This window comes from Rattus rattus, chromosome 1 (genome assembly GCF_011064425.1).
Source record: "Rattus rattus isolate New Zealand chromosome 1, Rrattus_CSIRO_v1, whole genome shotgun sequence".
NCBI lineage: Eukaryota > Metazoa > Chordata > Mammalia > Rodentia > Muridae > Rattus > Rattus rattus.
In genome coordinates, this window is record NC_046154.1 from 247447659 (window position 1) to 247514751 (window position 67093).

Below are 67093 nucleotides of genomic sequence, written 5' to 3' on the forward strand. Positions count from 1 at the left end.
GGAGGCTGAAGCAGGACTGCCAGTTCTAGGCCAGCCTAGGTTACACAGGTATGTGAGAGGCAGGATAGAGCAGACAGGATATAGGGGGAGCCAGAGAACACTCTGCCCTGGAGAGCTTGGGGCTTTCTGAGGGCCTCAGTGGCCACTGGACAAAGGGACATCTCCCCTGGGACCCAGGGATGAACACAATGGGGGCTGTTGTAGAAGGTGCTCTGGGGACATCACGTATCTAGTAGTGGCAATACCAGGAACAGGTCACAGTCAGCCAGCACTGGTCCTAGAATGTGGTCTGATGGACACAAACCTTCTTATGGACCCAGCTCCTCCAGGCCCGATCCATCCTCTTATAGTAGGGACTCTGCACTCCGCATGCCCACTGATGCTCAGGCAAGTGTGACTTCTGACCTCTGACCTGCAGCAGCTTAAGTAGCCACAACAATTACACAACGGTCCCCCATATAAATCAGAAACCTTACAGCACATGAGCATGCAAATGTCACCCAGACACACAGAAAAAGTGGTGTGACAGAAGCATGACCCTGGTCAACAGGGACCAAAGAATCACAACAAAGACTTCTAAAAACGACCTAGTTATAATATTCACACATGCAGGAAAAGCAAGACAACACTCGCCCACAACTACAGCTGTCTGCAATGACCATCCTCAGTGTTTAGACAGATACAGAAACACAAACCAACATTCCCCAAACCCCTCTGGCTCTCAGAGGTTCGGACAAAAGTCTCTTGGTGTAGCAGCCGTCGACCACTGGAATGAAAACTGGTAATACAGCCACAGGAATCGCAGAGGGAGTGAAGGTCAAAGACAAAGCCACGGTGAAAGAACAGAGCTAACGGCTGCAGACAAGGGCAATGGGAGTCACAGGCACAGCAGCCACAGTGCTACTCCTCAGCTACAAAGCTACAATGTCAGGAAAACAGTCACGTCCTCCGACAGCTGGTCTCCATAGAACTAACCAGTGCAGACACATATTCCACTGGAGTAGTGCTAACCCACCTACCGCCTCCCTCACCCCCACCCCGTGAGCTCCAAGCCACTGAGTGTTCTTCTGTGACTTTGCAAACCATTCACATAAAGGCTGTTACTTTGAAATTTTGAGGAGCACAGACTTCTGGGTACATGTTGGCCTCTGAGCAATGCTTTAACTAGAACGCAGTGTCTCTGTGAGACCTGGACCCTGGGGGTAGGACCTGCTGCTGACAAGGACACTACAGAGCTTGCTTGAATTTGTCCATGGCTGAGGTGGGTGCAAACCAAGAGGACAGCATGGTACCTTTGCAACTAGAGTGAGGGATGTGAACAGAGGTCAGACGCTGAAGACAATGCCCTCAGGACTGGACTTGGGGTCCACCCATTGAGGAGAGCGAGCCTCCTGAAGGCTGGAGGTGCACCCCTCAAGGCACTTCAACCTGATAACGTGGCTCAGTCTTCCAACACCAGACACAGAACTGCCCCAATGGGCCCAGCTGCAGCTAGGGGAGGCTTCAGAGTGCTGAGAAAGAGGGCACCAGGTCTCCTGCCATTCAAATGATATATTATCTGTGCTAGGAGGTACAGTAGACCACTAGCCAGGACATATGCAGCCCTCTGTAAACAGTGACCCTGACAAGAGCTATGCTCCTGGGGCTTGTGTCTGTGCTTGCTCTCCCGCTCATCTCCTCTCAGTATGCTCTCCTCCCTAGCAGGCAGTGTCAGCCCCCGAGCTGCAGATGCCACAGAGCAGAGCTGCAGAGGGTCAGCAGGTATAAGCAAGGTACTCTAGTTGTCACTTGCTGTAGATGAGCAAGGCAAGGCAGAGTGGGCTGTGGCCATGCACACACCAGGGTGCTCCTGAAGGGCCTCAAGTTTGATCACAGCCCTGAGAGCCACACGAGGCTGCCTCAGCTGCTGCTGTCTCCTGAATACTGTGTGCAGCGCCTGCAGCTGCCCCACCTCTTGCACACTGAAACATGGCTGCCGCTCTGCAAAGCGCACGAGTGCCTCGAAGGATGTGGCTGCCTGCTCCCAGACTGTCTCCTCATCCTCACCAGCATCTTTCTCTGACTTTTCTGCACACCCAGTGGCCTGGGACGGCACCACAACAGCAGGGGCCTCATTCATGTCCCTCCCTGACACAAGCCGCTCTTCAACCCTGCTGTCCTGAAGCCTGCTGCCAGAACAAGAGGGCCCTTCTTTTACAAGCTCAAGGATGTGTGCGAAAGTCTTGTGAGGCTTGATGCTACAGCACTCTGCTTCCTCCCCAGAGGAGGAACCTTCAGTGAATGGGACAGTGGGCCACAGTTTCCTCCAGGCCCGCCTGAAGACCTGGCTAGGCACAGCATTCCAGGCACAGGCCACATTGACTATGGCATCATTCACGTTGTGGCGGGTGGGGAAGCCCTGTAAGGCCACAGGAGGGTTAATGAAGAGCCTCATGAAGGCTCTTCGAATGCCTTGCTCTGTGGGCTGCAGTAGGGAAGTCACACTGGAGGGCAGGAAGATAGTGAAGACATTCTCTGACACCAGCTCCGATTCCTGTGGGTGGGCCCGGGAATGGTCCAGCAAGAGAATGGCCTTGCTGTCTTCTGGTAAGCCTATGGTTCGAAAGTGCTCTCTCACTGAGGGGACAAAAATATGATGGAACCAGTCTGAGAAAATCTCCTTGTCTACCCAGGCATTACCCTGGGCCTTGTAAGCAACAGGCAGGTGCTGGATGCCTCTGAAGGCTCTGGGGCCGCCACCCTTCCCAATGGCCAAGGGCTTGATTCTGTGGGAGCCTGTGGCATTGGCGCACATCAAGACCGTCAGCCTGTCCTTGCCCTGTTTGAAGCGGGGCACAGTCCCATCATCCGGGGTAGAATTTGGCAAGCAGCGCCAGACCAGACCAGTCTCATCAGCGCTGTACACCTGCTCAGGAGACAGCCCATGCTCAGCTGCCAGGCTCCTGAAAAAGCCGCAGAACTGCTCAGCGGCTTGGGGGTCGGCCACCTGCTTCTCACTAGAGGCGTCGAGCTTTTTAATGCCGTGTCTGGCCTTGAAGCGCCAAAGCCACCCTCCAGAGAACACACAGGGCTCTGTCAGCCGCATCTGCTTATAGAAGTCCTTGGCCTTTTCGATGAGCATAGGGCCGGATACGGGGATGCCCTCGGCACGCTTCACCAGGAACCACTCATAGAGTACCCGGTCCAGGTGCTCCAGCTTTGGGGTGTGCAGGGTACGCCGCTGCTCCAGTGCCTGGCGAGAGTCTGAGCTGGCAAAGAACCTGAGTAGCTGGGCCTTGTGGGCTTTGATGTCGTACAGAGTGGACATGCCCACGTTATACTCCTGCATCAGTGCCTTCCTACTCTCCCCGCGCTCCAGCCGACTGCAGATGTCAATCTTTTCCTTCAGGGTCAGCACCACTCGCTTCCGCTTCTCCCCCTTGCCCTTGGCAGCAGCCTGCTTGGAGGCCATGAGGAGGGAGCCCAAGCTAGGCTGCGCCTGTCCTCACTTGGCTGTTTCTTTCTGGCTCTTGGAGCCACAGTCTCTCCCTGTCTTCTCTGCCTCCCGACGGAACTGATCCCAGGCTCAAGACAAGTTCATTCTTGGCTCTACCCTCTGTCTCTTGCCTCAGTTTCCCTTTAGTATCGGGCTCCAGCACACTTAGGCCTCAGATCCTAGTAGTGAGGTCAGCTGCTGTTCTCTTCAGGGGAGGTGGCAGGGCAAGCTACCCTGGACTGCTGGGGTGCACCGGGAGCTTTGGGTCTCCACACAGATAGCACAATGGGACACTTTTCCCCTTCAACTGTGTCCAGGTTTCAGGTTAACGAAGATTTGACGGTCTGAGCTGGGAATACTTCTCATGAGGATTCACGTTGTCTCACCCGTACACTTCAGGAACTGGAAAGCAGAGGAGAAAGAAAAATGTCACTAAGAGCACTCAAGATATGCTTAGATTCAATGGAAAGCATCATCTCAAAGATCAGTGCCATTTGGCCTAGGGTGTGCTAGCCAGTCTGATAACCATCCTTCCTTGCAGACCACAGAGTATTACCAGCAACCTTCATAACTAATCAGAAAAGCTAAGAGCCACAATGCATTCCTAACACCTTCTCTTTTCCTATAAACCTTATCTGGAACGCTCCTTCCAATCAAGCATTTGGTAAGCCAGAAGGCCGCAGAGCTACTTCCATAAGCAGCAAAAAAGTACACCCGAGACCACCATGTAGGTAGGAGACATGAGACATTTATTCAAATGTGCAATAGTTCCAAAGATAGACAGGGAATACAACTTGCCACCAGCCAGCGTTTAACCCTATTCCCTTAAGGCAGCCCCCTGGTCTGCAGAACTTGGTGCTGGTCCCCATGAGTCTCCCATTCTAGTCACATCGGGCGTAGTATACATGCCACTGGCACATGGCATTTGTTGTGGGCCCCTCACTGTGGAGTAGAGGGAAATCAAGGCCAGAGTCTACTCTCAGAGGGATCTTTAACAACAAACCCAGGCAGCTGCGGTTTTCTGCAGCAACTTGAGGGGCAGATGCTTCCAGGAGGCTCACCTCATGATGGCTTGGGGCCTGCCCTGCAGACGTGTTTAGAAATGAAATCTTGCCAAGCTGAATGTGGTGGTCCAAGCCTACCATCTTAGCATTTGGGAGACTGAGGCAGAACTGCTTTGAGTACAAGCCAGCCTGGGCTATCCAATAAGTGCTATGAAGGAAGAAAAGGGAAGGAGGAAATTTGAATTTGGTACCACTCTTAGAACCTCCCAAACCTGACTGCGGGAGGCTTCTAATCTTGGGACTTCCAAGGGAACAATGATAACCAAGGACCACTTGAACAGGAGCTTAAAGGACCCCTTTTCTGGAGCGGGGGTATAAGCTGGGAGAAGCTCCTATGGGGAGAGGCAAATCTCTTTCCGTAGGTTCTGCGACGTCTAGGGAATGCATGGAAGAAACAACCTGCAACCGGCTGCAGCCCAGACGACACGTAGGGGGAAAAACTCAAAACACGGGCAAGAAACAAATAAAGGGTCCTGGGAGGGCCAGAAACAACCGAGCTTGCCCGGTCTGCGTACTGGTGAAGCGCATGGGAATCGAGGGACCTGAGAAGGGATGTGCCAGTCCCGAATGCGACTCGATTCCAGTCTCTGGGGCAAGAGCGCAAGCTGGGCCTCCAGTCAGTTCGCGGAGGCGGCCCCAGCCCAGCACGGCCCGGCCCTACTCACCTGTGGACCCTGTACCGCCGGTACCGGCCGGAAATGCCAGCCACGCAGCTCTCCACCGGTCCGCTCCTCGCGGCCTTCCCCGACTCACTTCCGGGGGCGCTCTAGACCACCGGGAGGTTTCGGTCTCAGTGGTGTCTAGGTCGCTATTCCGCGACCAAGCAAGGAAGAGGTCCCGGCCGGTCAACTCACCCGCCCGTAGACCAACGAAGGCCGGAGGAAGCCTCGCGTTTCCTGAAGAACGGAAGCCTCGAGCCCAGCGTCCGGTTCTGGGAGCCATGGCCCGGCTAGCACGGACGGGAGGTTGGGTCAATCGCCACCTTGCGGTGGGAGGTACCCAAGGTCCGCCGGTTGCTAGGAACCTCCTTCCCATCCCTGGGGACCCTGCCTTTAGCTAGAGTTCAAAATGTGCCCAATTTAGACGATTTTGATGAAGATATTTGAAACATAGCATATAGCGTAGAGGCTTTGAGAGACCTTGAGATGGGAGACTGGAAAGTGTGCTGCGGTCAGTTGTGTGGTGGCCCGTGAGGGTGCCCAATCTCTAGTTCCCTTAACCTGCCAGGGTACAAATGGTGAGAGGAACTTGGCAGATATAACTAAAAGTCGTCGGAGTGTGAAGTTTATTCTGATTGTCTGGTGGACCTCAGGCAAGCACAATGGTTCGTTGTTAAAGGATCAAATGAGAGAAGACACTAATGAAAACTGTGAACTGACAACAGAGCCTGGGCCCTGTGCTTTGAAGATGGAGGAAGACTACCATTCAAGAAGTCCAAGTAGTTTACAGGAGCTCCAAAAGGCCCGGAAACATTGTCTCTCGGAATACAAACCTGGTGGCACCCTGATCTCAGCACCCTGGCCCGCAGAAGTGTGAGGAAAACGAAATTGAATTGATTGGGGGATCCATGATGGGGTGATTAGCTACAGCTCCATAGAAACACAAATTGCAGAAATTTGTTTCTCTTTAAATCACACCCTGGACCCTTCTGCCTGTTCTTCTCCACCCTCTCTTGTTAAATCCCTTGCCCTCTCCATTCCTACTCCCCAGGGATCTCCAATACAAGGTTTCTAATAATACCAAGGAAGGCTGGGTGGCTCCCAAATCCATGTCTCCTTCCAGAATCTCTTCCCTGATGTCTAAACTTCTTTCTTTTATCCCTACCTGGGCATAGCTATCCACATGCACCTTGAACAGTGTTTCTAAAATGGAGATGGGAACCTCTTGACCAGCCTGGATCCACCTTCACATTCACCCTGAACTCTTCCTCACGACCCACACCAATTCTACCACATCTGATTGGCTCTGCCCCCAGAATCTATTTTTTGGATTTCCTCCTTCCTTCCTTTTACCCGCCTGACCTCTGACTTGGCTTTCTGTTGCCCCCTCCTTGTTCCTGTTGTTCTGACCTTACATCATTGTCGACTACTGCTGCTGCACTGTGAGCGGAAACAGTGGCTTGGGACAGCCACTGTCTTGTTGTAGCACATGACTGTGGGTAGTGAATTAACTGCAGGGCAGGACAGGGCTAAAATGTACATGACACAGGAGGAAACTGAGTCACAGAGGACACCAGGCACATGATGAGACTGAAATCCAGGACCCTTAGAAGTATTTCTGTCAAGTTTTCTGGACTCCCCTGGGACGGCTGGCTCTGTCTCTGCATGTGGCTCTCTCCTGTCACCTTGTAAACATGGGATCACACACTTCTCTTGGGATAGGGCTTGGCATGGAACTGCGGCTTGGCACATGACTCCAGAACCATTGGTCTTATCTCAAGGACTGAGTGCACTCTAGCAGTGGGTAGGGGTCAGAAAGGGAGGAAGACTGGGGACCCCTCGGACCTGGCACTAAGAGCTCTCTTCTGCTACCTCCCACTAACCCATGGGGTTAAGCCCTTGAGATCACATTTGTTCTAGTGCAGCCTCACCAGCCAGACCTGCCCTCCCAACTTACTTAAAGTGGCCTTGGAGAGTGTCAGTCTGGACAGATCACAGTCTACCCATGATCTGGCTCACCTCGCCATCTTCCAAGTCCCTAAGTCATACCTGCGCGGTTGTTCCCTCTGTCTTCAGGCCTTTGCCTGTAGAAGGCCTGGACTACAGAGATGCCCATTGCTCAGATGGAGAAATTGCCAACCTCCCCTTCCTCCTTACAAAATTTCTCAGGCCTCCCTCTCTCACCAGCTTGTCTCCAAGGAGGAGTTGGCATGTGAAGAAAACCAGGGAAAGACAGGGACAGCCCCAAGAGATTTAAGGCAGAAGGCTAGCTGGTGACAGTTGGGAGCCTGTGGGAAGTGGGTGTGACAGACAGAGCCATGAATAGTGCTGAGGAAAAATCACTTCTGGGTAAGCAGGGACCATATAGATTAAAACTTGGACATGCCCCAGGATTCAGTGGGGCCTCTGGAACTTCAGCCTTTAGCCCACTGACCAAGGGGTTACCCCAGGGACCCAGCACCCAGGACTCATATGTACACATATGCTTACTCGCACAATACAAACATAATGTACATTTGACCTATACTCACACTCTGTCATGTAGCACAGGTTTCCACATCACAGGCAGAACTTCCAAGGAGTGGCTTTGACTTCCAGGACCCAACATGGGGACCTTAGTAGGTCCTGGAAGCCTGGCTCCAAATGTGTCATATCCCTGACCTGAGGGACCATGTTTCCAAAGGCCTGGAGTGACATAAACAGAAATCAGTTGTAGTTTTACATTCCACGTCCTGACTTTTTTTTTTTCTGTCAAAATATTTTCATTTATTTTGTACATATTTCTTTTCATTTAAGTTTTTTTTTCATCTTTATTAACTTGGGTATTTCTTATTTACATTTTGATTGTTATTCCCTTTCCCGGTTTCCGGGCCAACATCCCCCTAATCCCTCTCCCTCCCCTTCAATGTGGGTGTTCCCCTCCCATCCTCCCCCCATTACCACCCTCCCCACAACAATCACGTTCACTGGGGGTTCAGTCTTGGCAGGACCAAGGGCTTCCCCTTCCACTGGTGCTCTTACTAGGCTATTCATTGCTACCTATGAGGTTGAAGCCCAGGGCTGGCTTGGCTTTTAAAGGCTACCTTTGTGCAAAGTTTCAATTACACCCAACTGTGATTTGCGTCCAAGTAGGGGATTCCTTTGATAACCCCCTAAGAAGAGGTAGCCGTCTGATGGAAAGGCATAGTTTTGAGACTCCATACCCAAGGAACAGTGGCTTCTTTGCTATGTGAACGGGCAGGTTCTCCAGGGAGTATGGTGGGCTGTGGAAGGGAGTGGGGGAAAGAGAGAACAAGAAAAACTAGAGACTCAGGCAGTGGAGCCAGGCTAAGGGTGAGTCATGTCACAGTCCCACCCAGATCACATTCACTCCTGGAGGGAGTGTGCCCTTTTTGTGATAGGCCTTTTCAGGAGGTGTACTACTGGAGGATCCATACTACCGGGTTCAAGCTACAGGGTCAAGACTCAGAGTGTGGCCAGGGTCAGGGCTCAGCATCTAGTCATGATCAGACTAATATATGGGCATGGCCGGGACTCAGGGTGTGACCACAATATTGCCCTATTTGGGGACCAGGATCACCAGAATGAGTGTTCAGTTTTCGGCTGAGGTCACCACAGAGTTAGGCCTGTGGTGAGGGGTGGGGCTACACAAAAGTCATAGCCACAGTCTTCAGTATCTGAGGTGAGGCCACTAGGCCACCCTTTGGCCAGAGTTCCCACTCTGGGCACCACTGGTGTCTGGGGCTCAGTGGTTGTGCAAGGTGATGGCATTGCAGGTGTTAAGCAGATCTTAACCTGTGCCTACTCTATCCATCCAGTGCCCCTGGACTAAGACTAGCAGAACTGTCTCCAGGCATTCATATGAAGACAGAAGGCTTGCTCCATTCAAGAACCACCACCTTTAGAGCATTTGCTTCATATCAAACCCGATCGACAAACATTTACACACCTGTAAATATTTGGGGAATGACTGACTGTTCTATCTGGTGCTGGGTACCCATGCCTCCAAGTGCTGAGACAGATAAGCAAGGTCTCCAGGAGCAGCCACCCCAGTGGGTGGGAGCCGACAGCCATACAAGGACACAACCAAGCTGTGGGCACTCACAGCACTCCCTGGGTTGGCAGACCTGTGGCAGAAGGGGATGTTCCAAGAGGAAGTTCTAGGTGGACAGAAAGGAGGAAATCGTCTCGGAGAGGGTACCCTTACCTTGTGTGACCCTGGGCAGAATCTTGCCTCCCTCTTTCTCTCTGAGTCACAGGTTCTTTACAGCTAAAGGAGAGAATTTCCAGTGAAAAGTGGCCAGCCCAGAGCGCTAGAGAGTCTGGCAAGGGGGATGACAGGGATTGGAAGTAGAACCTGTGGGCTAGTCCGCGGTTACTGCATATGGTCCAGGCGTGCTGGGGCATGGAATGGTTCCCTGAGACTAGAGGGGAATACTTTTCACTCTCCTGTGTCTTAAGTGCCAGGAACCTTTAGGGTGAGGGAGTAACCAAGGCTCTATCAGCACGGATGAGAGAACATCAGAGAGCAGAACACTGTCCCCAGTTGTGAGCAAATAGATGGTGGCCATGACCAGCATTTCTAACTGCTGGCACCTTGCCAGAACCATCGTGTGCCCAGCAGTGTCACCCAGAAGGCAGAAGGCTGGGGAATGTAGGTGAGCCTCAGGCTGAGACAGCAAACAAGAGACCACACATCACCCCAATGCCAAGAGCAGCAGGAAGCACTGGACCCTGGGTTCTGTGGTCAGAGCTGCTTAGGGAAAACCAACCAACAAGATCTGTGGCCTCTGCTAACAGAGAGGCTGCTGCTGCCACTACAACCCATCCGTGAGGCTGCCTCAGGGAGAGATGGCCTGGCCGCTATCCCTCCCTGCTTTGTTCCGGTAAGCCGGATGCCTCCCAGATCAAAGAGCAGTGTGCAAAGTGGATCTGGGGAGATCGGAACACAGCCAGTGGTAGCCTGTCTCCCCACTTCTTTTTTCCCTTGGAAAAACTCATGGAAGCTGTGTTTCCTGGCTCTTTTGTAGCTAAAGTTCCAAGTTTTTGTCGTGAGGGGGTTGGGGGGAAGGATTAAACATGAGCTTATGGCTCTCCCAACTCCTCACAGGCTCTCAGGTCCATATCTAAGAAAAGTGATCTCAGAAGAGCTGCTATTTAGTGGCACCTTCTGCAGCCAGTCATTGTCATTTGCAGCAGTCAACTGCTACTATTGTCTGCTGTCTTTCAATCCAGGCCTGTCTCCTCAGGGGACACAGGCCCCAGACAGGCAATACTACTCTGAGGCCCTAAAGAAGCTCCTCTGTCCTTGGCCAAATGGTTAGGGGAACAGAGAAGCTCAAGAAAGTAATGTCTCAGAACTGGCCTCACTTCCCTGAGAAGGGCAGGAGCAGTGGTGGGTGCCTTAGGACTTCTAGCCCTTGTTCTGTGGGCGCCTAGGAAAGGGCTTCTAGCAAAGACAGCGGCCCCACCCTGGGAAGGCAGTGCCCTCCAGAGCCAAAAAGAAGGACGAAGGCAGTGGGAGGAGTGGTGTGAGAGATCAGATTGGAATGGGCTGGGCCCTGGGCTTTTACTGGCTCCAGGGGACCTGTCACTGTTGACTGTGGGCAGCAGAGCCTTCCCTACCAGCTGAGACCATATAAAGCCTCTGGAGACACACTCCAGGTGCTCACTGCAACCATGAGGACTGTCCTCCTCCTGCTGCTGGCTGTCTACCTAACCCTGTCTCCAGGTAAGCTTCAGACAGCCACGGGGCAGGGCTCGGAAAGGAGAGACGAGGAAATATCAAAGGGGTAGATGAGATAGAAGAAGGGAAGAAGAGAGAGAAGACTGAGGAAGCCAAAGCCGCTTTGTGGTGAGGACTCTTACTAGTGTCCTGTGAGAGGCAGGCTAGGAGGGACTGAAGGACTTCCAGAAGGAAACGCTACAGAGGGGCAGACACACAGGGATACTGGGCCTTCGTCAATGTCTTAAGCTGAGAAGTGTCACAGAGGGAGGGGGAGGAACGTAGCAGGCAAGGGTTCTTGGAATGTCTTGAAAGAGGCCTCACTGGTCCATCCCTGGCTACTTCTGCCTCCAGTGTGAGAGTCCACTGGGGTGGGCAGTCTGTGATGATCTATTGTGCTGGGCCCTCCCATCAAGTGACCCCAGAAAGGTCACTATACTCCTAGAGCCTCAGCCTCCTGTTCCAGACAAGGAGAAAAAAAATGTCCCCAAGGCCACTGGCGACCTAGGCAGGACAAAGCGTGTGGCCACTGAGGTCAGATGTTAAGCACCTATTCCTCTAGATGTGACTTTAACCCCAGCTTTGCTATCTTTTGAAAAGAGGTGACCCACATGCCCTGACTTCTGGAGCTACTAGCGCCAGGCATGGAGCAGGACTTCCCTAGGGCCCCTACCATTGCCACAGAGCATAGTGGGGGCGTAGGAGGAAGCAAGCTGGGCTCAGCGAACAGACAGGCTGACTTCAGTGCCTCGTAGCATGAGGAAGTCATATGTCCCTCCCTCCAGCCTGGTGCACAGAGGGGCTTTTTCCAGGTGTAACCAGTCACTAGGCCTCTTGCCCCTCTCAGGGATTACGAGTGCTTAATAAAGCTTTAAATTCCTGAATAGTGAATAACAGAGCAACATGTGGGTTTGGGTGACCAAAGCGGGGTAGGCTGGCACAGAGCCCTCTGTAAAGGGTACCAGAGGGTTTGGGGCTTTTGTCTCCTCTATGCTTCAGCGGTCTGGATGGCGCTGGGCTGTCTCTCTCCACTCTGTGTCAGGGGTGGGAAGGCCTGGTATGTCTCTTGAAGTGTAGCCGGCCAACCTCTGAGCCTCAAGCCTCCTGCTCCACCCACAGGTGCCGCTCTGCAGTGCTATTCATGCACCGCACAGGTGAGCAACAGAGACTGTCTGAATGTACAGAACTGCACCCTGGACCAGAACAGCTGTTTTACATCGCGTGTCCGTGAGTGCCCCAACCCCCCACCACTGTCCCCACTGCCTGCTGCCCTGCCACGCAGCCTCCCTCCCCACTGCAGCTAGACAGAGAAGAAACTGTCATTCACCAAATTTCTGGTCTTTGTGGGGTGGGTCTAGAGATTTCATCATGCTCAAGAATGGGACCTGAGGGGCAGAGAGGTGAATACCAAGACTTGGCTTTAATCCCAAGCGTCACTCTGTCTTCCCAGGGACCATTGGACTCCTGACATTTATCAGTAAGGGCTGCAGCTCAAAGTGTGAGGATGACACGGAGAACTACTATGTGGGCAAGAAGAATATCACATGCTGCTCCTCTGACCTGTGCAATGTCAACGGGGCCCACACCCTGAAGCCACCCACCACCCTGGGGCTGCTGACTGTGCTCTGCAGCCTGTTGCTGTGGGGCTCCAGGGATCTGTAGGCTCTAGGAGAGCCCTACTATAGCCCTACTGTGCAGGGATGTGCCCCACCCCCCCACCCCCACCCTCACCCCAGGCGCACAACCACCACCATGCTAACTCCCACACCCGACTGGCCTCCCACCAGGGGTCTCTCTCCTCTCTGCGGCTATTTCTACAGCTAGTGCATTGCCCACCCCATCAGCACTGCGCCCTACCAGTTCTGATCAGATGCTTCTGCTGCAGGGCTCCCTCAACGCCCTACTCTCCAGGGCCTGAGCCAGTCTGCACAGCAGCACTTGGGGAGGGCCTGGTAACGGCTGGGAGGAGATGGCCTGAGCAGAAATGAAGCTAGGAGGTGGGTGTGAGGTACCAGGAGTCCTAGGAGACAATGCCTGGTAGGGGACACGCTCTACATTTATAGAGCGCTCCGATACAATCGTCCTGTAATAAATGCCTGTTGGGTAAGTGAGAGAGCCTCTTCCTTAAGCAGCCCACGATGAGCCTGGTCCCCATAGACATGTCACTGACCTTCGGGGTTGGAGCTCGTCTTGGCAGGAGCACAGGTGTGGCACCTGGCAGGAGACTGCACATCTCAGGACACCCAGCCCTTGCTCTACAGACTCAGGCTCCTTGCCGAGCTTCTCAGAGTCCTGGGTGTTTCTTCTGCTGTCCTCCCTGTGTAAGGCTGAGCCCAGAGCTAAGAGGACCCCTGGGAAAGAGAGCACTGCATCCTTCGGCTCCCTTCAGCCTCAGCGAATCTACTTTAGAAAAGCTTGTTCTAGCTGGTCCTGATGGCGTTCACCTTTAACCCCAGCACTTGAGAGGCAGGCAGATCTCTGTGCGTTTGAGGCTAACTTGGTCTACTGAGGCACTCCAGGTCAGCCAGAGCTACATAGACCCTGTCTCAAAACAAAAACAAAGAAACCACCCCCTTTGATTTAATAGTTGCGTGTGGCAAGCACATAGGAAATATGAACTTAAAAAGGAGCAGGCAGTCAGCCACCCCCACCCCAGACCGCCCCAGCAGCCCACACTCCTGACCTCTTTCTGCTGAGTCTGCCTGTGCATTGTGGAGCTTGGGAAGGTCTGTCTACAGGAGGACATGCCACCCCTCCCATCCCTGGGGAAACCCTTTTGAAGGAAGCCTGTCTTACACCTGGAAATAGCCTAGACCCCGGGTGGGAACCCGCATGAGGACCCTATTTTTACAGCTGATCCCCACCCCCACCAGTGTTGCGATAGCATGAGGAAGTCAAGATGTCTCTCCCCACCTCCCTCCAGCCTGTGCACAGTGGGCTTTTCCCAAGTGAGACCAGTTACTAGGACCTCTGACCCCTCTCTCAGGGATCACTGGCACCTACAGCTCTACATTCCCGAACAGTGAGTAACAGCACAAACTGTGGACTTTGGATGCCCAAGAGGAAGAGGTGCAGGGCACTGAGGGTCAATGAAGGGCCCAGTTATGTACTGAGCCAGGGGTCAGAACCTGAGTTCCAAGTTCATAGTGTGATCCCAGTGGCCAGGAGTACAAGAGTCGTGCTGAGGGAGAGCCTGGCCAGAGGCTCCAGGGCTCTCAGATGCTGTCAGCCTTTGTGTATGACTTCAAGTAGGAGGCCTCCCTCTCAACCCCAGGGGAAAGTGAGCATGTAGAGGTGGTACAGCTTTTCCAGGCTGCTATCTGAATGACCCTGAGTGCCCCTTCCCCTCCAGCCCTCCCCAACAAGCTGCCTCCTTCCTCACCCACAAAACAAGACTAGCTTGCCGGTGACTGGGAGCCCTGTGTCTGCAGGAGGACATTGCAGATCTAGGGGTCTTCCAGCAGAATGTTACATCTACTAGAAACATGATGCAGGACTGGGTCCAACAGCAGCCATGGTGGGGAAGGATGTGCTTGTGGGAGGTACTGCTGGTGGTACATCTAGGGAACCTTCTGGTTCAGGCTTGCTGCCTTCTCTGGAGACAGTGGATGACAGGACAGTCTGCAGGACCCTGACACACTCCGTCTGCTCAGCAGCGAGGAGGCATCCGCTTGGTTTCAAGCACTGCTCCTGGCATACCGCATCCAGCAGTCAACTAGAGTTGATGGGTTCTCCTTAGCACTCCTGCACACTCTAGAACCACCCCATGCATGGAGTCGGCAGGACGGCAGACTCAGATAAATATGAGAAATATGGGAGTATTCAGTTTCTTAACACAAGAGCTGGGAGAACAAAGGAAAGAGGACAACAGAGCTGGCTCCCACGGAATGGTCGCCCTCCCTTGGCAGACTCAGCCCATCATCAGGGACCGCACAGCAACTTCCCCTTAGCCAAGTCTCTCTCTCTCCCTGTGGTTTATGCCCACAAGATGCTGCAGGCCAAGAGCACACAGGGGCAGAGCAAAGCTTCTGCCTCCAGCACTCCTAGTCATCTAGTGCGAGCAGGGGAGGGGGCACATTGAGCAACCCGAGGACCATACTGCCTTCTTCCACAAACACCGCGGTCAGTTAGGACAAGCAGACCCTCCAGTCAGCGTTCAGCTATGAGACAGGCGTGCATTACACATGGAACTTCACGGAGGTGTGCTCAGGTCCCTGCGAGAGGACTCTGGCGATATGGTCCAGGCTGGGGTATGGGACAGGAAAATGAGAACAGTGTGTAGAGGCGCCAAGAGCAGCCAACAGAAAGTCTGGGAATGAAGCACGGTGACAGGAACAGAGGAGACCCCAAAGGCGGGTGCCCGTTCACATCCTTCCCTGTCTCTAAGGTCTGGCTATCGGATCTCTCCCTTGGAGGCATGAGACAGGGTGGACACAGTAGGTGACAGAAAACCCATTCTCTGAGCAATGAACTTAGAGAGCATTACTAAGTCTCTCCCTTCTGAGGAGCTGCCCCTCCCCAAGCTAGAGTGCAGACCAGGGCAAGGTGGGTGTTAAAAGTGTAACCAATATGTGAGGAAGGTTCTTCCAGTCCTTTGGAGCTACCCTGATGGGCAGTGAATTCCTTGTCTCTTCCGGAGTATCCAGGACCCCAGGCACTCAATTTGCCATAGCTCCTGGCTTCAGAAGCAAAACGGAGAAAGACCTGTGCTGTGGAGAGTGACCCCAGCAGACCCACCTAGCCCAGCATGGGACAGCGGAGTGATGCTGACCAGGGTATCTAGAGGACCATCGGCCAGCCCATCCATCCCTGGGCTCCCTACCAGTCGCTTGCACACAGGATTATTGCAGAGTCCTGGAGAGGAGAGACAGCCCAACCTTGGGACCTACCCCTATTCTGAAGGAAAGGGACTGACATTCCACAAAGCACGGTCTGCACCTTTAACCGGGTTGATAATGTTATTTACATTCTTCGCAACCCTCTCCATGCCCCACTTCTTCTCCTACATTTTGAATGTTACTTGGATTAAAAGAGGTAAAGGGTGGGGATTATTGGGGTGCATTTGGGGTGACCCAGATTTGTGGTGGTGGGGACAAGTAACGACGTGGATGCAGATTGAGACTGAAAGGCACCCGGAAGACCACGAATGCCCCAGGAGCCTTGCGGAAGTGGGATGTCTGGATAGGCTCGAAGTATCCTTGGAGACACACTGTCTGTTTTCCTGGCAAAGTTCCTCAGCTGCTCCCGGGAAGTTCTGGAATTCTTTGGCTATGCTCATCTAAGCTACTGAATCACTAGAGGGAGCAAGCCTCTTTGTCACTCCCACACCTGCAGGGCCGAATGCAGTAGCCAGATGGCGCTGTACTGCTCCGCGCGCCCCGCCGTGCCCCGCCCCGCCCCGAGAAAAGCGAAAGCCGCTCAAGCTGAGGACCCAGGATAGACCATCGAGGACGTGCGAGGGGGGAACCAGGATCTGTGCACGAGAGTCCAGCTCAAGGCGCCACTGCCTCCGGCGCGCCTCCCCCTCGCACTGCTGAGAGAAGTGGTGCACTCCGGTCCTCGGAGCTCCCAGGCTCCTAGGCCACCCCGCAGCAGGCACCTGCGCAGCGGGCCCCTGGGCACCAGGCGCCCGCTGCCAAGATGATGGAGCTGTTGGTGGTGTCGTTATCCTTGGCGCTCGTCTTCTTTGCGCTGCTGGACGGTTGGTACTTGGTGCGCGTGCCGTGTGCCGTTCTGCGCGCACGCTTGCTGCAGCCTCGGGTCCGCGACTTGTTGGCGGAGCAGCTGTATGCCGGCCGGGTGCTGCCGTCGGACCTGGACCTGCTGCTGCACATGAATAACGCGCGCTACCTGCGCGAGGCGGATGTGGCACGCGCCGCGCACCTGACCCGCTGCGGTGTGCTGGGGGCGCTGCGCGACCTGGGCGCGCACACGGTGCTGGCCGCCTCGTGCGCGCGCTATCGCCGCTCGCTGCGCCTGTTTGAGCCGTTCGAAGTACACACGCGACTGCTAGGCTGGGACGACCGCGCCTTCTACCTGGAGGCGCGCTTTGTCAGCCTTCGCGATGGTTTCGTGTGCGCCTTGCTGCGTTTCCGGCAGCACGTGCTGGGCACCTCGCCGGATCGAGTAGTACAGCACTTGTGCAAGCGCAGGGTGAGCATCCCCACCCCGATGCCTCGGCCCTGTTTGGCTCCCAGCCCTCTCCCGCGAGGAAGATCCCTTTCAAGTTCTGAGACTAGTCTTTTGTCGGAACACTTTTACACTTTTCCTCCATGTCCATGGAGTTGCCCTTCTTGGAGTCCCCGGCATCTATGAACCAAGGCTTCACAGTTCAGGCCTAGCCAGTTTTGAATCTGCCCCCAACTACAGAGTTTCTCCTCCCACCCCCTCTTCTAGAATTGAGATGCTCAGAGCAGGTATCTCTGCTAGGAGTCTGAGTCCTAGTTCTGTGTGTTCTACATTGCTGAGTCACCCTCTCTGGTCTTTGGTTTTGAGTGTGAGATAAAGGGACGTCAGTTAGAAGTAGTTGCTGGGAATTCTAGTAGACCCGAGCCGAGTGGACTAGGGTAGAATTGACCCCAGGAGACCACAAGCCTTGTGTCTTTCCGAGGTTGGAGGGAGGAGAACCCTGTGCCTGCTGGGACCCAAGGCCCTTCCCCAGGGTCCACTCCTCCGGCATGGTGGCAGAGCCAGCTCCTGCAGTATAGCAACTGTGACCTTGGAGACAGCCAGAGTAGTGATGGTTGCCAGGGCAGGCTCCTGAAAAGTACCAGGGCATGCCCCACCCTATTGTGCCTGCCTGTCTTAGACAAGTGCCTCCTCCAGGGTATAGGGATGACCTTACCTCGGTGCCTGTCTGAAGGGGAGCACAGGCTCAGAGGGAGGGTGGCCATTCGCCTCCCAGCGGTTGGTGGCAGACATGGCTCTCCCTTGCTCTCTCTCTTTTATCGAGTCTTGAACTCCTATGGGCCAGTTGGTACTGGTTGGTGAAGTGCATGTACGGGGTGAGGGGACTGGAGTTGCAGCCACAGCGAGCAATAACAGCGTGGAGGAGGTGAACTGAAGCACCCTGGCAACTCAGCTCAGCTGGAGGCTAGGGCTTGCCTGGGAGTTTCCATGGTTACTTGGGTCCCAGGCAGAGGCAGATAACTGTTCAGGACAGGCCAAGTCTGGGGTAGGGTTCTGTAAGCTGAGGAACTATTCTGGGGCCATGTGTCAGGATGGGGTATCTCTGACAGTACGTTGTACCCAGAAAGGCCCAGGCTATAGGCCAGTAGTTCCTCACCGCTGTATAGCACTCACCATGAGGAGAGGGCATCCTTCCAGCCTCTTCCCTCACCCCTCAGTCCTCAGAACCCATCTGCAAGGACTCACAGTCAGTCTCGCTCCTGGAGGAGCACTTCCCCGTACACATCCTGCTTTTCTCTGGGCAGCTGGTGGTCTGTCACCCAGCCCGCCGCACAGGCTTTTGCTGTTCTAGAGACAGACACTTTAAGCACGGTCCTGCTGGTGAGGCCTGGCAGGAGTAGATGGGATAGGAGGAGCTAGGAAGGAGAAAATAGGTTAGAAGGGATTGGGAAGGTGCTGGGCAGAGACCATAATTTGGGTGTGGTTCCTGCAAGGTCACAGACTAGGGTATGCGATAAAGCAGAGGTCCGGAGGCAGGAGGGCAGAAGTCTGGCTGCTTGCCCCCTTTCCGTGCCTCTCAGTCAACGCCAGCAGCAACTGGCTCTCTGGGGCCTCAGCTTCCTGTCTCCCTGCAGGTGGAGCCCCCTGAGCTGCCAGAAGACTTGAAGCATTGGATCACCTACAATGAGACCAGCAGCCAGCTGCTCCGTGCTGAGAGTGGCCTCAGTGACAGAAAGGACCAGTGACTGCCAGCCACATCTGCACCCTCCTTGCCCTGCCTGTCAGCCAGTCCATTCCATGGAATGGGCCACCGGGGGGGGTGGTGCACTCCTAACCAGAATGGCCTTGGACAAAGCCTGGCTTCTTTTACCTGCTTGACACTCCCCTGTGCTTGCCTCATCTTGGCAGCTGGTGGGGTGGACGTTGTCGTCCTGGCCTACCTCTGCCTCCTGGGTCCCTATAGCAAGACTGTTCTAGTGTGTCCAGATGCACAGGATCCTGGAGTAGAAGGGTCAAAAGAATCCAAACTCAGGGCTGCTTGTGGCTATGCAAGCCAGAGTAGTCCTGGGTGTGGCTGGGGCCTGCAGCTTACTCAGGGACAGTGGGCCATCTGGAGGGTCACCTTATATCAGGGAAGCTAGGCTAGAACCAGCCCAAGGGCCCTTGAGAACACAGAAGGGCAAGTGGACGCTGGTTGTTGGCTGCGATTCTGGTGATACCCACCACTTTTAAGAGTGTATACCCTGTCTAGGCACCAAGCCTATGGGGACACTCAGAAATGCGGGCAAGGAGCCCTGGTGTAGGGGGGTCCCATGACTATGCCTAGCACCTGCCCTGTCAGCTCAGGGAGAGGCCAGCTGCTTGAAGCTAGGAACTGCCTCCTCGATACCTCTCTGGGAACCACACCTGGAGCCAGAGCCAAAAGCTTCATGGATGCCCTGATCCCCTCCTGCACTCCACCCTCACCCCCACCCCCACCCCGCTATGCTCGCCTTAGTGCTATCAAGGGGAAAGCTGCAATCCGTTTTATTTAAAGAAAGCACAAGATTAAAAAGAGTTTTCAAGGCATGTATGTGGGGAGGCTCTCTTTTCCACAGCCCTGCCACCCCTGCACAGACCTACCCACTCCCTGGATTTGCCTTCTGGAGGAACGTGGATGTCATAGTGTGCCTAGGCTTGTGGGCGCCTCTGCACTTAAGGGCTAAGCCCGATGAGTCACGGGGCTGAGACCGAGAGGGAGCAGCTGGGTAGAGTCCCAGCTGGCCTTTCCTACCTTGGTCCCCTCCTTGTCCACCCGGAGCCTGTGAACCTCACAGCCCTAGCCACGTGCACCTGGACTAACTTTTCTGTGTCCTTCTTTAGAGAACCAGGAGGGTCCTAGGAAGTGAGGAGGAAAAGTGGGGTACAGGCAGCACAGGGCTTCTCATCTCCCTTGTGGTCAGGGAGACTCAGGATTTGGAGCAGGCCTTTTGTGGGGATGGGGAAGGCCCAGGCTCTACCCAGCACAGTCCAGAGGCCTGAGGGCCTGGGGAGGGGGAAGAGGACACTCCGATTCGGGCAGGGATGGAGAGGTTGCACAGCTAGCCAATAGTGCACAGCTGGGAAGACCTGCCCCATACTTCTGCCCTCCCCACCTCCCGCCCTACCCCTGAACCTATGGGTACATGGGTAACTACTCAGTGTCTTAATTTCAGGGGCTTTGGAAAAGGATTTTTCCCTTTTAGGGTTTAGTAGAGTAGAGAGGGCAGGAGATGGGCAATAAGGAAAGGGCCAAGGGTAATCTGGAGGGTGGGGGTCCTTGGAAGGCTTGAGTGGGTCATGCGGGTATTGAGTGCTACCGAACAGTCCCACTGGCATTTCTGACAGGAAGTGGAGCAGGGTGGAGCTTCTGCGTCTGACTGAGCAACTGCCTCCAGGCCTGGAGGGCCACATGGCCTGAACATAGAGCTCCCTGCTTAATAATCTAGATGTGCAGTCGTGTAGATATGTTCATAAGTGTGTAGCTTCGAGGTCAACCGTGGGGCAAGGGCTTTTTGGTTCCCCGTTAGCACTGGGGACCAAGTAGCTAAACCCAGCTTGTGACTCTTACAAGCCAGCCCCTCAGGTGCTAAGCCACAGCTCTCCTGCCTTCCCATGGATTCAGGGCCAGCCTTGACAGGGCTCTCCCATTCCCACCTCTCGTTCTCTGAAGAGGCCTGAGGCAGTACCCCAGCCGCTCCACTGGGGGGTGATATCTGTTCAGTGGCCCTGGCCTCTTGCCTCCAAATCCTGAGTTCAATGAGGCTCTCTGAAATTCAGCCACAATGAAGGGGATGACCCCGAGAGGGGACCTGTGAGTATGGAGTTGGCCCTAGATATGGTCCTAGATGGTGAGACTTAGGAGACCAGGTTGGCAGCACAGGAAGTTGTGGGGGGAGAGGCGTTTCAGACACCTCTCAGGGGTCCTGAAGTACCCTGCATTGTCCTGGTTACTCTGCTCTATCATAGTACCCAACCCAGCAGTCCTGACTGCCAGTGGGACTCAGGGCCAAGGCCTCCTAACTGTGTGAATCCAGGCAGTGCTTCGTGATACTGCATTAGTGCCTGGGGCCATTTAGGCCCCACAGCTGCCACACACTTCACCAGGCAGAACACTGGAAGGGCCAGCCAGGGGCTACACTGGGAAAGAGAAGCAGCAGCCAAAGAGCAAAGGTCCCTGGGTCCTAAAGAGCTCCAGCCGGCTGGAGAGTCAGTCTCAGTGCACTGTTCGCTCCATCCTCTGCCTTCTGGAGCAGCCCTGGCCACTGCCCTCGGGAGTGCTCCGAGTCCAGTATGGCATTGCATCTGTAGATAAGTAGACATTGGCTATGATCTCGAGGGAGTGGGCAGGCCATTGTACTAGGGGGTGGTATGTGTGTGACAGATTTGTGATGGACACTCCATCTCCATTTGTGGAAACTAGGGTAGAGAGACTGCTGGGCTTCGTGTACCTCTTTCTGTGATCTCCTGTTGTATTCCTAGCAGATTTGGACAGACCACCCATTCCTGTTCTTTCTGGGACAGGTTTTAGGGTTCAGGGGAAGACTGCTGGGGGAAGGTTTCCTGGGTTTGGGAACGTGCCCTGGATTGAGGCAGGCTAGTGCGCAGGAAGGATGACCCAGGAGGCCTTTGTCCCTCTAGGTTTACGTCTCTTCATCTGAGATATGAATTTTAAAAGGGTCAGGGGCCTGGGGCGTGCCATAATACAGCCTGTCTTCCCTGCAGGCCAGCACTTCAGGTTCCCAGTGCCCAGCAAGAACAGAGAGGCCCCTCACCCTTGGCTTGTTTTATTTTCCACAAGTTTGGTGGACACTGAGCGAGCCGAGGCCCAGTGAGTTCTGCTCACAGAGCCAAGCATGCAGAGGCAAGTGCAGGCAGCACCTGGCCCTGCCAGGAGAGTAGATGCAGGAAGAACGAGGGTCCCTGTGTGGCTAGAGGCCTGTCACCAAACCTGGAAACCCTGAGTTGCAGAGATCACGGAAGCAACAGAAGACAGGATGGGCAACCCCAATGCCATCAGGGTCGGTGGCCAGGCAGGAGCTGGAGCAGGAGCGGGTCACCATGGGACTGTGGTTGAAAGGGAACTCTGCAGGATGGGCAGACATCAGAGCCCAGAGTCACTGCAGCTCCTGTTTGCCTCTGCATACCCTTCCCATCGTGTCCTGCCTTCTCAAACCCCTCCTGCAACCCGCATCTTAAAGCCGCCCGAACCCTGTCCAGCTGTGGTACAGATATTCATGTCAGCACCAGCCTCTGTGGAGCATGCCTGGCCCTGAGGGGGGCGGAGGGTCTCTACCCTAAGCCACATTTAGCATATCTGGGCATGGTTTAAGCCAACCGTTGCCTTCTACCCATCCCCACTCCCCATATCCCTAATGCCCCTGTCTCAGTGCTGAAGGGCCGTACATCTAACTGTGGGCACCATCTTTAAGGTGTGATACTACCAGCAACACACACACATGTACGCTCCACTCCTGCCCCTCTGCCTCCCAGGCTGAGCAGAACAATGATGGATGAAAGGGAACATGGGGAGGAAGAACCCCCATTAGGTGGACCCCCAGCCCTCGCCTGAACCCAGCCTTACCTGCTTCCACTGTCTCCAGAACAGTCTTACAGGCTGTGTCTTCCAGCTTGCAGTGAACAATATTCTTGCATGAGTTAATGGCCGTGGGCTGCTCACAGGTATAGCATCTGAAGGCCTCACCTAGCAACGGTTAGGGGTCACAGTCTCACCACCTAGCTCCAGGAGCCCATATTGGAGCCAGGTAGCTGAGAGAGGAAAGTGACCTCCTGAGATCCTTCAAGACCCAGATCAGAAGTGAACACCAGATCCCCCATCCATACCTTCCTCCCTGGACAACAGGTCACATGACAAGACTTCTGTCCCAGGAGCAAGTTGGGCTCTAAGAGCCAGGAAGCTCACCAAGGGTCCAGAGGATGCCTTGGCCACAAGCATCTCTCTCCCACTAAGAGATGGGATAAACCCAGGCCCACAGAAGAGTCCTCCTGCTAGCTCACTCCAAGCCACTCACCATAGCCCATGCTCCAGGCTGCCAGGAGCAGCAGCCACACGGCCCAGCGAAGGGTCATTCTTCAGTGCTCTGGAGCTGGGAACCCTGGCTGGCCTCATGTTGAGGATTTATACTCAGCTTCTGGCTGGCTTCAGCTCCTGGGTGTTGGCAGGACCAGAGTGACTCAGTAGGGAGGCACAGGGCTGGGGATGTGGGTGGTGGACGGGAGCCATCATCACTTACCATCCCAGGGTGGGGCCCCTCTATGGACCTTTTGGGAACCTCTGTCTGGGAGACTTGGTCCTGCTTCCACTGGCACACCTCCAGTACTAGACACCATGCCCTGCTGTCCCAGAACAGCTCCAACTGAGGAAGCCTTTTAGAGCCTGGCCCTCTGATGAGCTTCTTGTCTCAGCTGTGTGAACGAATCCACTAGGCCAGAGAGCGCAGTCCTGAGAACCACTGAGGCCCAGGTGCAAGGCTGCCTTAGATCTGTCTGATACAGGGGACCTCGCAGGAACTGTATCCCCATCTGCCTAAGACCGATCTACTATGCACCCAGATGTACCCACAAAGTAGAGGCTGAGCCAATGTGTAGTGGAGGGAGTGTCTGATGAGGTATAGGTGCTCTGAGGGCGGAGGTGGATATAAGGTCTTAGACTGGCCCTTCCATATCCATCAACAGTGCCCTGACTACTAATGAATGGCTTGTAGACCAAGCTTGACTTGTTGGCTTTAGTCCTGACAGCAGGACTCTACCTACTCCCCTGGCCTGATCGTGTCTTCTGGCTTCCTATGCCTTTTCCTGTGCCGGGTCTTTCATGTTATGGGCACACTGGCTGCTTTCCCATGCCACAAGGACCATCTAGGCTTTTCCTCCTCCATAACCCTCCCCAGTTGAGGTCTCTTTGGTTTTTGTTGTTGTTCTTCAAGGTTCTACTGAGTGGTCCCATGGATGGATATGGGGGAATGCAGACGGAAGAAGGAAGGAGGGTGAGAGGTAGAGAGGATAGAAAGACCAGTGGGTGGATGAACAGATGATGGGTGGATGGGTGGAGGATGGGTGATGGATGGACAAGTAGATACATGGATACAGGATGGATGGATGATTGACTGCGAAGATGGATAGATAATACTTGGCTTTTACAAGTGATGATAGATGGGTGATTGGCAGTTTGCATGTGTGTCTGAGTGGTCTACCCCTTACAGACTCTGTTACAGCAGAATTACAGCCTGACCTTGTGATCACCTGCAATGGAGAAGAAGCCCTGGTCCAGGCACCTAGGAGGCATGAGTTTTTCTCCTGGCCTTTCTGCTCACTCTATGCTTGGCCTCGGGTTAGCCCCCTTGCCCTTCCAGACCTTGGCTTCCTGTTTATGGATTGCTAGGACAGAAGTGACCTGTCACTGCAGGGTGAAGCCAGTTGTACAAGGTTTGTCTAAAAAGTAAAGAGAAGGTGTGGCTTATAGAGGGAGGGACTGCAGTTCCTACAAGTCAAATAGTAGGGCCACTCATCCCCCGGGCTCTGTCCACAGACCACACCCAGAGGTTGGGAGAGGAGCCAGGGAAAGTCTGGTTCTGGAGCCTAGGAGACTGAACCTACCCCTGGCCTGCTGGGTGACCCAGGCCTGTTCACCAGGCACTCACTCTGGACTCCCTTTCCTTCATCTGTAAACAGGGGAGATGAGCATCTGTGGTTTGAGCATTTAAGATGCTCATCAAAAATGGGTCTTTATGACCATTTGGACTGAAGTGCAAGTGACCTGGGGAAGGAGTGTCTGTGAGCAGCGTGGGCTTGTACACTGAGGACAGGAGACACTGACCCGAGGCTGCCTGAAGGGGCTACTTGTCCTGGCTCTGTAAAGGAGGGATGACCTCACAGGTCAGTGATGGCAGAGGAGGGGCTGAGTGGAGCAGCAGCCAGGAGAGGGCACGCAGCATCCTTGTGGGTGACCATGCCCTCCTCTGGCCCCTGATTGGTGAGGCCGGGAAGGCAGCACTGCTGGGCGGGGCAGGATTTATGGCCTTGTTTGGCAGCTTCTTCGTGTGAGTCCACACCCTTGCCGCTGGTCCCAGGTGTGGAACCAGGAGACCAGGCCTGAACCCAGCACAAGATAGCGTGTGTGACCTGGAGGGCTAGCTCCCTTCTTTGAGCCTGGGACAGGGCTTCTCCAGGGAACTGAGTGCTGCAGGTGCTGTGGTGTGGCCCTGGGCCAAGCATTTCTCCTCTCTGAGCCAGTCTGATCTTTAAATGGTCCTAGCTGTTGAGGTTGCTAGAATGCTGAAGTGAAGGGATACGTGGAAAACCTGCCCAGGGCAGGCAAGACTGTCTGCAGAGACCAACAGAAGCTCTGACAAGATTCCCTCGAATCCTCTCTCTTGTCAACTGTCCTGACAGGGACCCCTAGGTCCCTCCCCAGATCCAGCCAGGCACCCGAGGCAATCACCAACCTTTATGCAAGCTGGAGCCATGACCTCTGCCTGTTCCCTCCCACCCACCTGGCTACTGTCCAGTCCTAGCTGTCTGCCAGATCACCCCGTCTGTTTCTGGGAGTCCGGCTCCTCCTCCTTGGCCTTACCCTCTACCTTCCACTGAAAGGCACCTGCTAAAATGCAAATCACACCACTGGCTTCTCTTCTCAGAAACATTCTCTGGATTTCTGCTGCCTACCGGATAGAACACCCCACCCACCCCTTGGTGCTTGATGCTCAACCGCCCTTCCCACTCCTGCTGGAGCGCCAGCTTTGCAAGTGAAGGAGAATTTTCCGCTGGCTCTGAGTCCAGCCCAGACCTGGCCATGCTGGCTGTTGAGAGCATTTGCTGGAGGAGAGAGGGAGGAATGGGAAGGGGATGGGCACATACCTGGGTAACAGGATCAGTCAATGAGAGGATAGATGAATGAGTGGAAGATGAAAATGATAGCTGGGTAGATAAAATAGATATAATAGATGTTGGATGGGTAGATACATAAATGGATGGATGGTTGAAACGGAGAGTGGACAGGATGATAGGTAAGATGGACAGGATGGGCAAGTAGGTGAATGGATGAATGAATAGATAGATTAAAGAATGGGTAGCTGCCAGGCCAATGGAGGCACTTAGAAAGCTGAGGCAGGAGGGTCAAGAGTTCAAGGTCATCTTCAGCTACATGGTAATTTTGAAACAAAAAAAGGATGGATCGGCATCCAGGTGAAGGCTGGCATATGAAGCCGTCAGCATGGGAAAGTTACCTTTGGGGGTGAGGATGGAATGTAGGGTACCTCTGAGAGTGTGCAGGTGGCTGGTTGGTAAGGCACAGGAAATCTCCATCTGCTGGCTAGCTTGGTGGTGGATAGCAAACAAGAGTCTACCTGTCTCACATATCACATCCTTGAGCTGCATACATGAAGTGTCGATATCACACTGCGTGACTGACAGTCTCTGGGAGAAGTGGATGGTACCCTCCGCTCACACGCATGCAGAGAGCACTGACTGGAATCAGCGGGTTACAAGAGAAGGCAAGAGGCCACCACCACCAAAGACATAAAGTTGGAAGGGAAATAAGAGGGGGTGACCAGGAGGAACTGAGTGAGAAAGTTAGAGGTGACAACGGGACCATGCCTCTGGTTGACAAGTCAGAATTCAGAATCACATCCCAAGATGTGGGTACCCAAGCAAGCAGGAGAATCATAGATTTTAGTTAGCCCCGTACTGGAAGTCTACCCCTGTCCTCCCCTCAGAGGCCTTCAGAGAAAGAGTAGTAATGCTTGGGACTGGTTGTACCCTGAGACTTGTGGTGGATCTCACTAGACCGTGCCAGCCCTGTTCTCAGAAGCTGGCCCAGGACTAAAGAGCCCCACAGAAGACAAAGATGGGGACTCTCAAGTCCCAAGGACAGGGAACCTCCTAGGTCTTTAGTCTTCTCCAGGTTTGCGGTGTCCTTGACGGCACTTGGTCACAGCACCCTAACCTGGGACCAGAGGGTCAGCCAAGCCATGTGCAGATTCCCAGATAGCCTGCCGCTGTGGTGGAGAGAAGCAGATTCCAGCAGGAGAGGGGAGCCTTACACAGTGAGCTTCTCCTTTAGCCTGGCCTCTGCCCACTTAGCAGGCTCCCCACAGGTCCTAAGACCTAGAAAGCAGCAATCCCCTGGTCTGCATGGGTGCCCCAAACCTGGTGACTGTCCCTGCTTATGATATGAAACTCTAGGAGACAGGAGAGACTCACAGGGATAGGGTGGAGTCAGAGATATAGCAAGGAGGCCCCTCTCCCACAAGATGGATCCGTACCCAGAAAGGACACTCGTGAGACTGATGCAGGTGGCTATTGTACTTCTTCAAGGCATTAGGGAACTGCTGTCAGGGACAAGGGGACAGAGCCAAATGGCCATGGCTTTACAGCAGGACATGCAATAGAAAGATAAGTGGCAGGACAAGGACCAGGCCACCAGGACCGCCCAGGCTGGGTGCCCCGTCCACGTTGCATAGGTCAGAATTGCAGCAGGACACTGGCCGGGTTAGCCCAATGCCATCCACGTCTGAAGGCTCGCACTTGCTGGCACAGGACTTGGTCACCGTGGAGTCCCCCAGGAAAGGAAACACTGTAGGATGCACAATGTGTCAACTAGAAGGGCCAGTCCCTTACTGCCTCTGTGCCCCAAGCCCAGGGGCCACCCACTCTGGGGTCACCCACCCCACTAGCCTAGATTTCCCTTTTACCAGGACCACTGAATGCCTGTGATACACAAGGGACACCTATGGCATCTTGTACGTAATACAGAATGTAAAACCCGAGTTGTAAGATAGCTAGCCATTTATAAAGACTTCCAGAAAAACTGCAGGGGCCACCCATGGAGAGGGGAAGAGAGGGGGGTTTGATGGCTAGGCAAAAAGTCTTTTGGCAGAATTGGTGAAATAATGGTGCAGGCTGTGTGGGGACCCAGATGGTCAGGATCAGTGGATCCCAGTTCTGTCCCACTCAGATCCCACTGACCTATCTCCCGGGAGTAGAGAGTGGTCTTGCACATGGTTTCATTGGTGTGGCAGGGTGTGATCTTGACGCAGTCAGACGCGCTCACAGGATCCGGACAGGCATAGCACCGTAAGGCCATAGCTAGGAGAGGAGGGATGAGAGGGCAGTGAACAGGCCTTCCTGTCTCAAAACCCTAAAACATCTGTGGCCAATGCCCAGCTCTGCCATGGAGGCTTAGTCTAAGGAGAGAGGGACACTAGCTAGGGACCAGATGCCTGCTCTCCAAACTCAGGGGAGACACCGTGACCATTGAACCAGAGTCTTACAGAATGTACCTCTGAAACAGTGGGCTCAGCCCGGAACAAGGATGAGGACAGCTGACTTGAAATGCTCATACACACACACACACACACAGACACACACACACACACACACACACACACACACACACACACACACACACACGCCAGTTTTAAGCGGACATTGTTAAGCCAGATACCCTTGCACTTCCTCTTCCCCAACTGCCCTTCTGCTAAAGTGCTGCCGCCAGTCCTGGGAGCACTGGGTGGGAGATGCCCCTAGGAGTCACAGGTGCCAGCTTGGCACAAGTGTCCTCCCTGAGGAGAGATCTGCAGGGGTACAGCCTGGCTGAAAGGCACTGTACTCTGTTTCGCCAGCATCACAGACCCAATCCCAGAAGCACCCTTATGCCTGGCTTGTCTCCAAGCAATCCAGACACACAGGGAAGTCATCCCCCGTATCCCCAACCTCCCACACACAGAGAGACAGTGACCTGGTAGGGCCTGGGTCTCTGGCCCAGTCAATCTTTCCAAGAAATGTGTGGAACAACCTGGCTTCAGCCCTTACCACTGAGCACCTAACTGACTGACTGTCAACATCACGTAGCCACTTGTTCTCTTAAATCCCGAGAAATGTCACCACATCTCTGGACATTTCTGGGTGCCCTTTCCCCATCTACATCTCCATTGTACCCAGAGTCCCAAGCCATCTGCCCCAGAATCTGAGATCTCCCCTCTTCTCCTGCTCAAAGGCTTTCCCTAGCAAACAGGCCAATATTCTGGGGCTCCCAGCTGGCACCTAGGGCTTTGGTGCCGACTTCTGCCCACCTGGCCAGTCCCAGCTCTGCCTTCTTCCTCTCTGAAACTCTCCCATGAGGAACTCTCTCTGAGGACAGTCCTAGGGACCCCAACCCCTGCTGCTCCCATGCTCCCCCATGCTCACCAAGTTCCCCGAAGGTGCTCAATATCAGTGCCAACAGCACCATCCAGGTCCCCTGCATGATAGAGGTGCTCGAACAGGCCTGCCCCGTGGGGATGCCAAAATGCCTACAGTGGTGGTCTGACCGGTTGGCTAAGCAGATTAGAGAAGGATCAGGTTTCCGGAGGGCCTGCCCTGCTTCCTCACCAACACCCCATTCCCCAGGGCACTCCTTAGTCTCCCTCAGACCCTACCCAGCCCTCCTCAGACGGTTCAAGCTCCACCCCTCAAAGTGGCTGTTCAACCCTTCCCAGGCCCCTCTCCTCCCCATAGGATGTGGGGCTTTTTTCTTTTCCCACTGGGGACCCTTCCACACCACCCTGCAACTCCTAACCAAGGGAATCAATCTTCCAGATTCCTCCCTCTGGGACAGGTCAAGGGTCTCCAGGCTGCACAGAATGGGACAATGGAACTTGGGCTCTCCCACACACTCCCAGCTATCCTAAAGACCCTTTACCCTGTGGCCATCTCTAGAGCTATGGCCTGGCAGCTCTTGGATGGAATCTTTCCAAGATGATCTTGTCCCTCCCAGCTCCTCTGAAGTGGTCAGGTGGAAGGTGTTGTGTGCCAAATTGCCACTGACAACCAGCCCAGAGTTTGCTCAAAGGCCTAAAGAACAAAGACAGAACTCGCTTGATCAACAGGAAGGTTTCTGGAAGAAAGGAGAGATGGGGAGGGCCCAGGGTTGCTTTGGGGGACACTATTTCATGTGTCCCAGAGGGCCATCAACTCCGGGCTTGTCTGCATGTCTTGGTCTCAAATGGCTCATAGGTTGAACTTAGGCAGGACTTTCCTGGGCCCCTCCGCCTCGTCATTCCTCCTTCCACTGAAGGTCAAGGGGTAGGAATAGCAATTCACAACCTGTAAATTGAGACCTCTTTGAAATCCTCTATTTTAAAAAAGTGCATTATTATTCGTAACAGTAACAAAATTACAGTTATGGAGTAGCAACAAACATAGTTTGTTATGGGGTCACCACAACATGAGGAACTGTATTAAAGGGTTGCAGCATCAGGAAGGCTGAGAGCTATTGGGTTGGAGGAAAGGGAGTCTCTCTCTGGTCTCTCTCTGTCTCTCATCTCTCTCTGCCTCTCGTCTCTCTGTCTCTCTGTGTCTGTCTGTCTGTCTGTCTGTCTGTCTGTCTGTCTGTCTCTCTCTCTCTCTCTCTCTCTCTCTCTCTCTGTGTGTGTGTGTGTGTGTGTGTGTGTGTGTGTGTGTGTGTGTGTGTGTGTGTGTGTGGAGTGGAGTATCCTTGCCCCAGACAGGATGCTATGACAAGGTTCTCCATGACCTGGGAGCACCTAGCATGACCTGATTTCTCACAGGCATCTCCCTAGAGTACCTTGTCCCAGCTGAGACAGGTAGGTAGGGGTGGGGGCACAGCTGCCCACCTGACTCTGCCTGTGGTAAAGACCACACTTTTTGTTGGGTTTCCCAGGTGTCTCTTCGTTGGGCACCCAAACCTCACCCCTATCCTGGCTTTGCTCTTGCTACCATGGAGCACGGGTGTCTGTTCTTGCCTCTGCCCTCAGGACCTCCACTGTTGTCTGGCTTCACCCTGCATGGGAAGTCCTCCTTTGCCTAGGCTCTGGACCAACCACTGTGCTTCCCAGGGCTTTCCTAGCCTAGCATGAGTCAGACGCTCAGCCTGCCAACTGTATTTTTCCTCATGACAGTTCTGGAGGGACAGAGCACTAATTAATTTTAGTGTGGATAAAGAAACTAGGTTCTGAGAAGTTAATTGACTAAGACAAGGTCACCTAGCAGGCCGGGTGGCATCCCAAGCCTGTCTGATTTTGCAAATCATTCACCACAGATGGCCATGATCACACAACTGTGGAGACAGATGTGCTGAGGTTAACTGGATTAGACAGCCCACTTTACACCCATGTGTGTCCTCAGGTCAAACCCAATCTCTATACCACACCCAGCTCAGCTTAGCTACTTCCTGTCCTTGGGCCCAGGGCCTCTCACTGCCTTACACCCTGGAATATACCTAGTCTCTAAGTATCACTCCTAGAGTTTACGCCCACCAAAATTGTGCCTGGGAAGTTCCCATCTTGGGGCAGGGAGGAATGTAGCATAGCCAGCGTGTAGGAGGCCTCTGCTCTGAGAGGGCTACATCCTTCCCTTCTCAATTCCAGAAACCTTTGGATCAGAGCTTACTGTGAGAGGTCAAGGCTCAGAGTGTAACCTGATCAAGAGTTGGGGTATAAGGGAATCAGGACTCAGAGTGTTACTAGGATCAGGGTTCAGTCTATGAAGGGATCAGGGCTCAGAAGATGATTGGAATCAAAATTCAGAGTATGATCAGGGTCAGGGCTCAGTGTGTGACCATGGTCAGGGCCTAAAGTGCGAACAAGATCAGGTCTCAGGGTATAACTAGGAGTAAAGCACGGTGATCAGAATCAGTACAGAACCGGGATCAGTTCAGTGAGTGTCTGGCTTAGGGTTCATGGAGGACTTCTACCACACTGTTACTATGCTAGGGCATTGTGGCTTCTCTTCTGGAGCTGCTGACATTGAAAAGTCACGCTGGAGTCAGATCCCACCTTTCACCCCCTGTCACCCTGCACAGTTACTTTTTTTCTGGGCACACCAGGACGCTGCAGGGGGAATCTTCTTGAGAATGCATCTAGACCTCTTTCATCTGGCTGCAGCACTAACCACAGGATATACCATGGCGTGGTGGCCAGGAAGAAGCCCATGAGCAGGGACTCGGCACTGAGTCCTGTCTTTGCCTCTCAGGATAATGGAGGTCAGCGACAGAGACCTGGCTGGGGTGTCTGGGAGAGGGCGCACTGCTTGCCACCCTGAACCTGGGACAGGTTATGGAGGAAGGTCTGGATGGCTGTCCTCTCAAGTTCAGGAAAGCCCTGCCTCTACCTTCCCTGTATGTGTCTCTTCCTCTACCAGGACCGTCCTTACCCTCTTAGTATCTCTGCTTTGTGGACTGATGCCCTGGCCTCATCGGGAGAGCTGGTCATGCTGGGACCATTTGTAATCCTCTACCCCACCTACAGCTACTGAGAGTTATGTTGGCTATGCTCAACCTCAACCCAGAAAGTTCCACGGTGGGAACCATACCCACATGCCTTTCTCCCCAGGGTAGCCATGTCCTGCACCCCCCTGCAGCCAGGTTCTGCTGACTCCAGGAAGGCCAAAGGGTAGCATCTTTCCTTGGGCCCTGACTCTTCTGTCTCCTGTCCAGGGGTTATCCAGGAGAGCAGACAAGGTGCTCTAAAATATTCCCACACTGGAAAGGAAGTAAGCTCACAAATGGGATCGAGGATGGTGCTTTGGAAAGAGCCACTGTGACCTATCCCTCCAGTGTCTTTCCAGTAGGATGCTGGTGTGTACCAGCCTCTGGACCCGTGGAGCAAGGACATCCAGCTTCATCCTGAAGGGTGTGGGCAGTAGACATCTTCCTGTATCCACCCTTTGCACCCACCAACCAGACATCAAAGGGATGTTTCTAGAAGGGTAGTGTCTGGTCTCAGGGGAACCGGAAGCTCCTCTCCATAGGTTTACTGTCCCTGGAATCATAAGCCACCCCAGTCCTTACTGCTACAGTGCAGCTTCCCTGGAGGCCTCCGGGAAGGTAAACATGGCGGTAATTGTAGTTTAACTCAAGCCTTTTCCCAAAGAACTTATGGAGTACCCAGAAGAAACCATTAGCGATCACTCCACACTCAGACCTCTGGCCTCAGATTCCCAAACTGCACTTCAGCCTCCTAGACAGCCCCTCTCTTGAAAGTCTGCTTTGGGACCCCCAATTTTGCAAATCTGTCACCTCACAGGGCCATGACCATACAGCAGTGGACATTAACTGGATTAGACAGGGGACAAAGGCATCTACAGAAGCAGCATCCAGCAAACACTGGGGAGGCCACACCCCTCCCACAGGCCCCACCCACTGTACCTCTCATTAGCTGCTCTTCGTATGTATGTGTCATAGCCTTGATAATAAGGGTGACAAGGCTCTGCCCTGTGGGCACACATGGAGGGTGGTGTACTTCTTGGCATGTGGGATAAATATTTCCTTCTTCATCTTCTGTCTTTCAATTTTGTTAACAGTCTCCTCTCCCAAGTCACCCTATCTAACTCAGGCTGCCCCGAGCCCTCAGTCCCAGCCTCCCTAGTCCCAGGAAGCTTCCGCGTGTATTAGTTGATAGATTCTTGTATGGTGATCTGTGACTCTCAGTTTCGGGTTACGTTTATCTTTATCTTTTCTTTTGTTGCTGTTGTTGTTGTTTCTCTATGTCTCCCTGTCCTGTCCTGAACTCACTCTGTAGACCAGGCAAGCCTTGAACTCAGGAATCTACCTGACTCTGCCACCTGAGTTCTAGGACGAAAGGCGTGCGCCAGGGTGCTTTGTTCTTTCTAATTTTCTGCGGCTTTGTTGACTATATCTCCCACACCTGGCAGCTCACATGTTCCAAAGTGTATCATCGGCTGAGTGCGGTGGTACCCAGCTGTAACCCCTGCATTTGCGTGAGGAATGATTACCGTGAGTTCGAGGCCAGCTTGGGCTACATACTGACATGCTGAAGAGGGTGGGTGGGGAAATTGCACTGCAGAGCTCAACAGTTTTGGCATAGCCACGGACATCTGTAAACGCCATCTGGGTTGCTGTGTCCCATTGTCTCAGACAGGAAGCCCATGCTCCCAGCTATTGTACCATCCCTCCATTTCTCTGGCATTGTGAAAGACACCCTTGGTTTTCAGCCAAGTTTCCTAACACGCAGCTCCCGAAAGCTCTTGAGTGTCTTTTATAAGTTGATGAATGACAGGTGGATGGATGCCCCTCAGTAGTTCCAGGACGGGGCTGATCACCTAACAGATACCAGCTCAATCGGTGGGTGGGGAAATCCCCACCCTAAGTCTCCTCTGAGGACAGGAGAGGGACTGAAAGCTGAGCTGATCACCAGTGGCCAATGTTGTAACCAATCACGCTCACATAATGAAACCTCTAAAAAATCCCATAGGGATGGGACTCTCAGCTTCTGGGTTGCTTAACACAAGAGGCTACGGGGTTCTTGGGAAGATAATGAGAAATTATCCGTGCCTAGAAAGGTATTGAGGTCCTGCTGTCCCTATGTGGACCCCAAGAAATCAGGTGATGCGTTCGACCATTTTTTTTGTTTGTTTAAAAATCAAGAGCATGGGGTTGGGAATTTAGCTCAGTGGTAGAGCACTTGCTTAGCAAGCGCAAGGCCCTGGGTTCAGTCCTCAGCTCGAAAAAAAAAAAAAAACCAAGAGCATGACCAAGAGGCTGGAGAGATGGCTCAGAGGTTAAGAGCACCAGCTGCTCTTCCAGAGGTTCTGAGTTCAATTCCCAGCAACCACATGGTGGCTCACAACCATCTGTAATGAGATACGATGCCCTCTTCTGGCCTGCAGGCACACACGCAACCAGAACACTATACATAATAGATAAATAAATCTTAAAAAAGAAGAAGAAGAAGGAGAAGAAGAAGGAGAAGGAGAAGGAGAAGGAGGAGGAGGAGGAGGAGGAGGAGGAGGAGAAGGAGAAGAAGAAGAAGAAGAAGAAGAAGAAGAAGAAGAAGAAGAAGAAGAAGAAGAAGAAGAAGAAGAAGAAGAAGAAGAAGAAGAAGAAGAAGAAGGAAGAGAAGAAGAAGAAGAAGAAGAAGAAGAAGAAGAAGAAGACCAAAGATGCCAAAACACCATATGGAAAGACCAAGAGGTAGTGTAGCCTTGGGGACAGAGCCCTCAACCTGTAGGCTCTCATGTGGGCCACACATAGCTGGTACCGGAGTTGTGTTGACCTGGAGAATGGCCAGCTAGAATGTGCGAATGCTTGCTGGATGACAAAAAAACAAAACCAAACAAAACCTGAAAGCTGATGAGAACTTTCTTGTCAGACCCAGAAAAACTAGACACAGGAAGGAAGTGGTGACGGGAAGGCTCCTGCCTACCTGCCTGAGACAATGGTTTCCTCAGGAGCCTTGCGGGAGATTCCTTGCTCTGCATACGCCCTGTGCTTTGCATGCCCAGCCTGTGACATGCAGACTTCTGTAACTGCAGCGCTCCAGACAGAGTGCCCTGGACATCACCATGGAGCCACTTCCTCCGACCACAGATGCCAAGCCCTGACCCACACGTCTAAGACCAACGGACCGCTATACCCAAGCAGCTTGGGCACACTTCCCCATTTGCCTTTCTCCTTGCCGCAGCCTCTGTTGACTCCATTGAAGTGCTCAGTCACCCCCCAAATACATACTCTACTCTTGGAGACTCTGATGTTTAGAGCGGCCAAGGAAATGTATGAATATTTAATGACCAGAGATACTGAATGGAAACACTTGGGGTTTCGCCTCCTGCCCGATGCTCTCCCTTCATCTGTTTCCAGTTCCTAAACCCCTGCCATTGCATGCAGAGTCCTAAGGAATGCAGTATTCTGTACTGTTTTCAGGGCCAACCCTGCAAAAGCGTGGGTCAGTACCTCACCCCAGGGATTTCCCCCCTGAACATGTCACATTGTATGTGTTCCCTCACAGGAGTGGGTATGTAGGTTTCCACCCTGTGGCCACTGTGTGTGAATAGCTCTGCCCCGGGACATGTTTCTACTTGTGTGTACGCCCAGGGGCACCACTTCCAGGTCAGACCATAGCCCTGAATTTAATCATCCGATTAATCTAATCATGAGATTAGAGTCAAGTTTGAGGCCTTTTAAGCTTCTGAACGAGCTAGCCTTTATGGAATCTGTTTTCAGTCACAGGAAGCTGAGGTAGGAGCCAGCCTGGGCTATATACAATGAGACCAGTTCTCAAAACAAACAAAAGGGCTTTGTTTTTACTTTGTGTCTTTTAACCTGGGAGAGAGGACTGGAACCATCTTTTCTTGCTTTGGTGGTGGTACAGCAGAGAGATGTCCTTCCCCACTGCCTTGAGCAACACTGTCATTCCTTGGGGCATTGCTGGCACAAGCTACTTCTTTTCCATGCTTTGGCTGACGGTGAGGCTCCAGTTTTCTGTCAGTTGTTCTCTGCTTGGACATTGCCCTCCTTGTGGGTGTCACCTTTGGCAAGTGTTTATTTTTGTGAGAACTTTGCCAAGCAGAGAACACGCAAGCCCAGGGCAGGGCCTGCCTGTGTGTTTCCTGGCAGGTACCAACTGTGACGACGTGCCTCTGGTCTTCCGAAACCAGGAGCCAGAAACTTATCCCCAGGCCTAGTGGGAAATGGGAATTAAATATTTACTGGGCACAAATTCTGGGCATTTAATTCCCCGTGTCCATACTAAGGTGAGTGGATATGCTGTCTGGGCAGCTCTGGTCAACTGCCCCAGGGCACCACTTTCTCCCTGCAGATTCCTGATGGGTACCCAGAGGCAGAGTTCCTGCCACAGGGTGTGGGCAGCCTTCTGGGAGACATAGGCAAAGCAAACCAGGCAAGGACATGGTAGGAAAGACAGAACGGGACAAAGTGCCAGAGACGCAAGGCCAAGAAGATAGCAGGTTTGCCCAAGAGCTCCTGACAAGAGAGGTGGATGATCCCCAAAGGCCTGAAGTCAGTGGATACCATTCCTCCTCTGCAGAGCCTTCTTCTCCACATGCTCAACTGTGCATCTGTGAGAGACTTTTGAAATCTCATTCAGAGTGAGTGTGCTCATTGACTCCATCCAGTTCAGGGTTCCTTTCAGCCTTCAAGCGCAGGTTAGCGTGCTTATCCAGTGCCCCAAACCCCAGATCAAGGGTGTTCTTTAAATGTTCTCAGCCCAGGTTAGAGTGCTCCCCAGCCCTCAGCCCAGGTTAGAGTGCTCCCCAACCCCAACCCAGGTTAGAATGCTCCCCAGCCCTCAGCCCAGGTTAGAGTGCTCCCCAGCCCTCAGCCCAGGTTAGAGTGCTCCCCAGCCCTCAACCCAGGTTAGAGTGCTCCCCAGCCCTCAACCCAGGTTAGAGTGCTCCCCAGCCCTCAGCCCAGGTTAGAGTGCTCCCCAGACCTCAGCCCAAGTTAGAGTGCTCCCCAGCCCTCAGTCCTAGGTTAGAGTGCTCCCCAGCCCAGGTTAGAGTGCTCCCCAGCTCTCAGTCCTAGGTTAGAGTGCTCCCCAGCCCAGGTTAGAGTGCTCCCCAGCTCTCAGCCCCAGATCCTTGGCCCCTAATCTCAACTGTGGGATACTTCTCTGCATATCAGCCCCAGATCAGGGTAATACTCAGGGCATTCCTCAAGTGCCTGCAGACTCAGCTCCTCCTCGTAACCTGCTCAAGAGCAGAACCAGCCATCTGCAGGCCCCTGTGACTTTCAGTCCCTGTGTCTACTGGAGATAGGCAGGCTCTTAGTAGAAGAGAGAAGGTCAGTGGGGGCTTTCGTAGACAGCCTGGGCCAAGGAGGCCATGACTGACAAGAGATAGGGAGGGGATAGGGGATTGTCTGAATCCTAGTGCCTGACACACTGCTTCCACAGGCAAACATGGATCCAGGTAGCTTTTATTGGGGGATTTGTTGATACTGAGGGTGACCCACAGATAGGATCTTAAGTTTGTACCACAGAAGATTTAAACAGGACTTCATTCAGAACTTCCTGAAGAAGTATGAACCCGCGGGCTTTGGGATGATCAAGGTGGAATGATCTCCAAGGACCAGGCCTGAGCAGGGGACATGGATGGCATGGCTCTGTGGAGCTGGCTGGTAGCGGAGGAGTGTGTCAGTCCCTGTTGCAGAGATTAGACTGGCAGCAAACGATGGAAACATGAGGGCCCAAGCCCAAGCTGGGGACATCAGGACAGGTATTGTAGCACATCTTCGTCACCAGAGGCAGGTCTGTAAAGCTGATGGGAGACCCTGGGGGACAAGAGAGAAACCATCGCGCTTCCTGAAGCTGCCCAAACCCCTATCCCATCGCCACTGTATTGAGGGCTACCCTCAAGCACTGAAAGACCCTGCCTGGTCCCTGACCCAGACAGAGGCTGCCAGACATATTCCTGCTGTGTTCTTGACCTGCTGGGCTCTGGGTTCTGCCTGCCCAGTGAGCCAGCTCTCAGTGCAAGACGGGCGTATCCAGCCCACCCCTCCCATCACACTCACGGGTGGCAATGATGACACAGTGGGTGGTGTTCCCTGGGCAGCCGAAAGGATGAGAGCAGCCTCCAAATCCTTTGCACAGGTGGCAAAACATGCCCTGTGTTACAGCTACAGACAGAAGGAGACAGGGCAGCTGGTGAGCAAATCCTGCAGAGGTTAGCACCTGCAGAGGTTAGCACCTGCAGAGGTTAGCACCTGCTCTGGTACCTTCTTCCATCCTCAGGCCAACCCCATAGCTCTGTAGCCCAGCCTCCCACGAGCTGCAAGGCCCCTCCAGACCTTGGAAGAAGGGCTAAGCAAAATCCCAATGCTCAGCCTACCACGGTGTGAGAGACAGTGATCATATCAGAGCCAGCTGGTCTGTGTTCCTCTGCCCAGAGCACCAAGGGCTGGATGGAGCAGAGGTGGAACTTCTGGGGAAGGGGAGTACAGGTTCGGGCTCCTGAAGACCAGGGATGGGAGGGATGGGGGACTGAGACTTTAGCCATGCCCCTCTTTACTTCCAGGGACCTGAGAAAAATCATTTCTAGCCTTTGGGTCTCTGTTCTATGGGCTGAAATGATAGAATCTTTATCCAGTTAGCAAAGAATACAGGTCAAGGCCAGGCAGAGGGAAAGTGGAAGCCTTCTGAGTTCTACTGGCCATTTTTCTGGAAAATCCTAGATCACAGGTCTTGCATCCAGCCCAGAGACTCACCAGTCAGGTGCGTGGCCTACCCTGCTCTCTTGCTTTCTCAGGATTCCCTTACCTGTCTCCCTGCCTCTTCCTGTCCTCTCTGCATCTTTCTCCCTCTCTCTTCTTTAAGCTTTCTTCCTTGGATTCTGAAGTCCCTAACCCCATGCACAGGCCTCGGTATTCTCCATGACCCATCATACTGCTGCACACTGGCTCTGTTCAAGTCCTGAGCTGACACTGAATGGGGAAACTCCTAGGGGAAGTCCCATCCTACCTGAGCCACTGAGTAGTGTTTGAGACAGGAAGCTGGCTCCTCCCTGGGGCTCCTACTACGGCCACACCTCTACCAGACCTCACATGTAAGTTTGCTGGTCTGTGCGGGCCAGTCTCAGAGGTCTTCATCCTAGGTACTATAGAGCAGGTGGACAGACAGGAAGTCCCTACCACAGCAAGGTGCCCACTGCTTGCCTTGACTGTTTACCAGCCCCTACCAAGCAGCCATAGCCAGGGGCACAGAAAGGTAGCAGCAAAAGTCAAAAATTTCTGTAGCTGTCCCATGGATGTTGAAGACACTAAACAGACTGAACATGGGTTCTGTGGCTGACAAAGTGCTGGGGAGAATTGGGCTGGCCCCAAGTCCCATTTCTCTTCCTCTCCATGCCTCCTAGCTTTGCCCAGGCTCACCTTCCCATCATCCATGTGGCATAAGCAAGCCCCAGCTCATAGGCTGTCTCCTCCGTGGGAGCTTCTCAGCTCTGGGACAGAGATTCGCCTTTGGTATAGCCACCACGAGCTGGCCTTGTTATGTCCGTACTTACATCTGTCTCCCCACTCCTATTCACTAGGGTTCTGGAGATGAGTGGGGATCCCTTCCCTCTCCTCAACACCCACCCCCAAGCATCCATCATACTGGACCCTGCTTCACTGATGAGGCTCTGATATTCAGAGAATTAATGACAGAATGAGCTCCAGGACTGGGACAGGAGCTGGGTCACTAAGAGAAAGAAAACTGTCCCTCTTGGGGTCTTTGTCTTGTCATCAAGGAAGCCAGGAAGGTTTAGTTCTCAGGAGGAAATAGGCTCTGGGCACAGTGTAGGGTCATAGGGACAGATGTCCAGGTAGTCACTTGCTCATAGAGAGAGTGTTTCAGAGAAGGCAGGAGGGACAGTAGAATGAGCCCCGAGACAGCAGACTCCACCAGGTCCAATCCCACTGCAGTGTTACCAGGGACAGTTGACTTCCTCCGGTCTTATTTTCTCACTCTGGGGTCAGCTTAGGATGGAATTTACCCTTCCCAGGCTGTGTTGAGGCCTGGGGAGATGGCATTACCCAGGGGTGGCTGAGCAGGCCACCCAGCAAAGATGTAGGACATGGAGGATGCTGAGAGAGGCTCTTGGAGACGGATCCCTCCACCTTCTAAGTGGTCAGGCTTGAGGCTTTTGTCTTGAGGGGCAGGTACGAAGGAAGAGCCTGGAAGGCCCCAGTGTGGAGAACTGTCTCAGGCTCACAGATGCTCCTGAAGTACTAGAGCATTGGCTAAGATGGAGATGGCCCGTGGCTGAACACCCCCTCTGAAACCTCAGCCCTGACAGAGACAAAATGTCTCTAAGCCTTGAGCTCAGGGCCATCAAAGTAGAGATGTTCTGTGCTAAATACTGGGCAGCATTTAGGGGGTCAATAGTTCAGACTTCCTCAGATCAAAGGGTCCCCATTAAGACCAGTCCAAGAAGAGTGAATTAGAGCCAGAGATGTACACATGGAACCCCCACCTCACACCTCAGGTGGACCCCAAACGTTGGAGCATCCCCACCCGTGATGGGAACCACGGTTTTGCTAGGCGAGGCTCCAGGGAGCTGGGGCTGGCTGAGTCTGGAGCACGGTTTGCTGATTGCTCACAGAGGCAACTATCTCTTTGCTCAGTCATCGATTGGGGATGGATATAGGGACAACTTGGGCTCCACTAAATGACGGCAGGGCCAGGAATAGACAATGATATTTGTGGGCGTCCCTGGGAGACCAGCAGCAGGCACTGGAGTCAAAGCTCCCCTTACTGAAGCAAGTGGAGCTAGCTAGCCCAGAGGGTCTAGAAGTTCAAGGGGACTGAAAGTCAACTGGATGAACTCACCCTGGGAAGTCGAAACAGATGGAATCTAAGCGAGGAGGTAGAAGGGTGCCAGGAGAGAGTTTTGGCTGTAGAGGATGGACAGGCTGGGGACCCGGGGCTGGAGGGGGCCAAAGTACCAGAGGTGTGCAATGCTTGCCAGTGTGCAAGGGTGTTGCTATGGAGTTGGGGATGTGTGTGGGTAGGTTTCAAACTGAAAAATAAACATGAGGACTGAGTGTTGTGGGGTCCAGAGAAGAGGGTTTAGGGATCTATGAAGGTCAGTGGCAGAAGACAGAAGCTTGCAGATAGGGAGGGTCTTGGGGTCAAGGCTGGGGAGAGGAGAAAGGAAAGGGGTACCCAGTGGTGGCTCAGGCTGGAAGGACGGTGCTAAGTAAGGGTAGCAGAGAAGGCAGCCACATCCCTGACTCACCTAGCTCCATGCTCAAGACCACGGCCAGAAGGAACCAGAAGAGAAGCCTCATGTTCTTCGCGTTAAGGATGGATGAGGCTTACTCCCTGGCCGCCCCTTATACCTGCTTGTGGCTCCTGCTCCACCCTCACCTCCCATTGCTGCTGGCTCCCAGCCCTGAGTCACTTGCAACCTGCCTCAGATGGGAGCTGGCAGAGCTTGTTGCTATGTGGCCCTGGGGACCCAGGTATGATTTCACAAGCCTTCTTCCCTCCTCCATGGAGTAGGGGTGTGCCAGACATCAGGCCCAAGGCTCAGACTGGAAGCTCAGTCCAGGTCCACCTCACCCTTCAGCTGCACAGAGGACAGGGCACACCAAGCAGTCCTCAGCTCCACTCGAAAGCGGGACGGACTGGAGACAGACACTGGAGCCTGGGCCGGGTGAAATTAGGATGTCTTCCTCGGCAGCTCACTCTAGATGGATTATGATGGCCACGCTTTTGAGGGACCAGTTTCCTCATCTGCTAAATCAGGCTTCAGTCTTGTTCTGTCCTGCCCAGGACTAGGAGAGCCAGAGAATCGAGGCTGTACAGGTGGTACTGGGAAGAAGGGGTGAGTGCTATCTGTCAAGGGATGATACTGGCATGGTGGCAGCAGGAGAGGAAAGCTTTGGTGTTAAAAAGGTCCCAGGTTGGGATAAAGAGACAAAAACAGCATATTGCAGGGCAGAGGTCATTCTGTCAATAGAATGGGGGCTGAGACCATGCAAGAGACCCCATGTGTCTACTCTGCCTGTCCAAGTACTTCTGATTGACCTCCATTCTTTACGGGATCCCCAAACTTGGGGTTTGGACAGGGCAAAGGACCGGAGGTCCTGAGAGAGGAGCTGGTAGAGTCAGACTCTTCCTGAGAATTAATTAACAAGGATGTGGGATCTGGAATCAGAAAGCCAGACGAAAGCAGAAGTAGGGGTTTCGGTCCAGTGTCTCCCACCCAGTTCCTCAGTCTTCCCTAAGGCTTGTCAGTCCATAGATGGGGACCGGTGGGCCTGCCTCTTTCCACAGTATGGAGGTGACTTTTAGTGAGCCCCGGGTATCCTGTTAATACCTCCCTTTCCCTGGATAGCTCGGATATGAGGACAGGAGCCAAAGACCTTCAGGGTCAGAATGACCCACCAAGCCAATCTGGATGGGTAAGCTGTGAGTTCAGACAGAAGGGCGTGAGAGAAAGAGAGACACACGTCCTTCACTTGTTTATTCATTCCGTGGGGGATGGACATTGACGGGGCCACTCTGAAGTAGAGGTACATGGAGCTGGCTGGGGGAAGGGAGATGTGGCATAAAAGTGGATTTCATGTCCTTGCTGGGTGAGAGCTTGGGGTTGGCAGAGACACAACCAAGGGAAGTGCAAGACATCACAGATCCATGCATCCTTTGGGGCCGCCTCTGTGCAGACCCCAGGCAAGGGACCTCCAAGAGCCAGTAGAGAGTGCACTGTCACTGTCATTTCACCGATGAGATGGCTGGAACCTGAGTCTGGGCTTGAGGAGCCCAGGTCATTCCGTGCTACAGGGTGCCATGGTGCTTACCAGGAAGTAACCACGCACCAAAGCAAAGGGCTACCCTACTCCTGAAAATCTTTCTAGAGTTTCAGAATGCGGACTCATGTGCTTGCTGCAGGAGATGAAGACGTGGGTGCTCGGCACCACTCCTCTCCTCATCTGCTTTTGGGGAAGCCAATCACAGAGACAGTGGCAGAGCATGGCTCTCACTGGACAGCTTCTCTCTGGTGGACCAGACCAGACACCTCTCTCTGCCCTGAAGTATGTTTTGACTTCATGTGCTGACCCGGCTTCATCAAATCCCACTGAAGTACACGCACTCCATGTGTGTCTCACTGTGCGGTCCAGCAGCCTCTCTCCAGTGATTACCAAGACACTTCCACATGGCAGCTCTATAGATAACTGCTGCCAGCTGCCCTGGACACCCCGGTGTTGAGGGGCCACTGTTTATCACAGTGTGAGAACACTCAACGGCCTTGAGCCCTCGTCCCTGACAGCATTAGCCCTGACAAAGGCTGACGTTTCTTTGTACTTCTCTCTACCACTCCATCCCATGCTCCCCACCCCCTCTGTATCCACACACAGGGCTGGATACCCCTGGCCTTCCGCTCAACCCCTCAGACCTCCAGTTCTAAAGTTTCAGGTTCATAGGCTCTGACAACACTTCACTCTGAAATTCTCTGGCTTATGAAGCCACTATCATCTCGTGGGTGCACAGCCTCAAAGAACCCCAGCCGTTGGAGGAGTACCCGTAGTTGAATGGGTTGGTACTGGAAAGACGAATGGCTGAGGAGAACGAAGTGCCTCACTCTTCCGTGCCTCAGTGTCTTTACCTGTCAAAGGGGGGCAGGAATGACCTCCCCGTATGCTTTTGCAGAACCGCTGTGGAGAGTGGAGAGTCACCTGCAGTGGGCTAGACAGATGTTCATCACAGCAGCCCAGACAGGATTCAGGACAGGCCATCTGGGACTGTTCCCCTAACCTGCACCTCTCACTGGCAGGCTTGGCCCTGTATTAATTGAGCACCTTTTGGGGCTCTATGCTAAGCACCAAGGACAGGCTAGCTAGGCACAGAGCTTCCTGCAGGGCTGAGTGGCAGTGTGGCCACTGTGGGGCCTATCTGGTCGGTGTCCAGAGGCAGGCGAAAGAAGCTGACCCCAGCACTGCAGCAGCCGCAGTGCTTTGCTTTGGGGCCACAGATAATCAAGCCTCTACCACAGCACCCCCTTGTGGTAGGTGGGGGAACCTGATCTCCGGCTCCTCCCAGTTTTGGCTGAGGATGCCACCTAACTGGGGACAATGAACTTGCACAAGCAGGGTAACAGGATAATGTTTCCCAGGCCTCACCCACTGAGTCAGGGGCCCGCCTCTGACCCTCCTTGTCAGTGTCCTATGGCTTCCACAGGTCAGCCCCAATGCTGGCTGCTTGGTGTGTGTGTGTGTGTGTGTGTGTTCCATGCAAGCTCAGGTCCGGGCAGCACTGGCTTCATCCCAGCATCCTGCCTAGACCTCAGGGGTCACCACAGCCATCTGTAACCACAGCCTGCGTGCACACGTGCATGTGCATTTCACTCTCCCCCTTCCTGGCCTTGAGACTCGTCTTCCCTCAGGGTAGTCAATGTCTCCTCAGCTCCAAGCCATTTCCCACCCAATTCACCTATGTAATAAAGCCCCACAGTTCCTATGCCTGAGAGTCTAGGCAAGCCTATCAGCAGAATGCCCTCCCCCTCCCAAATCCTCCAGTGGCCTATCCCCAGAGGAGGAGGAAACTGAGGCAGAAAAGCACATCAGCTCTAGCAGCAGACAGAGCTCAGGTCTGCCGAGAACAGGGAGGAAGTTCCCCAGGCCCCTCTGTGTCCCTGAGCTTCTGCCATGGGAGATCTGGAAAAAACATTTGAGACATAGTGACCACTAGGACTCGCCATAGGTAATCCCACTATATGGACACTGGCCAGCATCCTGACCCCTGGGCTGGGCCAGCTTCAGCGGGGTTCCTCAGTGGCACATGAGTTGGAGTACTAGTTGGAGAGCAGGGTAAGGCTCTCAGAGACAACTACACGGCATGAAAGGTAGATCGGCGTCTCCTAAATCTGGGCTGGGTTCTCCTGAGACTTGATACCCAGCAGTCTTCAGCCACCACAGATATCACAGGCAGTCACCTAGGGATTGGGCTGGCTCTCTGTACACTCGTCTCCCAATAACTTACCAAGAGACTGAAGGACATAGGAGCTGCCTACGGGACCTGGGTAGTCTGGTTAAAGTCTGCGTCCCTGTCTCAGTTACCCCACTAACCTGCTCTGACTGCCTCTGATCCCATCCTGCCATGCCCAGAATAGCTCTGGCCAGTGTGCAAGCCAGACAAAATATAGCATGGGTCACCCGCCCGCCCGCATGTCCCTGCCAGCCTCAAGTCCCAACAGCCAGTGTGTGAATGAGGGACTGTAGTGGAGGTCAAAGGGCTGGCTGAGCTGGGGCTGGAGGGATCTCAGTGGCCTATGGAAATGAAGCCGTTGCTAGCAACCCTTGGCCAATGGCTATCCTGAGGGCAGGTCTGGCAGAGTTCCTCAGATAAGTAGGAACAACAAGGGCTTCCTCACATGGCTTCCACATCACGTTTGCCCTGGGAAACTGCTGGATTTAGGAGACAGCTCTGCTGAATCTTTCTCTGCTTCTAGCCAGTTCATTATCACCCCCACCTCCAGCAGACCTATCCTCTACTGGGTAGACTGAGGCAGGGTCCTGACACTATGAAGGTGGAGTTTGGCTACCAATTCTATTAAACCAGTATTCCTTGACTTAAGCAATGACCCCTCCCCCCATAAACATCACTCTCCCAGATGCCCCTGATCCTGGGTAGAGGAGGAGCCGAGCCTGCCCCACCCATGACTGGGCACATTCCAGGTCCACACATCAGCCTTCTGAAAATGACCTTGGAGTGAGGTATCTGGATGGCATCAGTCCTTTCATAGACAGCCACGGAACCTCATGGCAGAGGAGTCTCAGAGGGAAGAGGGTTGGGTGAAGCAAGTGGGCGAGAGGGGGTAACTGTTTTTTTTTTTAAAGAGTGTTGTGTTTGAGGGGGTCTGGTTTGGGGAACAAAGCTCTTCATAGCAAGCTCCAGAAGGTAGCTAGGAGTGCCGGGACTAGGGCCAAGGTCACTGGGGTAGCAAAGCCAGCACCATTGCACAGGTAGTACTGGCAACAGGAGGTGGCAGACGCGTGCTTGGAGTAGCCATCATACACGGTCTCAAAGCAGCTGGGAACACAGGACTTCCTCACCTTCATCCGGTACGGGGTGAAGTCTGCAGGGGACAGACACAAGAAGGTTACAGTGAGAGGATGGGGTCCTTGGATGGCTCAATCTTAGCTTGTCCACCAGGGCCGGTGGAAGACTCCCTCCAGGATGCCAGACTTACAAGTTCTCGTGGTCATACAGTAGGTGGCCATGGCGGGGCATCGCATGGGTTTGAAGCAGTTGTCTCCATTGTAGGCACATACGTGGCACTCCAGAGCCTGGGCTGTGAACCAGGATGGGGGCCAGAGAGCAGGAAGAGATCATTTTCCTGCCAGTCAGACCCTAGCTGTCCCCAAGCAACCTCCCACTCCCACTGGGTTCTGGCCAGCCTGCCCTCTCTCCACCTGCCTTTCCCGGGGTCAGCCTTCAACGGGGTCCCTCTAGCCTCTGTCCACCTTACCCACAGGCAGGCCCATCAGAGCCACCAGGAATACTGTCAGCAAGTGGGTCATGACGGAGCTGTGAGGACAGTGTCGGAGGGAACAGGAGGACAGCAGCTGGTCCTGGATCCAACTCAGGTCAGGGAAGAAGCAGGGCACAGAGGCCCTGCTTGAGCTCTTGGTCTCCTAGTGATAAAGCAGCCTTGCATAGACGATGATAAGAGACTTGTGATGACAGCTGGGCTGGGGCAGTCACAAGAGCCTCCCAGCTCAGTGGGTATCACTAATTTCCAGTTACCTGGAGATGGGAGGAGGGAATAGGGAGTAGGATATGGAGCGATCCAACAGAAGACCAAAAGCAAGCAAAAAGCGGGGGTGGACAGAGCTAAAGAAGCGGAGGAACGGGCAACATCAATGAAAATCGGGAGGCCCCAGGGTCCTTGAATGTCAAACACAAAGAGAACTTCACCCAGGGGGTCTTTTTTGCAGGGGCCTTATTGAGACTTGGCAAGCAGTCTCTTCTGACAAAGCCCAGAGTGCAAGAGGCTCAGCAAAATAAGACTGGAACCGAGGTTTAGACTGTTTATGGGGCAGGGGGTCTTTCTCGCGCTTGCTCTTGCTGCGTGAAGTCCCCCTCCCCCGCCCCGCGCGCAGGAAAGTGTAGACTGATGTGTGAGTGCTTCTCCACAGCGGAAGGGGCCATGATGAGTGCTCAGCTCCCACCTAAAGGCTCTTAGGATGCACGCCAGACGATGCTTGCCCAAGACAGAGCTCCATAGGTTGGGTCTGGCCTTTGGGACTGTTGGAGGGGGATGTGAACTAATATTCTCCTCCCTGTCTATAGACTCGAGCCGGCTCCGGGCTGTAGGGGTACCAAAATACCCTCCCGGAAGACAACCCACCCTTCATGACCCATTTTCCAGGTGCCGGCCCAGGATACCGAGGTCCTGAATCAGGCCAGGCCTGCGGCTCCGGTGAGCCTGCCCCCTCTCAGGGAGCTCCGCCCGAAAGACTGCAGTCTTGCTTGGGGAGGACTCCCGGGGCTGTCTGGGTGCGGAGTGACCTCGCTCTTGCCCTTCACCACCACGATACCTATTGTCATGGAAACTCACCCGTGGCCGCTCCCAGGTCCCTCCCGCAGTCTGACAGTGAATCTGTACACACTTCGTGCGGTGTTTGTACCGCATCGCAGGCAGGTGGAGTAGGCTCCGCCACCGCAACAGATCCGCAGCGCCCCTCATTACTGGCCCCGCCCCATCCCGCCCCCAGGACACACGCTCCGCCCCTGAGACCGCTCAAACTCCGCCCCTAGCCTGCCTTCTGAATGCTCAATCTCCAGAGAAAGGTCTTTCAGGTAGTTGGGCATTGCTGGGCATCAGAATGCACCCTCTTATGTGCAGATTCACAGAAGTGATCCAGAAGCTAGTGCATACCTCCTGGACATTCTCCTCAGCTTTTATCGAAGCCTCTCCTCACCCCTGCTGCCCTGCTCCCACAGACCAAACTGCACTAGGTGGACATGCTGACTCTGGGAAGGACCTCATTGTACCTCTGTCCTTATGTAGGATTCAGAGCAACGCTTGCGAGCAAGCCTTAGAGGAATCCCATGGCTCATAGGCAGTTCTTACCATCAAAATACAACTAAATAATTACTCTATGTAGCTAAATTTCATTTTATTTTTGTGTTTCAAAAGCAGCCAAAATTTAATAGTTCTTCACAAATACTACTTTTTTCCCCTGTTGTGTGAGGAAGAAAATAAAATCCTGCAGCAACAGCGAAGAAGAGTGCACCTGCCACTCTTCCAGCAGGAGCGTACGCACATCCAAGGGGCCTTAGAACTAAGACAAACACCCCAGGGGAGTAAGCCTGGAAGGCAGAGGCAGGTGGATTTCTGTGAGTTCGAGGCCAGTCTGGTTTACAAAAGAAGTTCCAGGGTAGTCAAGGCTTGTTACACAGAGGGACCCTGTCTCAAAAATAAATAAATAAATAAATAAAAATAATAAAAACAACTGAGAGAAGCAACCACTACACTCTAGTCCCTGAGGAAACATACCTGTTCCTCCAAACCACCCATAAAGACTATGTGGCAGTGTATTTAAGAACGGCCCTCGTAGAATCAAAGGTTTGACTATTTGGTCCCATTTGGGGAGGACTAACAGGTGTGCTCCTGGAGGAGGAGGTATGCAGGTGGATGAAGTTTCTAAAAGACTCGCACCATTCCCAGATAGCTCTCTCTGCCTCCTGCGTGGGGATCGAAGCCGAGATCTCAGCTCTTTCTGCCGCCGTGCCTTTGCTCCTCCACTCAAGGCTCTTCCCTTCCGAGACTGTAAGCCAAAATTAAGTGCTGTCTTTTCTACGTTGCCTCAGTCACAGTGTTTCGTTGCACCAATAGAAAAGTAGTTCAGACAGACAGTGTTCTCAGCCACCAAACACATCTCAATAGATGTATGGGTAAGGATCAAAACCAAACAGTTCTTTCCGTGGACGGCAATGGACTTCGATTAAAAATCTGCGGCAGTGGGGTTAGATGGGAGGCTCAGTGGACAGCACTCCTTGCTCTACAAGCCCGACACCTGAGTCTGATCCCCGGAACCACCTGCAGAAGGACAGAGCCAACTCCTGAAAGATGTCCTCTGATTCCTCCGCTGTGGTACGTGTGTGCCTGCACTGTCTCCCCAACGACAGGAACAACGATGATAACAACAACAAAGGTTTAAAAGTTATCAGAACGAAGTTTTTTGTTTTTTTTTTTTTTTTTTTTTACAAATGTTGCAGAAGCTGTATGACAACGCATTTCTAAATAACCCACGGGGCAACGGTAACATCAATCAGAAAGTCAGAAAATATTCCTGGCAGATGAGGAAGACACAACCCATCAGAGCCCCTGATGCAGTCACAGTGAGAGGCCATGCAAGCGCTATTGTAGGAGATGCCAAGGAAGTGGTGTTGCAAGGGAGAGAACGGTCCCTTGGGTTCAGATTCCCAGCGCCACAGAAAAGCTGGGCTAATCGCTGTGGATACTGAGGGTCCACAAGCTATTAGAACAGAGGGTGCCCTCTGAAGAGATGTTACTCTGAACTGATGTTTGGAGACACCAAAACTCCTGTACTTGGTAAAAACAAAGCAGGTACCATTGCTCAGAAAAGAAATATCTAAAAGCTGGGCTAAGTGGTGTTGGCCTGGAACCACAGTGCTGAGGAAGGCTTGGGAGTCACTGGGGGTTACCTAGCTACCCAGTCCAGACAAATCTTCCGGCTCCACTTTTCAGTGAATCGCCTTGAGCCAAAAACATATGTTAGAGAGTGATAGGAGAAGATATTCAGCATCAGCCTCTGGTCTACACTCTCTCTCTCTCTCTCTCTCTCTCTCTCTCTCTCTCTCTCTCTCTCTCTCTCTCTCTCTCTCTCTAAAACCAAAAAGGTGTGGGGGGAGGAATCAGTGAAACAGAACAATCAAAAGAATAAGAGAATAGGTCAACTCAAAGGCCATTCTCAGAATGCCCAGAAGAGTCACCAGTTCCCTTTTGTCTATGGCTGGACCAGAGAACGGACTTGTCAGAAGCCAGACCCAGGTGAATGATTAGAGGAACAGGTGATAGGTAGTCTTTATGTTCTCTGTGAGAAATGGGCTCTTAGTCTGAGCTACCAATGAGACTATAGATCACACCCTTTGGGATAGTGAGGACAATAGGTGGTCCAGGTAGGCTGGCCCTCTTAGAAGACACGGTCAGCTGGTTTTGAAGCCCCTACCTGATCTTTAGTTGTGCTTGGTTGGATGGCATGTCTTCTGCAGATCCAATTGCACCCAGGGTTAGCAGATGCGGCTGCTAGGTGCCTTGTTGTAGCTGCCTCCAGCCAGAATCACTACTGGGGCCCTTCTGTTGGGCCTAAGCTCCTGTAGGAGGAACCACAGAAATGAGAGACAGGACTGTCAGCTTCCCACTGACCCCAGTCTACACACACACGCACGCACGCACGCACGCACGCACGCACGCACGCACGCACGCACGCACGCACGCACACAGACACAGTTATGTGTAGATGAAAAGAGCTCCCAGCTTTGCAGAAATTAGCTTAGGTTAGGTCTAGGAGTACCAGCTGTCCAGTGGCATCCTACAGGGGAAGCCAGAGCTGTAGACTGCAGGTGAGAAGATAGAGTGAGGCTAATTTAAAGACTGTATACATGTGAATACACTGTACAATGCTGCTGTCTTCAGACACACCAGAAGAGGGCATCAGATCCCATTACAGATGGACCAGGTTAGACCATGTGGTTGCTGGAAACTGAACTCAGGACCTCTGGAAGAGCAGTCAGCGGTCTTAACCGCTGAGCCATCTCTCCAGTCCCCTTGTGTCCACTCTTTGATGGTGGTTATGTAACTTTTCCCTACTAGTTGAAAGGTGGAGGAGGGAGGCTATTGAGACTCTGGACATACAGGGGTTTACAAGGCTCAAGAAGTAATTAAATCTCTTAAGTCTCAGGAAGCCACAAAGCTCACAAGATTCATCCTCTCCTCTTCCCCAGGCTTCTAGAGGCGGAAGATAGAAGACTCTCTACAATGATGCACCTTTTACGAGCTGTCCCCCAGGCTGGGGTGGGAGCTTTAGCGGTATAGCTGCCTTTGAGTCACCTATGTCGGCAAGTGACCATTCACACACACACTCCTCTAAGTAGCCTCAAAGGACCTGGGTGAACCGTTCTTTTACCATCAATGCCGTGCCTGTGGTTCATGTCTCACCAGAAAATGACACACGACAGCTGTTCTTTCCATGTCAGCTGTGGCAAGCCATCATAGTGACAAGCCAGCTGGTGACACTGGCTCTTCTCTCTATCCTGGAGCTAGGTGGTCACTGAGCTTCCCGATTTCTGGGGTGGGACCACATTCTTTCCTGTCTCCAGGGATCTTCACCACTAGCATTCCTACGTCTGGCCTGATAGGGGGACACTTAGAAGTCACCTTTGTGCTCCCAGGCTGTTTCCACACTTGGAAATGGTTGGGACTTCAGCTTGGGTTCTCCTAACCCTCTTCTCTGCCCAACTTCCACGTGCGGGTGGTTTTCTATGTCCAGAATACTTCAGAGTGCCTATCGAGAGGAGTAGGAAGTGTTGCAGATGGACTGTGGTTAGCCTGACAAAGAATTCCCTAATGAGTGTCTCCTGATGTTTGACTCTTGTGACCACTAGGAGGCACACTGGTACCAGGCTTAGACCTCAGCTTCAGAAATGGCTGCAGTTCCAGGGAACAGTCACTACACAGCAGCCAATGCAGGGTGTCTCCTGTGGCTCTTGGAAAGCTTCCTAATTTCCGGGCTTGGGACACGTTCCTCCTGGTCTTCCCCTCCATTCCTCTTGCTCACGGTAGATGAGTGCCCTACAGTGTCTGGTAGACAGGGTGGTGGCTCTAGAGCAGACCAACCCTTATTACAGGGCAGTGCTGACTGGGTGTAAGAGTCTATGTAAAACATTCCAGGCTCAGCAGATCCAGTCCACACCTTGCTCTAAGTGAGGACCTGGAGGGCCCCAGAAAAAGAGGCTCGCTGGGTGGAGGTAACAGGGCTCACCCCAGATCAAGCAGTTGCTTGCCTAGACATGGATGCTGAGTGACTTAGGGAGCCTGGATCATATACCACCTCTCACAGCCCTCTTTTGGAAGCAGGGTGTTTAGTGTGCTTTAAGGTTCAGGGTGTAGGTGCATAAGGAGAAGAGGGGCCCTCACTACACCTCTGTTGTCTGCAAAGGGCAGGATTTGCCACACAGGCCCACCTTCGAGGGCCTGCAGGATAGCGGCTGCAGTGGAACGGCTAGCCTGCTTAGCAGCAAGGAGGACTGCATGTTTGGGTATCTGCTGAATACCTCATCCAGCCACACAGTCTCACCCCATTTGGGAAACTACGCACATCCAAGCAGCACCCAGGAGCCTCGGCAGCCGCAAGAACCCATTCCATGGGAAAGCAAGCAGTGTGCCTAGATAGATGGTCCCGAGGGCTGTACTCTGCTCAGGCCCCTTCTAGCCTCATCTTATCAACTTGTACTGAGTCACACCTTCCACCCCAACATACACATCTGGAAGAGTCCCTAAGGAATGAGTGAGGTCATCCTTCACTCACCTTGGGACCTTGGCTATGTGCAGTGCCCTCAAAACTCTCTGAGGAACCCTGGGGAAACAGAATCTCAGGGTTGAGGCCTAGGTTCACTGTCCTTCCTACACACATGAGACTTGGAGAGAGTTTGCCCCTTCCGGGATGGAGTTGCCTTCCAGGGCAGGTGCCAGGCGCTCCTGCTGTATGCTGCCAAGGCTTGTCCAGGGTAACGTACCAGAGGTTCTACTGTCCCACCCACCACTCCACACAGACACAGCATTTTTAGATCATTTATTTCCAAATAGAGGTTCAGGTAGAAAAATAAATGGAACAAGTACAAAATCAGAGGGGATGAAGCACGGCTGTCCCCCATCTTCCATGTTGGGGAGCAGGCTACATCTTCCTGTTCTGGGGCAGGCTCTATGCTCTATATGTCTTCAGCTCTTGGTGCCCACCAGGACCCAGCCCCAGCCTTTAAGGGCATCCCCCAACCTTAGCATCTGGTGCCTCCGTCATGGCTAAGGATGGACCGTGGGAACCCCAAGGACTAGAAAGGAAGGGGCCAGGGAAATTCCTAGCAGTGTGTTAAAGGTAGAACGCCACAACAGAGAGAAGGCTGAGGCCCGTTGACAGGCCTAGGGTGACACTGCTGAGCAGGGCACGTGCAGGTGCAATGTTGTGGAGACTGTCATTGCACAGGTCACTGTTACAGCACAGTGTGACCTCGGCACCACTGCTGACATGGCCCTGCTGGCTGTGGTTGGTGGTGCATGTCTTTGCACATTCTTTCTTCACCAGGTTCCCATTCAGAGGCTCCACTGCACACAGGAGGGGAAAGGGTATCAGGCTACCATGTACCCTGGCTCCCACAGAACGTCTCCCACTCTTGACCACCCACCACTGTCACCATGACTGACCCATCCCCAGTATCAAGCCTAGGGCTGATCTCTTGGCCTTCCACTCACCTTTGGTGATTGTTCTGCAGTAGAAGAAGTCGGATGGACAGGTCTGAATATTCCTACAGTTGTCACTGCTGATGCACTCATGACATCGGAGTGCCTGGGCTGAAGGATGAGGGTTATCAAGTCATTCAAAAGGTCTTTGTCACAACAGAGACTTCAGAATTTATCACCCCAACTCCTGCCCTAGACGCCACAAAGCTTGTCTCTGTGCTTAGCTCAGAAGGTGTCTTGGAGCCCTAGGGAGGATGTTCTAGCCAATGCCACCCCTGGGCAGAGGTCAGGAAGCAGAGGGAGTGAAGAGTGGAGAGAGCACTTTTCAAGGACCTCAGAATGTTCCTGGTCTTTGGAAAGCTTCCCCACCCCAAAGGTCTGAGTTCTGAAAAGCCTGGAGGGAGAGCTTGACCACCCTAGTGTTGCCCAGGGAAGATAAGAGGTGGTGAAGGCAGTCAGAGAAACCCCTCAAGATATCTCCAGTTCTCTTCTCTCTCTCTTCTTCTCTCCCCTTTTCTAAGAGTTAGTGCTAAAATTCCCTGATTCTGAAATAGTGTATATTTATGATCTGGTAAGTTAGGATGTTAAACTCATTTTAAATTTCAAGAGACAAGCACCCCTCAACTAAGCTTACTCTGAACCTAAATTCCAGCTTCCCTCATTGATGACATCCTGTCAGGCCCAGCCTGCCTAGGGCTGTGTGTCTAGTATCAAGCTGCAGCTACCCATCCCTCCCCAGTCCCCAGGTTCAGCCTCTCACCTGGGCTAGCGGCCACAGCCAAGGCCAAAAGGAGGAGCAGAGCTGTTTTCATCCTCAACGTCTTCTGGAAGCAGTGGGGGGCCCTTTCTTTCCCCAGATCTTATAGATGGGGCAGGAGCTGTGGGAGGAGTAAGGGGAGGCCAGATAGCATCATGCAAATCAGGGCCCAACCCACCCTTCTGTGCCCAACAGCCCAGAGCAGGCCTGCCTCCTGCCACCCGGAGGGACTGAAGTTTCTGGTCCCCTCAGCCCTGCAACCTCCCTGAGTTACCTCCAGATCTATCCGGCTCTTGCTCCAAATACTGGGTGCTGCTGAGTCTCCATGCCTCCTGCTGTTGTCTCCGCCATCTCTCTGTCTCTCTGTTCCCTTGTGGATTGTGTACCTGTACCTGGGTCACCTTATCTTTGCCTTTCTGTTTCTGTCTCTTACACTTGGCATCCAATCACCACTGGGTGGTTCCTTTAGTCACAGCCTATGCTAGATGTCTCGATACCCACAGGTTGGGAGGCACAGAGCTTGCATTCCTCTGCTCCGGGCTCAGTGCTTAGTTGAGTCAGTGGGGCCTTGGATTAAGGAACCAACCCCCAAAGCAAATGGCCCTTGCCGACGATGCGGAGGTGACTGTGGGGTGGGGAGAGAGAGAGGCGAGAGTCTCTGTGTATGCTGGGTATAGCCAGGTTAAGGCTATGAAGATACCAGACCACGGAAACTTGGACATCCCAGGAAACTGGGTAGGGACAGGGTAGGACAGAATCATCTGGGGAGCAACAAGCTCTGGAGGTTTCTCATTGCTATGCAGACATGAGTTTTCCTCTCCTCACTCCCTCACTTCCTCCCTTTGCTTGGGCCTCAGGCCCCATTTTCATTGAGCTCTTACCCATATCCCTCACATGAGGGTACTGCCCTCCTCCCACCTTGTAACTATTGCCTGTGAGTCTCTGCCTTGTTTCTCTGTGTCTGAGAGCTCCTCCGGCTGACCTCAGAACCCAGGACCCCAGGCAGGTGTTGATGAAGGTCTCTGACATGGCCCCTGAGCCACACCTATATTCTCTTTGCATGCATAGGAGACATTCTTTGTCCTATGCTCCAGTTCTTAACTGTTGATTCTGACTACTCATCTGGGGGTAGACTGGGTGGGCTCCATAGAATCCTCCTTCTGCTCCTTGTTCAGAGATCCAGGCTATCAGCAATGGGCTAGGCACAGACAAAGATCATTCTTGGACCTGTCCCAGTAGTGTCCCTGAAAAGAGGATGGACAAGCACCAAGGATGGGCAAATCAGAGCTTGCTTCAGGGATGGTTTGCCTGGACCAGGCTGAGATTCTTGGAGCCCTATAGACCTTTGGGTCAACCAGATATGGACTTAAGACCCTTGGCCCCTCCCCTCTGCTTTCCCCTGAACTAACTGGCTCCTAAGCTGAATCAAGTGTGGTAAAGCTATGTGGTTCTTTTCAGAGTAGTTTTTGGACTTGGCAGGACCTGGAATCTGGACGTGGCTTGGATAAGAGCCCCTGGAGAAGAAGCCCCATCTCCACCCCATGCCTTCCCCTGTTTTCCTAGGTAATTAATATCTGGCTCCCGGGGATTTGCTTATGACAACTGGAATACCACAGGAAAGGCCTGAAATTCAGGGTGCTTGTTTCCTTGGAAAGGCCCACCCAGCTCCAGCCTCTCCCCTCCCCAATACATCGGACATAGGGAGAATGGGTAGGTAGAGGGATAGGAGGGTGGTTCCGAGCCTTGAGAACAGAACTTGGGTCTCCATGACAGGAAGGTGACAGAGGAGTTGGCAAACAGGGGAAGATGACTCATTGGGAAACTGCCAGAGAAACAGGTTTGGAGCTTCCGGGCTCAGTGAAGTTCTGGGGTCTGGGAATGAAGGGCAGAAAAGAAGTGGAAGTCTGGGCCTAAGACTGAGAGAAGTGTACAACAGGCTTCACACCCTTGGGAAGGAGGAGGTATCTGCATGCTTGCCTGCTCCCAGGGACCTTCATGAAGGCCCTAGGTGAAGTCTGCATCCATCGTGGAAGGGGTCATTGTCCTTGGCAGATTGCTAAGAGGATCTGTCAACTGCTATCCCCAGCTGGGTTCAACAGAAGTATAAAACAGCCACATACTAAATTTGCCCTTAGAAGACTGTGATTCTGGTGGTAGGAGCTCTTGTGGGTACTGAGGCAGTCAACAAGAGTCCTGTTGGAGGTGGTCAGGCTGGAACCTGGAGGTTCCAGCAATGGAATGGGCACAGGAGTCATTAATTCCCTCAAGTCTGCCTTCTGTACTACTTACAAGTGGAGCCACTACTTTGAGAGCATGGGCCAGAGCTCTCAGTCCTTGGGGATGGCTTCTGGGTCTGGGGCTGAGATCTAATTTCCACCTTTGAGATGCTGGCAGAAGAATATTGCCCGGGAAGTGGGATGAGTGAGACACAGGGCAGGGAACACTCTCATCTGCCCCTCAGACTTGCCTGTTCCCTAACCTTAGCAGGCTGGCCAGGAAGTTGAGAGACAAGCCTGGACTTCTATCTAGAGCAGAGGTCTCCCTGCTCACGGCCCTTCCTCTTGCATCCACGGCTGTGAACACAGAGCTAACAAGAGCCTTGTGAGTGGCGCAGAGGGAAGGCATATGGGTGAAAGAAAGCACAACAGAATACCACAGCCCTTCTGAAAGTACAGTCCGGGGCCCTTTCCTGGCCCGATGAGGGCACTCGATAAACAGATCATATCCCTAGGTTAAAGGTATTAAAACACCTTGGGGTATAAGGTGTAGGCACACTCCAGGATCCCCCAAAGCCACCATGTACTTCAAAGCACCTCATTCACAGTACTTTATAAGAACCTACTGTACTTTAGTCACTTCTTGTATAAGGGACACTGAGGAGGAGAGAGGCAAGCTGCAGACTCGTAGGAGAGAGGGACACAGGTATGCTCTGTGTAGTGCACTGCATGCATATGACAACTAGAGAGGTGGGGCTGGAGCACTCTAGGAGGGCTGACCTATGTAGATCTGTCTAAGCTGGGACCTGAGGGTAGGTGACCATCAGCTGGTGGAGAGGACACTAGACAAGGACATCAGAGTCTTGGTTTCCCACGCCACACCCTAGTGCTAGCTCTTTTTCTGCAAGGCCATGTAAATGCTCGGTGAGTCAGACAACAGAATGAGGAGTGTTTCCCTGGGGCCCCTTTTGTCCTTAATCACGCAGGTAGAGCCTCAGATGACACAGAGACAGGCAGAAAGAACCCTGGTCAGCATCACTCAAGAAGAAGAGTCAGAGCTTGGCCTCTGGACCGGGCTTTCCCTCCACAACCCTTCCTCCTGGCACAGGAATAACCGTTATGCATGGAACCATAAACCTAGACATGGGTATGGCTCACTTGTCTGGCACCTGGCATAGCCTTCACATACCTTAAATTATTCTTGGGGGCCCTGGCCACCACTACCAATTCCCTAGAGACACCTTCTCCTGCATTTCATTGATCAACTATTAATCCATGATCCATTCATGTATCTATGTACACATTCATTCGCCATCCATCAGTCAATCCTCTAGCTATCCCTATTTATTTATCCATCAACTTAACTATCATTCATGCATCCTCCATTTTCTCCCCATTCACTCACTTATCCATCCTCGATCAGTTTATCTATCCATTCATCAATCTATCCTTCAACCATCTCCTACTACCCACTTACTTGATACTCTACCTAGCAGTCCATTCATCCATTCTATATACATGCACTTATCCTCCCATCCCTCCATCCCTCCACCCATCTATCCATTCTCTTACTCATCTGTCCACCTATTGACTCACTCACCTGTCCTTTACCCACCTATCAAACTATCCATTTGCCCGCCCATCCATCTTCTATCCATCCACTTATCCTCCTAAGGATCTGTGTATCCATCTTTCCAGTAATCTACTCACCCTTCCACCCATTCATTTATCCACCCATCTTCTATATGCCCATCTGGCCATCTGGCCATTCATCCATCTGTTTGTCTGTCTGTCCACCCATGCCATAAGTATGATTTGCAGAGTATCATCCATGCTCGTGTCTCCATGCTGGACACACGGGAATGCAGGTGCACACAAGGCACAAAGAGTTCAGATTTTCAGGACATTCAGTAAAGACCACAAAGTGAATTCCGGGACATCAAGTATGAATAAGACAAATAGGTGGAGTGATGGAGACTGTGCTGGCTTGAGTGGTCCAGGAAGAGCCAATGGGCCATATTTTGTTAGCAGTGAAGAGAGACTTGGGATGAGTTCAGTTGTAAGATAAGTAATGTGATGCCTCCCTTAGTCATAACTCTGGGACGGGTGATTACATTGAGTACTTGCCAGTTTCTCAACTGCACCCCAACCCCAGGATCAGGTCTTGATGATCCCTATGATACTTCCAAAACCTTTGGGTGAATTTTTACCCCACCCTTAAGCCCCTCCCCTATGACTCAGTGCAGACTTGTCCTCAGAGGAGTCTCAATGAGGTCTCAGCCTATCCCAGGGAAGAGCTACTAGGTGTGCAACATCTCTGCCCTCCAGGCCTTTGTCTTTAGCCTATGACCTCCACTGATGTGATCTGTGGTTGGAGACTAGAAGTTACTCTGTAAGAGAAAGCTGAGATTACCAAGGAGTCAAAGTTGGCAAGACTGAGGGTGGCAGCTTAGGGGCCTGTGATACATGAGTAACTTGGGGGATAGGAGAGGACTTGGGGAAAACAACTCCAGTCCTACCCTAGAGGGAAAGGGATGCCTCACCACACTGCTGCCCTATTGACCTGTCTGTCAAGTGGTACCCTTGGAGCAGGTGACTGTCCTCACATGGCTGGGGCGGGAGGCTGGGCTCTGCACCTTCATCCTCAGGTGGTTGAGGCTGGATCAGGAGACTCAGCCAGGTGCCCTCAAGGATCCCACTTTGGCACTGGATCCAGGGCAAGGGTGTGTTGTTTGTGAGGAGTTTGCATGGTGCTGTAGTCTTCTCTGGGTGTGGGGATGGCCTCAGGACAAAGAGGATGGTCCTAAGCTGCCCTGACAAGGAGCTCTTAAGAAGCATGCTGTCTGTACCCAGAGTTACATAAGAGGGAGGAATGGGCAGGTCCTTGGAGTGCAGAGATACCAGTGCCCAGAGTAGAGGATGCATCAAGTAAGAGACCAGGTCAGGTGGCCAACTGGGCAGATGGAAAGGATTAGACTCCCCACTGGCTGTCACACTGGGCTTAATCCCAGGCCTAGCCTTCCATTTCTGGCTGCACTAAGACCAACCTTAGCCCTGGAGAGTTCTAGTTGCTTCTTCCCCACCTTAGCCTCAGTCAAGCGCCTGGGGAGCCAGTGCCTCAGTGGTCTCCATGTGCACCAACCTCTTCTATCTATACCCTCTGCTCCTCAGACCCTGGAGCTCCTAAGCCGCTGTCTTTACCTCTGAACCAACTCCATGACTCCCAAGCTTACAGGCTATGGCCATGTCCCCAGCCCCATCATCTTCAACTCACTTCTTTCCTAGAGCCAAGGCCGTGACCTTAGACATTGCTGAATGGAGTCCTTCTGCTGACATAGTGCTCTTAGGATCAAGCCCAGTCTCCCTACTTTATCCTCTCAGCCTACCGTCCATCCATTCACTCATCCACCTATCCTTTACCCATCATCCATTCTCCATTCACCCACATATCCTCTATGGATCTATGTATCCATTTGCCCAGTCATTTACTCACCCTTCCATCCATTAATTCATCCACTTGTCTGTCCACCTACTTCTATCCATCTAGACCTGGCCCACTGACTCTTCTTGGACCACTCAATCCAGCACAGCCCCCATCACCTGCTGTCCTCACCTATTTGTCTTCATGGGTCTCGTTCATATTTGATGTCTTGAAATTCACTTTGATGTCTTTACTGAATGGTGTCCTACCTAGGGTGGCCACTCCATTTTCCACTGCCCCCTTTCCAGGGCTCTACACTCTTAGCTCCGGCAGGTCCCTCAAGCCACCTCCAAGCTTAGCATGTGCTATGCCACTGTGGGTCAGGAGTGGGACTTTCCCACAGCAGTCAGCGTTACTCTCTGCCTGCAGGCCTCCTCCTCCTCCTGCTCTGGCAGCACGGACTTGCAGCTTTGCTGGCAGTTAGCATCTCTTGCCACAGGGCAGGGTGAGTCTATTCTCATTAAGGGATCCAAATGTAGCAGGAGGCCTATTTTCAGGAGGCTCCCTGAGTGTGCTGACTGCAGATGTGTGGGTGCCCTGAGGAGTGGAGAGAGCTCAGGCTGCCTCCATCTACTTCCCCTGTAAAGGTTAGTTAGTTAGTTCGTTCTGTGTACAACCACTTCCTCTTCTGAGACCAAGAAGAGTTCTTAGCTTGGTGACAACCTGTCCCCCTGCCCTGCCCGACTTTTGAAAATAGAACCCTGGGAGGAGAGGCTTGCAACCACACAATGGGGACTGGATGTCCTGAAGGGTGAGGCCCATCTGGTTTGACTATGGGAAAGTTAGTCAGACAGGAGAGGGTTTCATGTTCTTGGATGGCTGCCTCACAACTCTAGACCCTAGTCTCCAGAGAAGTAGGCTGGCCACTCAGGGAAGGCATACCTAAGAGATGCAGGGGCTGAAGTTTATCCAGGTTTCAAGGGGTTTTGCTTAGCACCCTCAGCTCACTCCGTACTCTCAGCCCTCCCCACCTTTCTTGCCCTCCGCAGCTGTAGGTGTGTGATAAGGTGAGAGCCCTCTCCACTGTCCTAGCTCGCTGCTCCCAAGACTTAGGAACCAGTACTCCAAGACACTGTCCAATGCATGGTTCTGACTTGGGCAGTCTTTGAGGGCATGTGAAGCAGGGCACTTGAGTCTGGACACTAAGGGACTGAGGCGCTGTGAGGTTAGGAGGTGTCTTCTGGAAACTCACATGGGGAAGTAGCAAGGAGGGAACAACAGGGTGTGTCCCAGCTCCATGGCTTAGGCTGCAGCAGGCAAGGGGAGGGACGCTGAGTGGAGGGCCAAGTACCATTCTCCCAGGAGAGGAAATCACCATCTGGGAAGGCTCTGTGCCAGGCCCAGGCAGTGGAAATCATCCCCGCTAGGCAGAGAGGACACCCACTATCACTTACCTGGATGTTTGTCCTTGTCGTCTGGGAATATGAGGGACAAATTTTTGCACTAGGCAAATACTGTACCTCTAAGTTCTATCTCCAGCTTCAGGTGTAAAGGGTAAAGAATTAGGGAACAGTAATTAGGACAAGAAACAGAAGAGCAGGGCAGAAACCTGGGGCTGGATAGGTAAGCTGACAAGGCAGGCAGCTCTCACGGGCCTGCAGACAGGGAAAACTCAGGGGTGTAAGCTCCAAACCTGAGCAGGCTCCTAGGCTGTCCCACATGAGGCAGAGCAGGCTCCCCAGGTCTGGAGCACTGGGCAGGTCTGATCATGTTAAATGTCAACTCGAAATAATGTACACTCACTTGGGAGGTGAGTCTCTGGCCCTATCCATGGAGGATTGTCCTGATTGTATTGTCTGAGGTGAGAAGACCCACCATGGCTGGGATCCTGAACTGTGTAAGTGGAGATAAGAAACTGACTAGGTAGGGGCTGGGAGAAGGCTCAGGAGTTAAGAGCACTGGCTGCTCTTCCAGAGGAGCCTTACGTGAATTCCAGCACACACACAGGAGCTCACAGCCATCTGTTACTCCAGTTCCAAGTGTCCCGACGCTCTTTTCTGACCTTCCTGGGTACCAGGCATATATGCAGTATGCAGATAGGCATGCAGAGAAAAACACTAATATATGCATAAAAGAAATTACTTTAAAAGGGAACTGGGCAGCAAGCATGTGTTTCTGGCCTGTGGATGCAGTGCCACCAGATGCTTCAGGTTCTGGCTGCCTTGACCATTTTACCATGATGAAGTGGACCTCGAAGGGCAAGCCAAAATACACGTTTCCTCCAGCTGCTCTTGTCAGCGTATTTTATAACAGTCATAGGGAAAGACAGCAGGGGTAGGCAATAAACCTCTCCAGACTTGAGGGGCTCTGGCTTTGCCCCTCAAGGAGAACCCCCAAGGAGACTTGGCTTTGGGTGACCTCAGAGTACTGGTTCAGAAAGCTTAGGGTTCGCCATGTCACCAACCAAAAGTATGGACTCTTGGGGACCCGGAGGCACAGTGACTCATGTAAGCATCTCACCATTAGCAGCACCAGGGACATTGTAGCTCAGAAGAGCTCTCAGGGGACCCTTGTAAGTTGGTGTGGTAGAAGTCCGTTTCTTCTATGTTGACCAACAGGACCCAGTACAGACACAGGAGGCCCAAGTCCAAGACAGAGGCACCACTCCTGCACCTGGGCTTAATCGTGCATTAATTAAGAATCCCACCTGGCCCTGTCTCATGTCCACCTGCCTGGCTCTGAGGATGAGGTTGACCAAGAATCAGAAATGCCCAAGAGACAACACCTTGGACCAAGCAGACTTGCATGTTTATTCTTCTCCCAGGACGGCATCGGGGGAGGGCTGGCAGATGGTGCTACCCCAGGACAGCATTGGGGGAGGGCTGGCAAGACGGTGCTACCAGGGAGACGAGGCAGGTTTCCCCATGCCCAGGGAGGATGGGTACCCATTCCAACGCCTGCCATCAAGCCCAAGGTGATCTGTCTTACCCCTACACACAAACACACACAATGGGGAGCTAGGGGAATCTTTTTAAAAGCTGATGTTCGGTTAGACAGTGCCAAAACCTTACAATCGGGTCGTATGCCAGGGTCATTTCATGCATAGAAGAGGCCCAGGGATCCAGGTGGCCATATATAAACAACATCCTTTCAGGCAAGGAGAGGGTAGTATGGGGGAGCCATCAGCTCTTCCTACTGAAGGTAGCTAGGCACTCTCAAGACTCAATAAGAGTCTGAGGTCTCATAGAGATGAGGGTCTTGGGGAGGTGTGTCCTTGTGCCCTGTTGGAAGATTTCCTGAGGAAGGAGAGCTGGGCTCTGGGACAAGAGCCTTTAGGACAGGTGTTGTTACTTCCTTTCTGTGAGAAGGGAAGACCGAATGTGTCTTGGGGTTAATGGCGAGAAAGAGGAACAGCCTGGGCTGGGGTAGGATGCTGCCGGGGCTGCAGACAGATCCCCGATGATACAGAAAGGCCACCCAGGCCCTCACCAGGCAGCTCGAAGCAGTGCCCACAGTAGGCTGATAGAGGCACTGGCCCATATAGCCCCAAGGCTGCCGGTCAGACCTGAGGCAGCACTGCGGTTGCACTGGCTGCCCTGACAGCAGGAGACAGAGAGGGCACGGCCATCTGAAGACACGGTGCTGTTGGGGCAGGTTGGGGCGCAGGACTTCATGACCAGGATGCCACCAGGGTTGGCTGTGGAAACAGGAGGAATGACCATGGGTATTGTCCCCGTAGTACCCACAGCTGTTGCCACCCAGCCAGCTCTCAGGAACCCTGAAGCCTGGGGGACAACATGCTTGAAGTAATTCGTGGGTCTCTGAGTGTTTGAGGTGGCAGCTTAGAGGTGTCCCAAAGAGCCTCGTAAATGGGTGTCCTTCCTCAATGCCTGTGGAGACATGTCCTTTTTTTCCCATGATGATTGGCCTTTGTGACATCTGAGGCCAAGGACTGAATTAAAGACTCCTCTCTCAGCCTCTAGGTTCCTCGGTTTCCTCTATTTTCCCTTTCCCGGAAGCTAATTTTCCTCTCCTCTCCTCTCCTTTCTCCACTTGGAGAAATTCTCATCTCCTCTGGGATTCAGATACCACAAGAGAGATTTGGGCTCCACTTAGCTCTCACACCTCTTGGGTCTGGGATGTCCTAGACAGGCTGAGTGACCATAAAGTGCCATGGCCTACACAGGGGCCTCTAGGTCTCACAATCTTGAGGAAAACAAAGGTTGGGCTTACAAGGGTCCCTGGAAAAGGATAGGTTGGCCCAGTTTGGGAGTGTCTCGGGAAGAATCACTATGCAAGACTTACTCTGTTTCTACATGAACATGGTGGGGATGGCCTTTTTGTATACACACACACAATGGGGACAAGAGGACTCCTGAAAACACATGACCCTAGGCAAAATAAGCGCTTTCCCTTAATCTGCACTGTTCAGAGTTTCTGGGAGTTGTGACCCTAGCCCTGTGTGCAGGAGCCTGTAGCCTGGAGTTGGCCCAGACACTGTGTGATGGGGGTGAGAGAACAGGATGCTGCTATGCCTCAGTTTCCCCACCTAGAAAACAAAGAACAAAGGTGGAGCCTCTCTTTGCCTTCTCCCTTCTTCAGGAAGATGAGACATTTGTGGATAATTTGAGGTTACGCTGGTAGAAGGAGAGTAGGGGGAACATGTTAATCATTAGTTGACAGTCAGTGACCGAGCTCAGTGCCCCCTCTGAATAGTCTTCTTCTGGCCTTGGCCACACCGGGAGCTGAGAGTCAGAGTGGCTTGCAGCAGCTGCTCCTAGATGAAAGAGGAACCAAGGCCAAGGTAGGTGTTGCAGGTGCTTCCAGGCCCAGGAAGCACTCACTGTCAGGACACACAGCCTCCTCCTGGGGCAAAGGGGATGCTAGAATTCATATCTTGTAGTAAATGCCCAATCCTAAAGTAGGGGTCTTTGCCATCTCAGATAAATCAGAAGAGAAGTAACCTCCGTGGCTGTGTATGAAAAACTGCTAGGAGTTATGGACACTTGGGGCACCCTTACTTGCTCAGTGTTTAGAGAGAGAAGGCCTTGGTAATTCATCTATCCCTTCTCCCCTGAAACCCAGCAGCCAGAGGGGTCCCCTAACCCATGGAACTAACACACAGCACCTGCAGCGGACCACTAACATCATTGCACCCCTTTTCCTCCTCACCTTGGGGCCAGGAAAACCCTTGGCTTGCCTGTGTCACTTCGCTGGACAGGGGCAGGAACAGAAGCCTCTTTCTACCCATAATTGACTCTTCTCTCAAAAGCTCTTGTCCCTAAACCCCGTTGCTTCTCCAGGGTACTTTCTGCTGCCTTCTGGGGGCTATCTTTCAACTCTGCCTGGCTGTGACCTCTCAGGACTTGGGGTAAGCAAAGTCTCCACGTGTATCTCAGTGTTCCCCCATTCAGCAGACACTCTGGTAGGTGGATGGACAGACTACAGGCCAGATAGATGCGTGCTCAGCAAGGGGCAAATGCCAGAAGGGCAAGGACAGGGCAGAGCTCTGGGAAGCCAGGTGGCAACTGTTGCCCAGGGATGGAACTATGGGAAACCCTGACTCCTGGGTACCCTCAGGTCCTCACTGTTTTTCATCTTCACTTCAGCAAGGCCCCTCTGCTTAGGCCTTTGTTAGATTTTGGCTCTTGACATGGCGTTCTCCCACTGGTGGCTATAGGTTCCATCCTTGAAGTTCTTGCCTTGTGCCCTTGGCAATTGCTGAGCCTGCAGCCCACTAGGTCTTTACCACAGCACAACTGTGGATAACTAAGGGCAGCTGCCTCTGGGCAGGATGCTCCTCTGCAGGATGAGGAGGGTCCTGGAGGTGGTGGAGTAAATGATGTTTCCTCCTAGAGGCCAGCAGCACAAGAACTAGCAGAGTGTAGACAGAAGTATCACACAGGGTCTGGGACGGGCACTTGTATGGCTCTACCAGGACACTGTCTCTTCATAAAATAGGGATGACTGCAAGCTGAGCTAGAAGGGTGATGTCACCACTGGGATTTGTAAGAAACTGTTCTTACAGACAGCCCCAGGCCATGCTGGGAAGCTTCCTGGCTTCCTTCCCCTCTTCCCAGAATGGGATCTTGGAAGAAGCTGCCTAACGACCATAGCAACTTTCACTCACTGGGGCCAAAGGCCTCATGGCCCAATACCAATGACAGCAGCAAAGAAAGGACCCTAAACCCCTTTGAGACCTAGAGGTGACATTGTTCACCTAGCCCCTCAGCCTCTCTGCCAACACCCATGCTTTCTTCTGGGACCACTTCAAATAAGCGACCCCCGCCCCCAGCTATCCCAGCACCAAGCCTGAAACCCATCATAGCTCAACATACAAGCTCAAGGCTCCAGCTCAGTCCCACTGCTGGGAAGAGAAGCAGATGGACCATGGAATGTAGGAAGAAGAGACCTGGGAAGTGCAAGGGACAGTACTGATCAGGGATTCTCAACAGTGGCAAGATTGAATTCTAGAGTGATGGCAGGGAAGCCAAGGGCAAAGGCTATGGCTAGCTGATTGTAGACAGGGATTTGAGTGAGCAGTAAAGGTCCTGAGGTGCCTGGAATACCAGGCTGTGATGTCAGTGTCTTCAATATATCAACTTACATCCACCCTCATCCCACCTAATCATCAGCCTAGTTCGAACTGTAAACTAGAGAATGATGGTGTCCCTAGGGTCTGAAGTGGGGATACCGAGGGCTTTGGATGTGGAGGATGGAAAGAGGCCAAAGGGAGCTGGAAAGCACTTATGTAGTGCTGTTGGGGCGAGATGGGGCCTGCATGGCCCAGGGTACTCACTGGCCCGAGTGATCACACAGTACTTGTCCGTCAAGGCGCACTCCACGAGAGACTCGCAATTCTCGTGCCCACAGCACACATGGCAGTGC

The 67093-nt window shown here is 53.0% G+C and overlaps 8 protein-coding genes across 8 annotated transcripts; 2 read left to right on the top strand and 6 right to left on the bottom strand.

Moving 5' to 3' along the window:
* Positions 1 to 574: 574 nt before the first annotated feature.
* Jrk (Jrk helix-turn-helix protein) lies at positions 575 to 3850 on the bottom strand. Its single transcript, XM_032916605.1, has one exon. The coding sequence runs from the start codon at positions 3449 to 3451 to the stop codon at positions 1778 to 1780; it is 1674 nt and encodes a 557-aa protein (XP_032772496.1). The 5' UTR covers positions 3452 to 3850; the 3' UTR covers positions 575 to 1777.
* A 6825-nt stretch (positions 3851 to 10675) lies between these two features.
* Positions 10676 to 12632, top strand: Psca (prostate stem cell antigen). Its single transcript, XM_032890867.1, has 3 exons — positions 10676 to 10929; positions 12043 to 12150; positions 12374 to 12632. Exons 1-3 carry the CDS (start codon positions 10878 to 10880, stop codon positions 12583 to 12585), a joined length of 372 nt encoding a protein of 123 aa, XP_032746758.1. The 5' UTR covers positions 10676 to 10877; the 3' UTR covers positions 12586 to 12632.
* Positions 12633 to 16334: 3702 nt separating this feature from the next.
* Them6 (thioesterase superfamily member 6) lies at positions 16335 to 19620 on the top strand. The gene is made up of 2 exons (XM_032916617.1): positions 16335 to 17076; positions 18687 to 19620. The coding sequence occupies exons 1-2, from the start codon at positions 16564 to 16566 to the stop codon at positions 18795 to 18797; spliced, it is 624 nt and encodes a 207-aa protein (XP_032772508.1). The 5' UTR covers positions 16335 to 16563; the 3' UTR covers positions 18798 to 19620.
* Positions 19621 to 21841: 2221 nt separating this feature from the next.
* Positions 21842 to 23160, bottom strand: Slurp1 (secreted LY6/PLAUR domain containing 1). Its single transcript, XM_032890868.1, has 3 exons — positions 23103 to 23160; positions 22655 to 22774; positions 21842 to 22156 (listed from the first exon to the last, which is right to left on the bottom strand). Exons 1-3 carry the CDS (start codon positions 23158 to 23160, stop codon positions 22002 to 22004), a joined length of 333 nt encoding a protein of 110 aa, XP_032746759.1. The 3' UTR covers positions 21842 to 22001.
* Positions 23161 to 27369: 4209 nt separating this feature from the next.
* Positions 27370 to 29399, bottom strand: Lypd2 (LY6/PLAUR domain containing 2). The gene is made up of 3 exons (XM_032890869.1): positions 29275 to 29399; positions 28054 to 28173; positions 27370 to 27661 (listed from the first exon to the last, which is right to left on the bottom strand). The coding sequence occupies exons 1-3, from the start codon at positions 29330 to 29332 to the stop codon at positions 27456 to 27458; spliced, it is 384 nt and encodes a 127-aa protein (XP_032746760.1). The 5' UTR covers positions 29333 to 29399; the 3' UTR covers positions 27370 to 27455.
* Positions 29400 to 37742: 8343 nt separating this feature from the next.
* Positions 37743 to 41614, bottom strand: LOC116912536 (secreted Ly-6/uPAR domain-containing protein 2). Its single transcript, XM_032916641.1, has 3 exons — positions 41563 to 41614; positions 38357 to 38461; positions 37743 to 38113 (listed from the first exon to the last, which is right to left on the bottom strand). Exons 1-3 carry the CDS (start codon positions 41612 to 41614, stop codon positions 37977 to 37979), a joined length of 294 nt encoding a protein of 97 aa, XP_032772532.1. The 3' UTR covers positions 37743 to 37976.
* A 4242-nt stretch (positions 41615 to 45856) lies between these two features.
* On the bottom strand, positions 45857 to 48036 carry Lynx1 (Ly6/neurotoxin 1). Its single transcript, XM_032916630.1, has 4 exons — positions 47890 to 48036; positions 46798 to 47075; positions 46519 to 46620; positions 45857 to 46404 (listed from the first exon to the last, which is right to left on the bottom strand). Exons 2-4 carry the CDS (start codon positions 46847 to 46849, stop codon positions 46208 to 46210), a joined length of 351 nt encoding a protein of 116 aa, XP_032772521.1. The 5' UTR covers positions 46850 to 47075; positions 47890 to 48036; the 3' UTR covers positions 45857 to 46207.
* A 5098-nt stretch (positions 48037 to 53134) lies between these two features.
* Ly6d (lymphocyte antigen 6 family member D) lies at positions 53135 to 54669 on the bottom strand. The gene is made up of 3 exons (XM_032890870.1): positions 54572 to 54669; positions 53824 to 53922; positions 53135 to 53676 (listed from the first exon to the last, which is right to left on the bottom strand). The coding sequence occupies exons 1-3, from the start codon at positions 54621 to 54623 to the stop codon at positions 53444 to 53446; spliced, it is 384 nt and encodes a 127-aa protein (XP_032746761.1). The 5' UTR covers positions 54624 to 54669; the 3' UTR covers positions 53135 to 53443.
* Positions 54670 to 67093: the final 12424 nt, after the last annotated feature.

Bases quoted from the DNA above. Each gene is read 5' to 3' on its own strand.
- Jrk (XM_032916605.1), bottom strand. From the start codon at position 3,451: ATGGCCTCCAAGCAGGCTGCTGCCAAGGGCAAGGGGGAGAAGCGGAAG.
- Psca (XM_032890867.1), top strand. From the start codon at position 10,878: ATGAGGACTGTCCTCCTCCTGCTGCTGGCTGTCTACCTAACCCTGTCT. The intron at 10,930-12,042 runs GTAAGCTTCAGA...CTCCACCCACAG, and splicing joins CTACCTAACCCTGTCTCCAG to GTGCCGCTCTGCAGTGCTAT. The intron at 12,151-12,373 runs GTGAGTGCCCCA...CTGTCTTCCCAG, and splicing joins CTGTTTTACATCGCGTGTCC to GGACCATTGGACTCCTGACA.
- Them6 (XM_032916617.1), top strand. From the start codon at position 16,564: ATGATGGAGCTGTTGGTGGTGTCGTTATCCTTGGCGCTCGTCTTCTTT. The intron at 17,077-18,686 runs GTGAGCATCCCC...GTCTCCCTGCAG, and splicing joins AGCACTTGTGCAAGCGCAGG to GTGGAGCCCCCTGAGCTGCC.
- Slurp1 (XM_032890868.1), bottom strand. From the start codon at position 23,160: ATGACCCTTCGCTGGGCCGTGTGGCTGCTGCTCCTGGCAGCCTGGAGC. The intron at 22,775-23,102 runs GTGAGTGGCTTG...AACCGTTGCTAG, and splicing joins AGCCTGGAGCATGGGCTATG to GTGAGGCCTTCAGATGCTAT. The intron at 22,157-22,654 runs GTAAGGCTGGGT...CCCATCCTGCAG, and splicing joins TCTGGAGACAGTGGAAGCAG to AGTTCCCTTTCAACCACAGT.
- Lypd2 (XM_032890869.1), bottom strand. From the start codon at position 29,332: ATGCAGGGGACCTGGATGGTGCTGTTGGCACTGATATTGAGCACCTTC. The intron at 28,174-29,274 runs GTGAGCATGGGG...CTCCTCTCCTAG, and splicing joins GAGCACCTTCGGGGAACTTG to CTATGGCCTTACGGTGCTAT. The intron at 27,662-28,053 runs GTCAGTGGGATC...TGCATCCTACAG, and splicing joins TCTCTACTCCCGGGAGATAG to TGTTTCCTTTCCTGGGGGAC.
- LOC116912536 (XM_032916641.1), bottom strand. From the start codon at position 41,614: ATGAGGCTTCTCTTCTGGTTCCTTCTGGCCGTGGTCTTGAGCATGGAG. The intron at 38,462-41,562 runs GTGAGTCAGGGA...TTCTGTCTGTAG, and splicing joins GGTCTTGAGCATGGAGCTAG to CTGTAACACAGGGCATGTTT. The intron at 38,114-38,356 runs GTGAGTGTGATG...CTTGTCCCCCAG, and splicing joins CTGTGTCATCATTGCCACCC to GGTCTCCCATCAGCTTTACA.
- Lynx1 (XM_032916630.1), bottom strand. From the start codon at position 46,849: ATGACCCACTTGCTGACAGTATTCCTGGTGGCTCTGATGGGCCTGCCT. The intron at 46,621-46,797 runs GTAAGGTGGACA...CCTGGTTCACAG, and splicing joins TCTGATGGGCCTGCCTGTGG to CCCAGGCTCTGGAGTGCCAC. The intron at 46,405-46,518 runs GTAAGTCTGGCA...TGTCCCCTGCAG, and splicing joins CTGTATGACCACGAGAACTT to ACTTCACCCCGTACCGGATG.
- Ly6d (XM_032890870.1), bottom strand. From the start codon at position 54,623: ATGAAAACAGCTCTGCTCCTCCTTTTGGCCTTGGCTGTGGCCGCTAGC. The intron at 53,923-54,571 runs GTGAGAGGCTGA...CTCATCCTTCAG, and splicing joins GGCTGTGGCCGCTAGCCCAG to CCCAGGCACTCCGATGTCAT. The intron at 53,677-53,823 runs GTGAGTGGAAGG...TCCTGTGTGCAG, and splicing joins CTGCAGAACAATCACCAAAG to TGGAGCCTCTGAATGGGAAC.